This window comes from Pipra filicauda, unplaced genomic scaffold (genome assembly GCF_003945595.2).
Source record: "Pipra filicauda isolate LSUMZ 115617 unplaced genomic scaffold, ASM394559v2 scaffold46_size3722508_pilon, whole genome shotgun sequence".
NCBI classification, from domain to species: Eukaryota; Metazoa; Chordata; class Aves; order Passeriformes; family Pipridae; genus Pipra; species Pipra filicauda.
This window is the reverse complement of record NW_024104609.1, coordinates 930928-1003016: the sequence shown is the minus strand read 5'-3', so window position 1 is coordinate 1003016 and position 72089 is coordinate 930928. Positions and strand designations below refer to the sequence as shown.

Here is a 72089-nt window from a genome sequence, read left to right as displayed (position 1 = left end):
TTCACATTGCTATCCTCTTCTCTATCACTTGTCATTGCATTTTAAAAAGACTAGCTCACTAAAGGTGTGTCTCTTAAGTTCAAATAAATGTTTAAAGAATATGAAAAATGGAACAGAAAGTGAAGAAGATGGATGGTCAAGAGGGCATTTTTCAAAAGTATGTATGATCAACAGAAACAGATTTTTGACAGAGATTTTTTTTTTCTTTTTAAACTGAAGGAAACATAAAAATTATTTACAATTCTTTATGAAAGAGCAATTTTTTACAACTTTTTTTTACTGCAAAAACTTGTTAGTGATCAAGAGAAAAGAAAGCTTGCTCAAGCATCATTTGTATTTTTGTCAGAAGAATTTATTTATATTGCCATATTGTAACAACACCCATAGTGTTCAACACCTCACTAATATAGACCAAGCCAAGTACCAGTACAAAAAAAGTTATAAAAAGAAAAATATTAAGCAGAGGAAGAAGATATCAAGATAACCTTCTACAAACATTATTCACTTCAAATTAGGAATCTGGATGGTTCCACAAAAGACATGGACAATAGTGATACATGTAAATGTTTGTAACACCGGAGAAAAAATGACTCGAATGCAAGACAGCACGTCCTGCAAATGCTTGTTAGATTTCTGTGGCTGATAGATTGCTACTCATTTTTATCAGCGTTGTAAAATTACCTCATCATGCTCAAGTCTTTGTTTTGCTAGGCAAAACAAAAATAAAAATACACAGTAAAATATGTCCCAGCTCCAACCACTTTACGTTAGTAACAAAGGAGAGCTCTGGGATCGGTTTCCTGAAATGCACAGGAAATCTTTGAAACAAAACAGTCTTTTTAGAGCCCCTCATCTGGCTCTAAAGCCTGCAGAGCTGTCAGAAGCTGCTGAACAGAAAGCCTAAAGGAGTGCTCTCGGAAGGCCGCCGAAGAAGGGCTGTGAGTGCGGTGTGGAAGGAACCCCAGATTTAATCAATGTTAGGCTGACTGTTAGAGAGCTCTAACAGCTGAGCAGCCTGGGCCTCAAACGCTCCTGGGGAGTCTCCTGACTAACTGCAGCAACTTATATTTCGTCCAACTGGATACAAGCAAAAATAGCTTTAAGGGAGAAAGGACACAGAGCCAAATATTTTTGAGCTAGGATCCTCATAAACAGCCATCCCTGAGAGGAACCAAGATGAACTCTGTCTACTTTATTGTTACAAATAAAATGAAACACCAAAGAGGAGTAAGACTAGGTAGCATGTGGACTGGATTGGTGGAGCAGGTTGGGAAATGTTTCTGCTTATCATATCACATAATATAATGCAGAGGGAGATGGAAACTTTGTCTATTTGATTCTTTACCGTAAATGAATTTTTTTACTTGTCAAAATTGTATCAAAAACCCAGTGGAAAGAACAGACTATTCTTTTTAAAAGTAAACAAACAAACAAGACAGCTTTGATTTGAAATAAAACAAACAGCTCTGAAAGGATTTGCTTTCATTATTCTGGAGACCTTGGCATTCTTGCAGATATATTCATGAATTAATCATTGAAAAACTTAAACTCAAAAAATCATGCATTTTCCCATGCAAGTAACCTCTAAAGAGTACTGAATTTTGTTATTAAACTACAGTTCTTTAAACTCCTTGTATGAGGAATCTGTTTCACACACAGTTAACTGAAAGATTAATGTGACATTAAAGTTCCTGTGATCTTGTAAAACCAAAGAAAGCTGTGAGTAGACACTAGCAGTGTGTCATTATGTATTAACAGTACCAGAGTCTCTTAACAAAATTACTATACATATAGTAAATAGCAGGAGTTTTGGAATGCCATGCAGCTTTTAAATTATTAGCACTAATTAGCCAAATCAAAAAAAGATCAGGAAACACATTAGAAGTGAAGACAAGTCTACCTGTATTGCTGTGTCAAAATTACATTTCCAAACAACCAATTAGTAAAGACAACCTTTCAGCCCAATAAGCCATATGTAAAGTGGGACGGCTTCATTACAGTGGCTCCCTAATTAAAATGTAAAGGCTGCTGATCATTGCATAATTAAACAACATGTCATGTGGTTTCATCTGGCAATTGCAAGCAGCTAGGCCTGAAATCATTAATGACTAAGATGTCGTCTAAATGAGTCCAGAGACTGTAGAACTACATTTTGTCAGAATGGAAAGCATCCTATGGTCATTATGGAGATAATATCCTCCAAAGGGACTGCTCTGTAAAAATGTTGAAGTTCTTTCTCTCAAAATGACTTTGACTTTTTATATCCATTTTCTTACTAATTAGCCCAAAAGAAAAAGGCTAGCAGGGCTAATTAACTTCCAGCTACCGTAATCTAAATATGAAGCTGCAGAAACAAAGATTTTCCCTGTGGATATTCTTAAAGTTTTTCATAAGTTAAAGCCCTGCTACTGAGAAAATATTTTTTAGGTAACCTTATGCCTTGACTGAGGATCCCTTACACAGCTTCTCACTTTACAGAATGCCCAAGGAGCAAAAGCATTTGCAGCAGTAGTTCCCTGTGTTCAGCAAAGCACAGACTGTCCATTTTCACTGATGATGCACAGAAATAATAAGAACCAAACAGTGAATTTGTAGTTCTATGAATTTACTGGAGGACTTTGGGCGTGGAAATGGTTATGCAAAATAATAATGCCAATCACAAGAAAAGCATACACTGTGAAAATATGCACACTTTCCAATCTATCCTTTAAAAGTGTAATAGACAAAGTAACGTGAGTTCAAGTTCCTTTAAAAACAAGAGTAGAAAGAATCTTTTATAAGCAGCCAGAAACAGCACCTGTTCCACATCCCAATCAAAACTTTACAGTTCATCTTCAGCTCTTGTTGCATCTCCCCTGTCTATCCTTCAGACACACCTTTACTGCAATTGGGAATTCATATGCTTTCCTTTGGTCACTTTGATGCTAAATCTCATTTAAGGGCTTTGCCATTTGAAAATAAATAACACTGGATCTAATTGAACTTGAAAGAACAAAACTTGGCAGAAAAATTAAGAAGTTGTTAGTGTTTGCCAGATTTACAGATCTGTAGATAATAAATAGCTAAATTAATTTAGAGGAGAAAGAATTTTTTAAAATACAGCAACAATAAATATCTGAAAATAGCAAATCTAAAACTAAGCAAATGCATAAATGCAGTGCATATTTTATTTCTCAGCTCATAATACCTGTTTCAGGTTGTAAACCTCTCACCAAGTCTTGGTGAACTGATAAAAGGCCCGTTGAAGACCTTTGCTTGAATTTCACTTTTGTTTCTTTCTCTTATATGTACAATATGTACATTTTTCTTGTTCCAAGAAAAAAAGTCACAAAGTAAACCACCAAGATGAAGACTAAAAGTGAGCCAACTGTGAAAAAATTATCTCTTCACAAGCTTTGTAGTAGAAAACCATTTCAAGTTTTATTTTCAGCATTTTTACCACTCTCTGTCTCCCTAGAAATCCTGTGGACTTACACAGATATAAAACAGCTAAAATAATTCAACTTCAACCAGTTTGGAGTATGTGCAAAAGACAAAAATTGGCCAAATGCTTCTCACTGACTACCAGGATTGAACTTCATATGAGAAATTTGACTCAAAACATGCAAACGAGCTCCTTCCATTCCGATCAAATGATGTATTTCCTCTCTGAGGTTTCCGTATTTCTTTCAGTTTAAATTTTATGTTGGTACTCTGGCACACTGCTATGATTGTTTTAATTATTCCTAATCTAATAATGGCAATCTTGTTGCCTGAAAATTGCCCTCAGTGTTTCTTCTGTTGTTTCTAAAAGTTTTGCTCTAGACAGACACAGACCTGCCCTCTTTGAGCTTGTGGAGAATAGTTATCAACTGTGTGGGAGACAGAGTGGAATGACAGAGTATATGGGCAGGGAGAGAGGGGAGCAAACTGTGAGAAATTGCACAGCAATTGCCGTGGTCCCAGATAACAAATAACTGGTCTGTGAGCTCAACAGACCACAAGATGTGCTCAGTTTGTAACAGAAATCTCCTATTATCCCATCACTTTCAGTCTCGGAGCACAGCTAGAGTCCGACTCTTAAAAAGTTTGACTCGGTTTTGAATTCTTTAGGACATTTCCAAAATCAGTAAAGATAGCAGCCATTATTTAAAGTGGAGTTAAATTCCAGACCAGTAAAATAAATTTGCACTTAATTTTAAATTTTAGGAAACTATACGTACTGCAGGGCTGAGAGCATTTTCTATACCTTCATGTTTCCTAAAAGTCCAGAGTCATTGATCCAAAATCTCTCCTCATTTAAAGTTCTCTTTATAACTGGATTCTGGACAAAATATTTAGGGTAAATACTCTAAGTACTCCTTTGCATCTTTCCAACAAACTTTCTCAAAAATTATCACAAGAAACAAATCTTATTATATTCAGTAAATAAGAAAATAAACTGGTTAAGTAAATAGGCACTTTGAAGTATTTCAATATAATATTAACAAATCTTTTTCTGAAATAAGTCAAACAGTGCACACTTACCAACTCTTGTGAGATCACAGATGATATAGAGATGCTGATTCTGTGCATTTTGGTTATGGAATAAGAAAAATGAAAAATTAAAAGCCCTTCTCCAGCATATCTAACAGTCAATCTCATAAAAGCAAAAATTTATAAATTGACTGCAGAAGATTTTAATGTAAAATACCCAAAGCAAAAGGAACATGAGTGGGGATACTTTCTCATCCTTACACATAATTCTTTGCCATCTCAATCATGTCTTGAATGCTATATATTGCTAAAATATAACAGATATGCATTTCATTGCAAGTCGTTAAAATATGAAATATTAGTACCAATGTTCACACAAAACTTCTGCTGTTTCAACACATTAAAATATCTGGATAATTCTATGTACCTGCAGATTTTATGCTACTGTAATCCCATTGGTTTTATGGGTTTGTAATTTTTGCAGAGCAAAAGTTGTAACAAACACATTTACTGAAACGCTATGGAGAGAGAGCACATGAAAAATACTGTCCACTGTAATATTTTCTAACCATTCCTACCAGTGTAATCTCCTATTATTTCCTTTTGGTATTCAGATCAGCTATTCAGAAAAGCATTGTATTGACACTTCCAGTTGCCTAAAAAGGATGATTTCAGATCACTTTGGCAACAGTATTTACTAAATATTAATTGTACCACTTCAGGAAACAAAATAAAATGGAATTTGGTTCTGTATTGTACTACTTTATGGACTGAGTGCCCCAAAGAACTTTACAATAAAGTACTTTACTGACAGCACGGTGAGTACAGAAAAATGTGGCAGCCAGAATGCTCTTGGCAAAACCTCAGATATATTCATAGGCAATAGGAATTCTTTTATTGAGAAGATTTGTTGCCCAGGAACCCAGGGTTTATTTCTGTTCTCTTTCACTACAAAGAAAAGACCTGACACAAGTTTTTCTTCAACAAGATAAGGATCCTCTTAGATTCTTCACATCAGATGTGTTAACTGGTTTCAGTTAGAAGACACGGTATTTCACACCACCTAACAGAATATTGCAAACGGAAGGCTGAACAAAAGTGTGGTGAAAATAGTACTAAAACAGGGATTCTGAAGAAAGAGCATAACCTACACTGTTTTGCTGATGTCTTCTGGAGTCTGAAAAAAACCCCAACATATAACCCTGCTGATGTTATTATAGATGATAAAGTTCTCCGTATGTCAACCAGTATATTTATATTGCTAGGATATGTTACATCACAGCTATGGTACAAGAAACACTGGAATGTAACTGGCCCAACCAAAATAACAGGATTGACACTGGAAATATTCAAACTCTTGCACAGTTCTTGAGGAGATAAATATGGCCACACATTTTTGGAAGGGTGAACGGTTTGGTCGTGTGTTTATCTTCCCTGTAAATATCAAGATCCACAAAGTTTCAGCCTCAGAGATGGGTCCTTAACTGCAACTTCCTGTGGAATTAGGATCATGTGCTGGTTTAACCCAGCCCACAGCAGTGGTTATTTCCAAGGCCATCTGCTCACACTCCCCGGTCTTCCATTACCAGTTCACACACAGATCACTCAAATTGCTGCTTTTTATTCATCTGAAGGGACTCCTCTTTATGGTCTGAGCTCACAACAAGGTGGGTGTTTTTGCAATCACAGACACTTCAACTGCCAGCTCCAACCAGGCTCTTGAATGCAGAGACCGGACTTTCATAGCATGGGCTGGAAATCCCAGAGCAGTACCATGGTTTAACATGTCAAATATCCAACTCTAGTTTGTAATGATATTAACATCACTTAGAGCAGTGGATCCACTAAGGGTCACAAACAGTACTCTGGGACCCTTTTTTTACACCAGTGCTGTCCAAATCATTGTTTTTAGCTGTTCCCATGTATCTGCACTTCAGTGCTCCACCCAAACTTAATTACTTGGTTTACCCCAGGGCTGCAAACTGAGGCAGCTTCAAAACGAGGGTGGCTTATATTAACTATATTTTAATTACTGTCTTCTGCACCATAACAGTAATGATGGTTCTGTTAATGAAGGGGAACGAATTTTCGTTCACTGAGATCAGTTGGTTTTGGACTTTCACAGGGAGAAATACCTGCTGATTTGTTAAAAAAAATATATATCTGCCTTCTTAAAAATTATGAGCATCCATGGAAATCAGGAATCAGAGGTCTGTAAATACAAGTTAGAGCAAGATTTTCAACTATCTCCTGACTGGTGGCTTTACTATTATCAAAAAAAAAAAAAAGGCTATTAATTCATTCTGATTTTCAGAAATTCAAGCTCCTCTGTTAAAAGCTGGAAATAGTCACTGTGCTAATTCTTTTGGGTTTTATTTTCAAACTCATTTTCACATTTATTTAAATTATTCAATGTACCTAAGGACATTCTTATGACTTTTTTGACTCCAACTGAAGAACTGTAAACATATCCCATACTTTAGCCGAATGAAAGCTGTCAAACTTGAGGTCAAATTCATCCCAGCTATCTAACAAGTAAAATCATTCCTAAATATCAACTTAAAGTTTTCGCAGCTAAAAAGACAAATCGAACAGACCTTCATAATGTCATGAAGGTATAGAAGAAGGATTACAAGAATCTGTGAGGTCCAGAAGCCTTTAAACAGTGCTGTTTGCTATAAAGCATGACAACACCAGAGAATGTTGAGAGAGTGACTCTGCCAGTCACTCTTCAAACATTCTGGACTAGAGGAGACCAGAACAGATTTTGCTGTGCTCAATTTAGTGCTCCATGTAAAGCAAATAGTAGTTTAACTGAACCTTCAAACTTCCTTTTTTAGAAAGGGAAAAATTTTGTGGTTTTTTTTTAAATATCTGCCCCAGTTGCAGCTCTTGATACTGCTCTGCAGCACTAGCACTTTGTTTCTATCCCTATTTGTAGTGCTATATGCTAGACTTAGGCATGATCTTGAGGGAGTTATAGGTTTGATGACAGTGCCACTCAGAAATTGCTACTCCTAAGTAAATAAAATATTAAAGAGAGATAAAATATTATAAAAATATAATAAAAATTAAAGAGAGAAAATTGACTAACCTAAGGTTAAAAATGTCAACCAAAAATGAAAGAAGGTAAGGGAAGAAACAGTGGAAATGATTATTTAAAAATTAAAAGTAGAATCTCCCCAGAGATGGTGAAAGTCAGAGGCACAGTACCTTTTCACATCTTAAAATATAGGATTTCAAATAAAACAATCATCACATAGGCATATATTGAGAAGACTCCAGCACTCCACTAGCTAAAAAAGCTACAGGACAGCAAATGGGCGAGATGCTTAGGAAGTCTAAAACAATTCTGAAAATGATCATAGGTAGAGCTTAAGTCACCGATATATTTTTTTTCATACTCCAAACTTCATTTTCTCCAACCCTGGATGTCAACTAACCAGGGGGTTGAGGCTTGTATAATAACTGTCTAAGGATTAATTTGTTTTTCCTTGGGTAATTTTGACTTTTTTTCTTTTTTTTAAAATAAGGTCTCACTGTTAATACATTAAAGAAGTAGAAAGAGAAAAAAGTCTCTTCTCAAAATATTCAGGTCATGGTGCTTTTATGGAGCTCGCTGATTATACAACTCCATTTTGGTATTCTAGAACTTCAGTGGAAAAAAAGAATCAGGCCCATCATATTCTACACCTTCTGACAATCAGTAATACGAGCCTTAGAATATGATTCAAAGTGCACAGAGATCAGTAGCAGCCTTCCCCAAGCTCTAACATTTGCCTTGATGCTCTTCAGTCATTCATCCAATACAAATGAATCAAAGAACACGGGACAAACTTTGCAATCTTTGTTTAGAAAGGTGCTGCCTGTACACTTGGGCTGTTTCCAAGCCACCTACCACCATGTTCACCACACTTTAGGTTGAAGGATCATATATAAAATGGATTATTTCAGTTTTGAGCAAGCTGACTGTTCCAAAACGTCTTGCAGAGGTGTACAGAGACTGTCAGCTCTTCAGATAGAACTTCAGACAAGATTGTCTTCAGACAAGATTAAACTTTGACATTTTAAATATCATTATGAAAAATGTGTACTAAATTCAGTGGCTAATTGCATTACAGCCTTACTGACTGCATTTAAACTACAATCCTGACTATGCAGTTACCCTGGATATGAGAAGGTTCTTCAGTGCTCCTGTTCTCTTAATATATTCAGAGTTCTCTGCACAACACTCAGTAATAAAAAACTTTCTCTTATGGAAAATAACTGCTGAACAATGACATCCACTGATACTATAGCCTGTTATACATCTTATTAGAAACCCCCTATTCTCTCCCACATTCATATCCCTGTAGTATCCTGCAGAGTAACTCCAGTGCATCTAAGAAAGGGTAAAAGCTTTGGGTTAATAATTCATTATGAATAGCCTACATTTTCATGCAGTGTGTATCCAGGTGATATTATGCTTAATATAAATTCAAAATGTCAGCTTTAAAAAAAAAAAAAAAAAAAAAAAGTAAGCATTTCAGCCTTTGTTTTAAGTGTGAATTCTGGAATAATTTATTCATGGTACCACAATAAACTGTCAGCTATCTTGACAACTAAAAATGAAGTGTACTGTACTCCTTGGAAATTCCCAGAAATATTTTTTTGTCTTACAAAAAGAACAGAGAGAAAAGACAACACATTGAAACCCACGGCCAGACTCCACATGCACAGAAATTTCATTCAGATGCCACTGCATTAGGATCTGTAGAGCCCTTAAGTCATAACAACCTATCAGAAAAAAATCACCTGAAGTGATCTCAGCATATCTAAAAATGTTCAACTGTCGTTTTGAAGCAGTAATTCAAGTATTTAAACTCAGGAAAAAAAGTCTTGATGGAAAATACAAGGGAAAAAAGCATGTTAGTGGAAGAGAAACTGCCTTAATTGGGTAGTTAAGAGTATTTGGTAGGATTATAAAAAGGCAAAACTGTCAGAATGCAATTCTTCTACTGGCCACTGGCCAAAGCAGTGCAGATTTTAGAGGAAAGAATAAACCGTCACAATTATACAGCGTCTCCCATACAAGATAATTTCAAAACAATTCTCAGCCTTTCACTTTTATTTGCATGAGAGGAAATTTTCACTCACTTCATAGTTTCCCATTGAATTTCTTCACCAGTTAAGTCTTTGTCTACAAACAGGAATACGTCCCAATGAAAAGCCACTGAAAGCAGCAGCACCAACACAGATTTCTCGTGTGCACAAGCAAATACTCCCATTGCACCAGAAGAATTTATTCCTGTTTGAATCATTCCACTCCTGCAAAGTATCTGCACCAGAAACTGTACCAGCTCAGGTACCCCAATGACTCAGCTGCAGTTGGACCAAATGTCCACCCCAGAAAAGCCTTGGAATGATTCGAGGTAACAGGTCAGCAGCAGCTCCCTGCTGTGACACTTTAATTCATCCTCAGCTACCAAAGTGCTTCTCTTCTCCACATGAGCCACAATTTTTTTGTTCCCCAAACTTTAACCCACGATTTTTAAAGGCTACCCATTCTTCTGACCTAAAAAAGCCTGCTCTAAGTAAGGAGAAACTCCCCAGGAAAGGAAGATAGAATGAAGATCCCAATACTGTTCAGCACTGTTGGTTTTATTTTCAAAAAGAAAAAAAAATTGCATTACTTGATATGAACCCTGAAGAGCTGTCAGAATTATTATCCACCCAGTGGAAAGAGATTTCTACTTAGTAAAATGGAAAGTCTCATGAAAGATCTTCATATCTGCTGCCTCTGACAAGTGGCCTTTAAATGGCTACTGATAGTTTGTTAATTTTTTGTTTATATTATATATTATATATATTATACATTTATTATACTTACACATATAGTACTATGTATATTATGTATATTATATATTTTATGCCAAATACATAATTTATTATATATATTTAAAATTTATTTATATTGTCTATATAAGTATTATAGATACATCTGTCTTATCCACAGCAGACATTACACATCATGCAGACAGTTTGCTTATTGTTTTCTCAACTTTTTTCAGTCAAAAAACATTTGAAAACAAAAAACATTTGAATTAAGAAAGAGGCTTCAAACTAAATTTTTTTATAGTATCTGCCCTTTGTTACAATCCATTCTGAGAAAGGACATGAGCGATGAAAGTCCAGCAAAAAAAAGTAGGACTAATATCTGCAGATCAGTACTTTTCTTTCCATTCTCTTCCCTCCTACTACCAAAATGACTTTCTCAATCGACTTGGGGAGAATACATTGACAGCAAAAGAAGTAGCAACTATGTTAGAATCATTTCTGTTGGGTCCACAGGGGCAATTTCTTACAAGCAGATGAAATCATAGAATCATAGAATGGTTTAGGTTAGAAAAGACCTCTAAGATCAGTGAGTCCAACCATTAATCCAGCACTGCCAAGTCCACAACTGAACTGTGTCCCAAAGTGCCACATCTATATGTCCTTTAAATACCTCTGGGGATGGTCACTGCACCACTTCCCTGGGCAGCCTGGACAACCCTTTTGGTGAATAATTTTTTCCTAATACCCAACCTAAACCTCCCCTGGCACAACTTGAGGCTGATTCCTCCTGTCCTATCACTTGTCACTTGGGAAAGGAGACCAAACCCCACCTCACTATAACCTCCTTTCAGGTAGTGGTAGAGAGGATGATCTCCAGGCTGACCCTCCCCAGCTTCCTGAGCCTCTCCTCACTGGACTTGTGCTCCAGACTTGTGTCCAGCCCCTCAATGTGCTTCCTGAATTGAGGGGCCCAGAACTGGGCACAGCACTCGAGCTGTGGCCTCACCAGTGCCCAGCACAGGGGACAATCACTGCCCTGCTCCTGCTGGCCACACTATTGCTGGTACAGGCCAGGATGGCAGCGGCCTCCTTGGCCACCTGGGCACACACTGGTTAATTAATGTTCAGCCACTGTCGACCAACACCGCCAGGTCCTTTTCCACTCCGCACTTCCCAGCTACTCCTCCCCCAGCCTGTAACGCTGAGGGGGTTGCTGGGACCCCAGTGCAGGACCTGGCACTTGGCTTTGTTAACCTCGTGCCATTGGCCTTTGCCCATTGATCCAGCCTGTCCAATCCCTCTGCAGAGCTTTCCTGCCCTCCAGCAGATCAACAGTCCTGCTCATCTCTGTGATCTGCAAACTGACTGAGGGCACACTCAAACCTCTGTTCAGATCATCAATAAAGATATTAAACAGGACTAGCCCCAGAATTGAGCACTGGGGAACCACTTGTGACCAGCTGCTGGCTGGGTTTAGCTCCATCCACCATCACCCTCTGGGCTTGGCCACCCAGTCAGTGTTTCACCCAGCAAACAGAGCACCCATCCAAGCCATGAGCAGCCAGTTTCTTCAGGAGAATGGTGTGGGGAATCCTGCCAAAGCCTTTGCTAAAGTTAAGGTAGACACATCCATAGCCTTTCCCTCATCCAGTGAGTGGATCACCTTGTCATAGAGGGAGATTGGGTTAGCCAAGCAGCAACTGCCTTTCATAAAGCCATGGTGACTGGGCCTGATCCTCTGGTGGTCCTGCATTGTCATGTGATGACACTGAAGATGATTTGCTCATGGCATTCAGAAGAAATACCTGCCTTGGGAAGAGTCCTGGGATTTTGTGTGATATTGTTTTATCATAATTGCACTTAAAATATTAATAACAGCAAATATGACAGACAAAAAGGCCTCTTGACTTATCCTGAGGATGGTTTCAAATTAGCAACCATGACATTTTGCAGTATATACCTCTTATCTGTACCACTTCCAGGACTAGGCTAATGCATTTAAGTGACATGTAGTATCCTTGCATTTTTTATTCCTTATTGGAGATTTTCAATTTCCAGATTGAAATTTCCAGACACAACAGTTCTGATATTACCAGATATCCAAAATTCTGGGGAAAATTGTTGCTGCACAAGAAGAGGTAATTGCTTTATTTCAGGTTCATGAGTCAAATACACATGGCATGCAGAAACTTTCCTATCTTTACAATTTTCAAATTTTCATATGAATTCTAACAACTGATCAATATCCAAAGTAACAGTTTATAATCATTAGCTGAAGAATTTACTTTGCCTCAAGTGGAAGTTACCACCTCTTGATGCTCTAACCCTGTGAGGAGGAACACCAATCTTAGAATCTGGTATCTATTGCAAATATTTGATATGGTGTGTTACAGTATGAATAATAAGGTTGGTACAATACATTTTATTGGTTCACCAACAACCAGCACACCCTTCATTTTTCACACAGCTTTTGTGTTCTTAAATACAGCAGCCCAGCCTATTAAAAATAAATTAATCTTTTTTTAATGTCACATGTGACATGTCCAGAAAAAGAGTACTTCCTTTCTTCTTTCCTTTTCTCATCTCATTAGAACACTTTTTTCTCTTAAACTCAGGTTTAAGCACATTCTGCCCAACATATCTGTAGTGTATGAAACCAGCAGAAATGATGGTATCTTCAACTCTTACTATTACATGTTCGTTATCTAAAATAATTAAAACTTAAGAGAAATTACAAAGTGTATCTGTGAAAGGCAGGCTGCAGGAAGATTTTCAAAATTACCCTTCTAAGATTATAAGGAGTCTAATTACTCTGCCAATCCATCACTGTCTATTGTGTGTCATGAGAAACAGCTGCTACTGTTGGACTCACAACATTCTCCCCATCCCTTACCTGTAACCAGCCAGCAGGAGCTGAGCTCATCCACTCCCTGCTCCTCTGTCCTGAGCAAGCTCAGCTGAAAGACAACTTCTGCTAAACAAAGCAGGGAGATTCAGGTATCAGCACATCTCACAGGAAGTAACAGCCTCTTTAGCTGTCAAACAATTACTCTTCAAATTAGGAGAGGGATTGAAGCTACCATCAAACTAGCCCTTGGTGTTATGAAGACTGAATATAGTGATCATGCGCAGTCCTGCCATGCAAATTATGTAATTACACGTGTATTTTCTATAGAAGCTTTCATGTGAAAGGCCTATAAATGGCTTGAGTTTCCACAATTGTGTGATCTAACTTTCTTTTTTCATTCCAGAACATTAAATCTAGGCTGAGAAATATATTTTAGAATCTTACTGGACATTAATACTCTTCCAAAATAGCATTAAATAACTTTTATTTCTATTCAAATTTTTCTGCCTTTTGACTTGCACATGCTGCATATATGCTGACACATTTTTATGTGATAAAAATAGGTTCCAGTATAAAAATATTAAGATGAGGGAAAGAGAGATTCAATGTTCTGGTCTTACCAAGGGTCATGAGCCTGGATCATTTTATCTGAATAATCCTACCCTAAAACCAATCATTTCTGAAATCAGCATTTACCTCATGCCCCACCCAAACATATTTGATGAATCAGCACTGTCTCAACATGGACAAAAAGATTAAATACTCATAGAATACATAATTAAAAAGTATATTTTCTTGCTTGAAGAGCATGGAGAATCATAAACTTGCTATAAATTTCTTCTTCAATTACAAACAAAAAAAGCAACACAAACACTTAATGTGTTTTTAAAAACAGTGGGTTTTTTTTAAAGTTAAAACTGTTTCACTTACAATTTAAAAAAATGAGGTTTTATATATGAGTTACATATACATTATCAGTGAATAGTAATGGCTACATTTATTTTTTATAATAAAAACAATTTATTTACATGCTGCTAGTTGTTTAATCATCTTTAAATTGTCTTTAAAAGTTAATTTTTAAATGCTTTCCTGATTTCAGTTACTTAACAAGTAAATACTATGAACATGAGTAGCTTCCTTGCTCTATTTCCATATTTCATAAAGTTTCTATGCATTTAGATATTCCAGGATTTATATTTACTGGTTTGAAATTTATGTGAAGGACCAAACATTCTGTGAATTACAAAAATCACCCAACACATCAAACAAACAAAAAATGTTTTCACTGTTTAAAAGACATAATCAGAGGATAAAGAACTAAGTTCAGACAATAAGTAAATTAGATTTATGTCTTGCATGTAAAGATCACTGATATCAAATGCTCACTTGTCTCAATTTATCTTAAGCAGAAGTGAGGGCAATGGCACTTATAAAGAGTCTAGAAATAATAAATTACATCTTATTGCATGAAGCCAAAGGTTAAACTTATTATTGCTCACCATAGGCCAACCTTAACCTCAGGATTAATGCCATAAACAAAAAGAAAATTCGTTTGCACACATAATGCACGAGGTTAATGTCTCTGAAGAATTACAAAAGGGAAATGATGCCCCCTACTGCTGCCAGAAAATGTTTCTGTATAAACAGGGTATTTTGGTTCAAAGGGAAATGATCATGTAAAACCAATGACCATGTATTTTCAAACTAACCAGTGCTCATTAGCATGGCATATGCCAAGGACAATTGATTTCTTCTTTGGCTTTTAATTAAAATATATGAAAGGCTTTTCCTTGTGGAGGAAACTCTGAGGAACATAAACAGCTAGAGTGAACATAGAATCTGAGTTTCTCAGAAGTTTTGCATTTCAGTGAATAAAGTATGAAGATTTAATTCAATATTTTTTCTTTATGTATTTCTGATTGCATCAAACTTCCAGTAATAACTTTTATGTAGCAAGGATATTTTTCAACTAGCAAAATTGATAGGATTGAGTTTGCTGTCAGCCAGCAATTTGGTACAATTCATTAACAGCCTCGGAGTTGTGGAAGACCACAGCTCAATTCCCAGCCCAGTTGTTTATTTCTGGTGTCACATCCACTGTTATAATGGATTTCTTGATGGGCAGGTAAAGCAACAAGATTATTGTTTGAAACACTTTACAGGAAAACAGAGCTCAAATACTGAAGAGCCTTTCCCAGTGTCATATTTGTTCTGCTTTAAGCCACAATAGACCCCATGATATCAATATTGTTAACTCCTGATTTCCACCAGTGTAAGGGAAAAATAACCCCCAGATTCTTACAGGTATTTGGAAAGATTGAACTCCTCTATCTCAAAGTAAACTAGTTACATAAACATATATTGGGTACATTATTGCCTTTGATCTGACCTTCAGCACCCTTGTGACAATTGTTAAACATATCTAATCTCAAGCTTGCTATCACCTATTTTGTTCAAGGCTTGAAGAATGAAATGGCTGCAGTTCACAAGTGCTTATGGCACAAAAATAAAAAAAATTAAATCAGTAAGCAGAGCTAATGAGCTGACATGAACAGGCATGCTTTTTTACTACAAAGTCCTATTTTATCACAAATCCTACCACGTGTTCTGGTGTTATTCAGACAATATTTCTATGACCTTACACTGGCCATTTTCAGCCCAAAGCACAGGGAAACAGTGATAGAAGAGGAGCAGCTTTTACCTGGTTTTTATGAGGACACTTCTGCAGTCAAGTCTGAGAAATGAAAAAACTTCGTCATTCATTGTCAGAGCATAAGAAATTGAAAATGCAGCACCTGTATTTTGAGAAACATTTGGTTAGAACAATTTCTGCTCATTTTGGGGGAACTTTGCAACTCATCAACAATAGGAAAACAATGTTCATGATGGTTTACCCTTTAAACATTAACCAGACCCAAGACAGGCTCAGTGGTGAGATTTAGCAAAATATAAATTCTATTTAAACTTGTAGGATTATATGTCATAATGTATCACATATGTATCATTTTGTCGAGCATATTTTCAAATAAGTTCAGAAATATTTAAAAATATTTGAATTCCTGTAGTCAGAGAAGTAGCAAAATGTTTATGAAAATTTTCAAAAAACAAGCGCTTGGCTGCAAGTCATAAAACCTTAATGATGCTCAACAGTCTGAGTCTAACGTTTGATAACCTATAAAAAATTACTTTAAACAGCTTTATAAAACCCCCAGTTATAAGATTAGCAAGAATACTGCTTTAATTTTGCAGTTGCAGAAACTTTTATGAAGTGTTGTGATTTTAAATGAACTGACAGGGTGGCACCTGAGCATGGCTCACTTTTTACAGCACTTCAGCTCAGGCTGAGCTCTGTATTCCTCAGAGAGACTGAGTGGGGGTGGCACCCCTTCAAATACCACTTGTCATTTCTGCAAGTCACTCAGTAGTGCTCAATCCCTTCTCAAAATAGAGATTATACTCTTAGGTTATCGTTTGTTTTGTCAGTCATTCAAGTGAAGCTGCAATGTTTAAATACACAGCAGCCACACAGTGTGGAACCTTTAAAATGACTGGTAATAATACAGCTAAATATTTACATTAAAAAAAAACAAAAACAAACCACAAAACTGTCTCCTGGAACATTTCCCAGGCTAAATAACAGCCTTTGCCAATACACCTGCAGCTTTTTGTAACTAATTAAGAAACTTGAGCAAACACAATCAAAAAGCCTCAAAACCCAAATGCAGAGTCAATTACTCAAAAAGAAAAAAAATACCCACTCTCCAACAACTGATGCATGTGTAATTGCAATGCCTTTGTCTTTTCTGCCTTTTAGAAAGATTCAGTTATCCACAACAGATTCTTTTGAAAGGAATTTGGAATTAAGAAAAGTAATTAATTCTAAAATTAAGGGACAAAATGTTTCATTAATAGAAACTACTCATTGCCAAATCCATACCTTGGATTACTTTCCACAAGGTTGCCTCTTGATGCTAAAGTTGATGATCTATGAGTTCATTAGGATGTCACCAATGCAATAAATTCTCCAAAAGGGAAACCTTTTTAATCACAAGTGTCAAAAGGGCTTCAAGCAGATATAAATGTCTGTCACTGCATAACTGGGGACTTGAATAAGACCTAGAAGTTGGTCTTTATAAAGCAGTGAATAATTTTATTTCAAACCATTTTTTGCTTTTTGCTCTGTAGTTCTGTAAACAGCAACAACTGTAGTTAAACTGTATACCAAAATTTCTTAATGAGAATTTGAGGCTGTCTTAAGTTTTATGAGTATATTACATACAAGATTTGAGAGTTCAGTCATATATATTTCTATATATTTCTTTCTGAAATATATAGAATTCGAGGTATCACTTTTTAAAAACATGCTCCTATTTGTGCTATAAATTAAAGCTTCTCCTATTCATATTCATGCATGATATTTTCTATACCCTAGTATTTTAGGTCCCCATCCTGCAAACAATGAACAAACATTTAAGTTTATGCACTAAATGCATAATATGCATTTATGCAAATAACCCCACTGAAGACCAAAACACTAATAATGAGGATGAGAGCACCACCTGTAATGTGCACCATCATAGACTGCACGGCTCATTTACCCAACACAGATCTGAAAGGCAATTCTCAAATTTGGTTTCCATATTGTTTCAACCAAAAGAGCTCCTATTTCAAGTATGTAGCTCAAGCCCAAGCAATCCAGGAAGGCTCAGTTTCATAAAATAATTTATGGAACCTATTTTCAATTGCAGAAATTTTAATAAAGAGCAAGAAGTTGCACAAGGCATCTGAAGCAAGCTGCTGTAACACATAGAAGAACAAAAACCCTATTTACACATTACCGTTACAGTATTTCCCCAGCAGTAACACAAATAGTGAACTTGGCAGCAACTCACTCACATTCAGGGCAATCTGTAATTTATCCCACTGGTGTGCCAAGTAGAAATGCAAGAGCAGGCATTGGGTGATCCAATTCCTTTGACTGCTACCAGCTAAACATTGAACTTTTCCTTCACTAAAATAAGCTTACAAGATACAACCAAAGATTCAGGAAAGTGATACTTCCCCACCAACAAAATAAGGTCTATCACTTTGGATGTTTTACTGTGAAAATCCCATAGGATGAAAAGAAAAAAAAATCATTCTTCCCTGACAAATCCACTTTGTAAGCAGCCTATTGTAAAATGTCAGAGCATTTCTAGTGTTCTCAACCTAGCTCATATTTGGGCTTTGTACCCCTGGACCTCGTGACAAGAGGCTTGCAATTCTTGCAACTTCTCCTAAGTATGAGGAAGATCAAATTCAGCCTGCAGTTCCAAATCACCACTAAAAAAAAGTAAAAAGTAAAAAAAATTACTATTATGTAAATATTTTTTCTAGTCTGAGTCTCAGCAATGCAGAAAGAAAGTTCCAATTTGTTTTAATAAATGACCCGTGTGTTTGTAATCATTAGTAAACTTTTTCAATAGCATTTTCTCTTCCACTTCAGAAGGGCTTTAGTTTGTCTTGACTGTTACGATGTCATGTCCTACCCAGCAGAGTGGGTCACAGAATGAGAACTGCTCACACTCACTCAGACCATTATAACTCTGTAAATGACATTTGAATACAGATTGATCAAGAATATATAGAGAATTATACAGATTACAATAAATTCAGCAGTGAGACCATGTTTTATAACCCACCGTATGGCAAGAAAATAGCCACAGCACCAAGCATCACCCACTCTAAATCAGTAAGCCTTCCTTTAGCTGAGATATTCCAAAAGGCTGTGTTAACGTGGTAGAAAGAATTTTCTTTCAGCTTTTAATGACACTTTGTGTCGCAAAATGCTGGTAATTTCATATTTATTATAAAGTTCCTTGCTTACAATTTCATTTGTAAGCAATAACTAAAAGCAACGCTGGCCGCAGTGGCTACATTTTAACACTGGATGGCACCAATCACCTCAGGAATTGCCTCGCTAAATGTTAGATTACATTCTTACTATGTGAACCTTGTAGGATAATTTGATGGGAACACAAAATGTAAATCTCTAAACAAAAAAAACCAAACAAAACCACACAAAAAAACAAAACAAAACAAAAAATCAAACCAAACAGAGAAACAACCCCCTCCAAACAAAAACAAAACCAAAACAAAACAAAACAAAACAAACAAACAAACAAAAATCTTCAGGAAAGTAACTTCAGGGAAGCATCTTTCTGGAATATGACACTCCCTGTCAAAACCCTGTGCTATGTAGAATGAGTGTGTGTGTGTAAATGCAGCAAATGTTCACAGATGTAATTTTTTCCATTTTACCATGCCACAGGTAAATACTTTATTTGACTCAAAGATGTAACACTTCAAATTCAGATAGGAAAATATAGATAGCAATACCTGAACGTAAGCATTTAGTGTGATTTTCTGATGTGCTAAGAGCTGCAAACTCTCATTTAGTTAAACAGTTCTAATCAGGGATACAAGTGCCTTTATAAAAATGATATGTTGCATTTTTGCATTAATCCTTTGCTGGTGTAACACGCAAGTAGATGAAAACAAAACATGTACATTTAAATACACGACGATAAAATATTTGTCCTCCCTTCAGAGGCTATATTTAACGAACAGCTACTACAATCTAACTTCACAGGGATGCTAAAGAGGCGGACAAAACAAGTGGGAATCCAGTAGTCTGGAGGGAACTAGGAAGGTATTTACCTGTGTCTGAGAGGAGATGAAAGGAGCTGAGACATTTACTCCTTTGTACAACAGCTCGTCTGTATTGTCAGTCCCAGGCACTCAAAAGTCTACAGCAGCCCCAGAGATACTTTTTAAGAACTAATGTTATCCTTCACATCTCGTTTTAAGAGTTTTTTGGGGGAGAAGTTGCGACTTTTTTTTTTAATTAAAATGTGTCCTCTTTGTTTTCCAAGCTGTCAGAGGTAACGATTTGGGGCTGGGGGCTACACTGCTGCCCCCTGCCACCAGGAAGGGATTAAACTTGCCCTTGTTTTTAAATGAAACCCAAGACAATCCCAGAACTGGGCCAGGAGGGTGTTCCAAGCAAGGGCCCGGGTTGCGCAGACTGACACGGGGAGGTCCCTGTGCCGGGCGATAAGGGCTGGGGGGACCCGCCCGCCTCAGGAGATAGGGATGGGGGGAGCCGGGAGAGAACAGCCGGGAGGCGGCGGGGTGAGGCCGCATCTGGAACGCTGAGTCCAGTTCTGGGCTCCACAGCACCAGACATGGAGCTCCTGGAGAGAGCCCGGTGGAGGACTACGAAAATGTTTAGGGGACTGGAGCATCTCTCTGACAAGAAAAGGCTGAGGGAGGTGAGACTGTTCAGCCTCGATAAGAGGCGACTGAGAGGGGACCTCATCAGTGCGTATCAATATCTAAACGGGGAGTGCCAAGATGGAGCCAGGCTCTGCTCGATGAGGCAGAAACTGATGCACAGCAAGTTCCACCCGAACGCGAGGAAGAACTTTATTGTGCAGTGACCGTGCACTGGAACAGATTGCCCGCAGAGATGTGAAGTCTCCAGCACTGGAGACGTTCCAAGCATTCTGGACACAACCCTGAGCCAAGCGCTCTAGGATGACCGTGTTCGGGCAGGGAGGCGGGACCAGGTGACCGCTGTGGCCTCTCCCGGCCCGACCCACCCTGGGACTCTGAGGCGAAGGGCGGGAGGCCCCGCCCACACTGCGGCACGCGGGGGCGGGGGGCGGGGCCAGAAGGAGGCGGGGCGGGGCCTGGAGCCGCCGTGGGCTGGGCCATGCCCGGCTGTGGGCGGAGCGATCCCTCTGAGGGGCGGGCCCGGGCCCGGCCGTGGGCGGGGGGATCCCGCTGGGGGGGGGGGCCATGTCAGGCCGTGGGCGGGCGATCCCGAAGGGGGCGGAGCCCTTGCTAAAGATGGCGGCGCCGGCGGGGGTGGTCCCTGCGCGACCCAGGCGCGGAGCGATGACGCGAGGGCCGGAGCGGAGGGCGCGGTGATTCCCGGTGTTGTTGTTCCCGGTGTTGTGGTTCCCGGCGTCGTTGTTTTTTCCCGGCGCGATGGCATCGCGAGCGGCCCCGCGCTGATGGCGGCGCGCCGGGCACCGCGCGGCCCCGCGCCCGCGCCCAGGCTGGACGAGTTCACGGTGCCCGCCGAGAAGAGCCGGCTCCTGGAGCGCAGCCGGGGCCGCATCGAGGGCTTGTTCGAGGTGCAGCTGGCGGTGCTGGGCGCGCAGGGGGACTGGCGGCCCGCGCTGTCGCCGCCCGCCGCCGCCAGGATCTGGGTGCAGCTGGCGGGCGGAGGGAAGGCCGTGAGCAGCGCCAAGGTACGGGCCGGGCCGGCGGGGGGGGCGGGAGGGACCCTGGGGCCGGGTCGGGCCCGCGGGGCGGAGGAGAAAGCGTGGGGGAAAAACCGGGAGCCCCAGGAGGAAATGCTGGCATGGCAGGTGGGGGTGTGCCCGGTGCCAGGGAGTCTCCGGCTGTGTTGACACAAGCGTAGGGAATAAAGCGAAACAATCTGGCTGGGAGGGGCAGAGTCCACTGGTGTGAGGCGCTCCTGCCCGCGGCTGGGGACGGGTCACAGCGGGGAGAACGGGCCGGGCTTTGTTGGAAAGCCAAACTTGGGATGTTTCGCTTTCCTTCTTCCTCCCTCCCAAAGTCAAGAAATCCCTCGGAGTTGTTTGGGCGTTGCCATGTTTTGCTTTACAAAGTTCACCTGTTCTGTGGCATTTAGTAGCTCGTTAGCAAAGCTTTCAGTAACAGAGCTGATATTTCCTTAGTTAATAGTGGTCAGGGCCCGCCCCTTCCCAGGCTGTGTGCTGGAGCAGATGGCTCTCCTAGGTCGAACACTAAAAGAGTTAAGAGTTTGTCTCAACAGTAAACGCGGTCTGTTTGTCTCAGACCGGGACAACGGTTGCTGTGAAGTATCTTCAGTGTTAAATGTCTTGTACAACGAACACTTGGGGGGAGTTTCTCAGTAGTAATGCTGAAATTTGTATTACTCATAGCGAACCTGGCAAGTAGAGCTGTTTGAGTCATGTGATGAGAACTTGGTGTGAGCGCTTGGTGGGCTGAAGGTACCTTTCAAAACCAAAATCTCAGTATGTGGGTGTTTGTCCGTCTCTTTGTTTAAATACGGTTGGACGTTATGGGGGATCCTGAGCATGTATTTTGGGACTTAATTCACAGACTTGGCAGTCTGCTTTCAAAAACTTGATCCCTTAACTGTGCAACGCATAAGACTTGTCAGGAAAACACTATAAACATTGAATATTTGACTGACATTTACACCAGACCGATTTGCATGGGCTCAAACTCCAGAAACTGTTACAGGTAGCTGTTCTTTTTTTCCAGGCATCTGCATTTTTAGGAAATTAAAGCCTGAAATAAATAGCTCAATACTTCAGTATTCTAATAGCAGCTTTTCCTAACAACATACAAAATGTTTTCTACATGTAATGCTTTAAAGGGTGTGAGGAACTTGACTTGACTTGCATGTAGAGCAGTTTTCAGACACTGTCTGGTGGAATTACTGGCTAGAAAGTAGTCAACTGCATATCTTTATTGTCTCCCTTTAAAGGATTTGATGATAGCAATTTGTGGTTTAATTCATCAGTCACATGCAATGCATTCATCCTTCAGCGTTGGTTAATAAAAAAAAGCTCCCAGATTTTGAATATCCTTTTTACCAGTTCTGTTGTCCTGTTGCTCTGCAAGAGCAGTCATCTGATGACTAAGACACGGAAAGTAATCCTGTGGCTTTGCTGCAGAAGCAGTTTGTGTTCCTGTGCCTTGATACCTGTGTGATGATGTAACTCAAACTCAAGGAAGTGGTGTTATGTTATTCGTTACCTTGTATTGGCTTTGAGTTCCATTTAAAAGAAGTTTAGTTTTTGAGAGTAAAGGTAGATACTAAAACGTGGTGCACTTGGGAGTCTGCGAATACAGTGACTGCAGTTTAGAAAATGGTTTCACTGCATTACAGAATTTTAAGCACAGAAAAAGACAGTTTGGGGAAAAATAATGCTACCTGAAATAATAAATAATACACTGTATTGCAGAGTTTTGAACTCTTAACACATTAAAACAAGGTAGTGTAGTGAATTTAACTGCAGTAACTTTTAGGTGGCAGAAATAGCACTGGGATTTTTTTTTTTTTTTTTTAATCTTTGCAAAACCTGAACTTCAGGAACACAGAACTGTTTGGAGTCTGGAGTTCTCAGTCTTTTATCAGCAACAAAAATATAGGATAGCTCTTGTTGGGATAAGCCTTGGGAAGTGTTCCTTAGAAACTGGTTCTAGAAGTTCAGATTTATGAACTAGGTAGAATTCTCCAGTGGCAGGCATTTGTTCATGAAGTGTATGTTCTCTTTGACCAAAGAATGGGGATGGAAAAATAAGTCTCTTGACTTGTCTTTTAAACTGTTTGAGCTACAACTTAAGTACCCTGTTACTATCAGTTTCAAGTAAATTTATTTATAAACAATAGGATATAGAAGAAAGGCTTCAATGAGGTCTATTTAAAAATCATTTCAGAGAACTGTATTTTATTTCTGTTACCCAGTTTACTGGGTAACAGTAAACTTATGCTAAATTTACTTATGCTAAATTCTTATGCTAAATTTACTTAATTTTCTAATGTACTTGTCCATTACTGACCTAATAAAAACTAACTGAATATATTGGCTTTTCGTAACTGAATATATTGGCTTTTCACAACTATTCACTCTCCTCTCTTTCTCCTTTTAGGAGTATATCAAGGGACTGTGTGAACCTGAACTAGAAGAGAAGGAGTACTACCCAAAGGACATGCACTGCATCTTTGTTGGTGCTCAGAGCCTGTTTCTCAACAGTCTTATTCAGGATACCTGTGCTGATGTATCAGTGCTGGAAATGGGGTTGCTTGTTATTAAGGGGGGTGCAGAAGCTGTTGTTATGGCTCAAAGTCACGTCCAGCAGTTTGTGAAGCTTTTTGAGAATAATGAAAGCTTGCTAAATGACAATGAATCTGAGATTAAAAAGCAATTCAGGCAATTTGTGGAAGCACATGCAGATAAGTATACAATGGATTTACTGATTTTGCCTAGTGCACTAAAAAGAGAACTCCTGGCTCTCACCCAAACTGACTTCTGTGCAGTGGAGAGCGATATCATAGACCTTACAGGTTCTGAAAGCCCAGCAGGGCTGGTACAGCACAGTGCTTCCAAAGTAGTTGCTGCAAACAGAGATGGAAGGGCAGGTGGTGAGGAAGCAAGAAACAAGGCTGGCACACCTGTAACTGAGCTTACAAAGCAAATGGACACTGTGTTTTCCGATGCTCCTGAAACAAGTTTTGTTCCCATAAGTGAATCTCTGCCAGAGGCAGTGGCATTTAAAGAAAGGCAGTCATGTAAAAGAAGATCATCTGAGGAGGAGGAAAGGCTCTCTAAAAAGCAGTTCTCTTTGGAAAACGATCAGCAAGTGAAGTCTTCTTCACACCGTAGTCGTTCAGACAGTGATGCAGTTATTGATCTGCTTTCAGATAGGGATGCTCAATCAGATGATCCTACTTATTGCCTTAAAGAAGGTGATGATATCAGTGAAGAAATGGAATATAAGATTCTTGTGAACTTTTTCAGAACAATGGGGTATTCACAAGATATTGTAGAAAAAGTTATTGGTATCCTAGGGCAATCTGTGGAACCATTAATATTGCTGGAAGAAATTGAAAAGGAAAATTTGAAATTTCAGAAAGAATGTGAACAGTCATCTCAAAAGCCTAGAACTGTCAATCCTCCTTTAGAAAATAATGAAAGTAATTCACAAAAGGTAGAAAACAAATGTATTTCTAGGAAAAGTCCACTTAAATCCAGTCATATTTCAAAGGAGACAAAAAATGAATATCCCAAAGTAAGAGATGCACCAGATATGCAAGTTGATGCAGAAGATAAAATGCATGCAGTGGTATGTAAACCTGCTTCCCCTTCCAGCAGAAATTCAGCTGTATGCTATAAAGAGAGAGACATTCACTGCCTTGGTAAGAGTCACAGTTCAAGGTCAAACCATATAGAAAGTGATGGCAGGGTAACTTTCAGCACTGTACAAGCTGGAGCTCTAAAAGACATTGACTTTGTAGCCAGAGGGAGCTCAGATGTGCAGCGTGTCCCAACTAAGAGTAAAACTGCAGTTCAGCAAAAATCTGCGGGGCCCTCAACTGTACAGAACAGTCATCCTGTTTCTGAAGACAGACTGGGACACTGCAGCTCTGCTCAAGCAAAATCTGTCTACCAACGCTTTTCCCAAACCTCAAATTGTGAAAATTCAGTCCCAGACCACTTCTTGTCTTCACAAATACATCCTTCAAATCCTGATAGAGAGGCAGTGGGACCACACAGACATCATTCTGATCCTTCAGTTACTGGAGTTCAAAGGTTTTTGGACTCTCTGAAGAAGCCATACAGACTGGAGTTGAAAAATGAACCTGGGAAACCATATTTAAAACACATAATTATTGATGGAAGCAATGTTGCAATTTCGTGAGTATTGTTATTTTCAGTTATCTCTTTACTAACAGTTCAGTGAACTTTCAAATGATATGGGGGCTAAGAGGTTGCAGTGGCAAGTGTAAAGTTTTTGCTGGCTATGTTTTTTGGTGAGCAACAGTCCTGTACACTGCAGGATTTGTCAGCTACTAGTAATGGTAAATCTTCATAATAAAAAATTGAGATTGAGAGTAACCATCTTCATTGAAGAAGGTGCTGATCATGACTGGGTTTCACCACGTTCAGAGCCCAGAGCCCCCTCATAACTAGCAGCAATAAAACTTCTCTCATCAGTCGCTGGAGAATTAAGGGTTTCTGTCATTTTATAGTCTTGCTAAATTTAAAGGGAATGCCTAATGTTATCCAGAACTCTTGACACTGCTTTAATTCAAGTACAGTGTTTTGCTACAGTGAATAGTTCTTAAAGTAAACATTTCCTCGTTGTTTCAGACTCTGTTATTTCGAAATGGTGATGCAAAAGTGCAGGTTGCACCTGAGTCATAAACGACCTTGAACTTTTAAAAATGCGTATTAGTGGAAGAAAGATGCAAATTGTGGGGGTCATGTGGGAAATAACAAATGTACTGCATGCTCTTGGTCTTTTTTTTTTTAATACGAAAATACTTTTTTCATCTGTGTATTTCATGATCATTTCATGGGGTTTTGTGTCTGGTTTTTTTTAACAGCTATATACATCTGAAACCAATTAATTAAAAGATGGTGAATAAACATCTGCTTATTTCTGACTGTGAGACTACTGTAGGCAGTGGTGTCCTAACTTTTTTGGATTGAGCACCCCATGAATAGAGAATTCTTTGAGTATGCATCCCAATATATGTGTATTTAGCAATTATATGTGTGCATTATTGGAGTTCTAGTGTTTCCTTCATCCATCAAGTGGATTGCCTTGCACACCAGCTGGGGTGCACACACCCCGTGTTAAAGTAGGGCAGAATACCTGGATGCTGTTGACATATAGTCCCTAAAAAGAGGTTATATAACACCTGCTGCTCAACCAAGTGAAAACTTCTTATGGAACTTAAGGGACAGAGCTGCCTCAAAAGAGCAGAACCATTGAGATATTTAAATGTCCTACTAAATAATGAATGCATGAGGGCCTGTTGGTTTTATTATGTAGGTATTCTGCAGCTTCCTTCTGGCTGAATAAAACCTCATTATTTTCTTGCATCTTAGAAAGTGAAGCATTGTTTGCAATTTTGCTTTGATTTTTTTTCGGTTTTACTTCTCAGTACCTTGAAATTACTGACAACTGCTTCTATGCCTATGCTGGTTTGGGGTTCTTTTGACCCCTGAGTACCATGGGGTTTTGGTTTGGGTTGGGTTTTTTATGGGCGTGGGTATTAATGCATTACCTGCATGCTTAGACTAATGCTATATGGGTTTCTGATTCAGTGCTTGCCTCATGTCCTAAGTCTGGAAAACTACAAGAAGCTGTAAAATTTTTTCTTTTGACATGTGCAGGACATTGCAGTGTTGTTAGCTGTACTTTCAGTGTGCTTGTGGAATGAAAGAAAGCCCAGAGTTTACCCTAGCTGCTAAAAATCACCTCTGTTTATATGCTGAAAACAGGTCTTTGGAAGCAGACTGAAATATCCAGATAGTTGTCGAGTAATTATAAATTAAATTTTATTAAAATGTGGAAGAAACTCAGAATGAAAGAATAACTGGATGGCATTATGTCTTCTAGAACAGTTTGTAAACGATATGTATTTGGGGTGGTGCATCCCCTGCCCTGCTCCCCCTCGTTCTTGGGTCTGTTCTGCAGTCACAAAAGCTCTTGATAAGCCTTGACCAAACTGCCTTGAGCAGTGAAGTGTCCCCTGACCCTATCAATTGGGCCATGAGGCACTCTCTGATCCTACCAGGAGCTCTTCCATGGTAGAGGTGGGAACAATCAGAAACATCAGCTGCCCAGCCAAGGTGGGAAACAAGGGATAAGCAATTATCCTTGGAAGCCTTGGTAAGCCATTTCCCTGAATTGTGGCACATTGTTACTGCACTTTGGGAGGAAAGCCCAGTGGTTACTTGTGGCCAGGATGCAAACTCACTGATGACCAAAGTCAGTCATCTTGTGGCCCTGTAAGGAGCCGTCCTGAGTGAGGCCCTTTGAGCTCTCCCTGTGAGTTGGACACAGCTCAGAAATCACAAATCCTCGATCCTGTGATACTCAGAGGACTGACACTGACAGTGGGGCTCCCACACAACCTCTCCACACTTCCTGAGGTGCAGCCCTTGCCTTTGGAAAATGCAAAGAGATTTGATGTGAACATTTCACTGAACCTGAGGTGAATTTTTCATGGGTATTTTACGCACAGAGAAGTAGGGGTACACATTGCTTTACCTGTGTGCATGTGAGTTGGTTATGGTATGAGTGTTACCATCTCAAATCTCTAGTTAGGTCACTGTTATGACTGTAGTGAACCCTGTGGAATCGCTTTGCAAATGTTCAAGTACTCAATGATTAAGTACTGCTAAACCCTTTTGCACCCTTATCTTTGCATTCCCAGCTTCGGTGTTAATCATTCCGAATTGCTTCTAATTTGGTCCTCTCTTTGTATGCTTTAATTTGTGTAGTAATGAACTTACTGTTCACAAGTTCACAAGAGTGAACATTAGCACCAAATTCCATAAAGTTGTATTTTGACAAATTCACATTAAACCCTGCTTTTGCCAATACCTTTGATGGAGTTTCTTCAGCAGCCAAACTACTCATGTGTAACAGTACTTTAGTTACAAAACCAAAGGCAAAACCTTGCATGTCCCAGAAGGCAACCTGGTGTTTGCTACTTTGTGCTGCTTGTGATAATTGTATTCCTTTATTTGACTGTGCTTGACATCAAGAATGACTAATTTTATTCGAGCAAGCATGGCATAGTATTTTTTTTCTTCTGGAAACTCTTAAGTCAGATCTTTTACCTTTTATGTTTCAGAAGTAGCTTACTCATTTTTCTGCCTTTCTACGTAAAGAATTCCTCTCCGAATTCAGAGAACCTTAACAGATTTAAATTTTGATAAATTTATTTTAAAAGGAATTTACAAACTTGGAAAAGGATAAATGAATGCTACTAAAGGCCGAGTTTCACTGTAAAATATTTCTGTGGAAATCTTTTAAAGACCATTTTGTTGGGAAGATGTCTTGGTAGGATAAACTAGAGTTTAAAGATAAGATTCTGTTCAGAACTAACAGGGCTTACTATTAGGTTTATAATATGCAATTACATATTAACTGGGAGAGCAGTTTCAAATACACAGACCACTCTCTCACTTATTGTACCAAAAACTTCCGCAGTGACTTAAGATCTAACTCAAAACATAGACTGGGCACTATTTTGCAAGAAATGATTTGTCTGCTCATGCCTTCAGTGCTCAATCAGTGTGTCTTTTCTACCAAAGCATATCTTTGTTTTGTCTAAGTGTGGCCTTTAATCTATGAAAATGTGCAGGGAAAAGTTTCTGGATGAAACCTGGATTTAGCCTTTATGTAAAGTGCTAATAGTGTTTGGTAGGAATTTACTCGGAAGGTGGTTTTGATTCTATCTTCTGTGCTTTATTTTAAGAATCTTTTCTATTATTCCACAGAAACTCAGTTTCCAGAGTCTCATTAGACAGTTAATTGCTAAAGGAGACATTTGTACCGTGTATAAATAGGCATAAAGGATCAGTGAGAATTCCAATTGGGAGGGATTTTGCAAGGTCATCAACTCAAATCTTTGCAATTGCTGATTTTCTGGAAAGTCACTTAATTGAGTTGCAAAAACAGATAATGAACATCTTATGTTTTTAAATGGAGGAAAAAGATTAACACAAAAATTAAGTGTTTTGAAAATTTTTCTTCAAAGAAATTTCATTGTTTTGCTTCAGAACAATAGCTCAGACTGTGGAAAGGAAGGGAGAAGAGGCCTTAATATCTTGAATTGTCAAAGAACTTCCCATGTGTAATCCTTGGTCAACCTTTGGTAAACCAAAGGCCTTCTATTTTGTAGCAGGAGTGTATTTGGAACTACCACAATATATATTGGATTATATATATAAAATAATATATATACACACATAGTCAGTAGATGTCAGAAACCATCACTATTGGCCTCTTTTTTTAAAGTTAAACCCACTTCTGATTATCCCAATATTGTTGTGCCCAAGAAACTAAAAGGAGACTGATCTATAAAGTTGCCAAGTGATGTATCTATTCCCTTGCTGAGGATCTCTTTCCATTTGTAAGATTCCTCATCTGTAACATCCATCTGCCTTTTCTTTTGCTGAGACTGTTTGTGTAACTTTCTCCTTCACCTTGCAAGGCTTTGTTCCATTTTCTTTGTAGTAGTAGTACAGAGTAGTAAAACCTTTGTGAATTTAATCTCCCTTGTCTCTCTTTCACCCCCAGTCATGGTCTAAGGAAATTCTTCTCCTGTCGGGGAATTGCAATAGCCGTTGACTACTTTTGGAAGCGTGGCCACAGAAATATAACTGTGTTTGTTCCACAGTGGAGAACAAGACGTGACCCTTACATTACAGGTGAGGGAAATTTCCTAATGTTTCTTAATTAAAACAGATTGTAACTATTTCTTGGGATACTTCTGTGAAGAATGAATGGAGAAGGGATACTTCATAAAACGTTAAGCACGAGCAGTCTGGCTGCTCAGCATGTGTGACTGGGTTTCCATATGCAGTGTGACACTGAAATGCTGTTTAGGCAAACTGGGGTGCCATAAGGGGAGGCCTTTTTACTTTGGTTTTTGTTTACTCTTTAATTTCTAGTTTTGACCTCTTCCTCCCCATTTTTATAGTATTAGCAGTTCTTCCATTATCAGTGTAATTTCTATAGATAATTTGGTACAAAAATAGCCCATCTTCTCTGCTAATTTTATGTCAGACTAATTGTCAAATCATGTTTTAACAGAGCAGGATTTCTTAACACAGCTCCAGGATGTTGGAATATTGTCTTTAACCCCTGCAAGGATGGTTTTAGGAGCAAGAATTGCTGCTCATGACGACAGGTACAGAATATACATCGTTTTAAAATCTTTTTAAACATCTGACTAATGGTTGTAAAACCTTGATGCTTCATGAGTGGTTCTATTAGCAAGTTCTGCAACCTCTCTAGGCAGAGCTATGATCCAACTTAAGACTGAGCTCTACATCTGTTGCATTATTTTGCTGTTGTAAGAAACATTCCTGTGTATTCAGAAAGTCATGGGAAATGGCAAGTTTTCATGGCAATTTAAAAAAAAAGTCCATTTCAAATGTCATCATTTGTATTGAGGAGGAAATTGATCCTCCAGTAGTGGTTTTATGCGTTCCTGATCATCAGTCTGTCCCTAAATTGCCTTTTATGTTGGGGCATAAATCAGTGACTGATCAGGTACAATTTAGCTCCATTTTTTTCTTGATGCCATGGTGGCATAAAGACATTGCTGTGTATTTGGAGCAGTGTATTTGTAACAGTAAATTTCCAAGTTAATTTGAGCACCAGAGATCAGCTTCAAAATGTGGGGCTCATCTTTCAGTGAACGAAACAGTAGAGCTTTAGGAGTTTGTGTTGTGGGGGTTTCCTGGTGCTTCCTTTTGCCAGATTTTCCCAGTCCTGAGACACAGTTAAAAGCACATGCTGCTTCAGTTATTTGGGTTTTCTTTTTTCCACAACCAGGTTTCCTAATTCTCCATGGATACACAGCTTGCAGCTTTGAAATTGTGTTTTGCAGATCACTTCAGTTTGCTGGATTTTGGTTTCTTCCTTCCTGCTAATAACCACTCCTACTTTATTTTTCTGACTACAAAATTGTCAAGTTCTTGTGTCATGAGCATGTCTGTTTTTGTTAGATTGCACAATCCAGTACCTGATTTCAAAACTCTGATATGCAAAAGTATATAGAGTGTACTTAATTTATCTCCCTTGCTAAAATATAGTGACTCTGATTTCTTAACTATTAACCTTGTAGCAAAAAAAAAAAAAAAAAAGTGCCAGGTAGCCAAGTTGGAGTTGTTTGCACAATAATGGTTTTTATGTACACCCAGCCTTTCAAATGTAATGCTATGGGTGCAGTATTTACAGTTGAGATTACTGTGGAAATAAGTGTTGTGATAACATATTTGCACTTTTGTTACAAGCGTACACTTTCCTTAAAAGGACACCATCTATTATCTCATTGCTAAAATAGTTTCAAATGGCAAAAAGCTTATTTTCAGAGAGGTTAAAACGAAAGCAGATATGGGGGTTTTTAATAAATTTTTGTCATAATTTATTTAACAACAACTTGTTAACAAATGTTGACAGAACGAGTAACATGCATAGTACTGTCTTGCAGAACATAGATATTAATGCTGAGCAAAAAAGGACAAGGCAATGAGTTCGTGTTGGAATGTGTAACAAATATTGTACTGTTCCATAAATCAAGCCATTTACCTCTTCAGATATTTAGATCATGAGGCTTGGGGGGTTTTGCTTGTGTGGTTTGTTTTAGGGGAAGAAAACCTCCCATAAAGACTCTGCTGCACTAAATAAATGCATGCTACTCAAAACATTGGCTAAGGTGGGTCAAAACAGAGTCATTTCCTGGTAATCAAAGTGCTTGTTTTCATGCAAACAGATTGCTTTTGGATGATGAAGTGTTTAGTTTTCTAGATCTTTGGATAGTTTTCAGCAAAGCAATCTTAATGATCTTTGAAATTATTTTTACAGGTTTTTATTACACCTTGCTGATAAAACTGGAGGTATTATTGTGACTAATGATAACTTCAGAGAATTTGTGACAGAATCATTTGCCTGGAGAGAAATTATTCAAAAAAGGTAATCACTGAATTTTTATGAAGTCTTAAAAGGCTGTCTGTCTTTCCAGTTGTAGGCACTCTGCCTTCATGTTGGTTTGGGTTTTTTTATTTTTAATTAATCTATCAGGGAATTCTGCTAGATCTGGAGGAAGTACTATCTGTGTTTCACTATGTTGATTCATGGCCTTATACTCACGTGTTGAGTAGTCTGATGTCCCTATTATTCATATGTTTTCTAATGTATGTCTGTTAATTGCTCACATAAATAGGAGTTTGGTGTAACAGCACAGCTATAGCACCTGTGAAGCTCAGTGTTGGATCCTGTTAGAGCACACACTTTGCAGTCCACTGTAACAGCCTTTCTTGTTTAAAAGTTCATTTTTTCAAGAAGACACAGTAGCTGGTGCACACACAATATCACTTCTGAGGTTTCAGAATCAGTCACTTTTTACTCAAGTACAACAGATTGGTGGCTAAACAAAATGAGCACTTGCAGCATATCCGTGTAGCCATTTCCCTGCAAATGTTGGGTGTCCCTTGGACTGAGTTCACTTAGCTATCAAATAGCCCTGTTGTTGGGTTTGGGTGGGTTTTGGTTTTTTCCCTTTCAGTTGAATCAGATCACTTTAAGGTATAATAATCTGTCACTGAAATTTCCCACTGACATCTTCTGAGGGTACATCTGCTACAGTGACCAGGTCTAATGAAATAAGTGATTACAAATTGCCCTGGCTTCTCACAATAAAGCTGGGAGAACATGGAGTTGATATTGCTAATCATGCAGGTATTTACACTGTTTCTTGAGTGAATTCTGCCCGAGTCAGGTTCTGTTCTACAGAACTGTAGCAAGAATACTTGGCACGTCACCTCGAGTCTGTGGTTTTTTAAGAGCTTGTGTTAACATCTGCTCTTAGTTTTACTTCTGGGGAAATTCCGCTGCACCAAATTCTCTCCCTGCAGACAAATTTTAGTTTAACTGGTTTTTCTTCAATTTCCCCCTATCCCAAAATGATTCCAGAAAAAATAGCTTCATGTCTTAACTGTAAACAACTAATGCTATATTTGCTAGTTTTGTGGCTTTCTGGTAACATGGGCACTTTAGCTACATGACTGAAGATCCTTATGAGGAAGGGGAGTTAGAACAACCAGAAAGTCTTCTTTAATCGCCTGGAAAAGTCTGTCCTGATCTTGCTACAAAAATTTGCAGTCATAAAACAGTTGCTGTCAAAAAAAAAAAAAAAAAAAAAAAAAAAAAAAAAAAGGAAAAAAAAAAAAGAGAAGCTCTGTGTTCTGCAGTGTAATGGGAAGAGTTTTCAGTTCCCATTGGATTATTTTGACAGTGAATGCTGGTTGTATCTCAAGTGGGTTTACTAATTAAACTTCAGTGATTCCTGATGTCGTGTATAGCACCTACTCTAAGTTTGTCCTGTGCTACAAAGGTGAAGGACAAGGGTGTAGTCCCTTGTTATTTAATAATATCGAAAGAACTCTCTTGCAGGTTGCTCCAGTACACTTTTGCTGGTGACATATTTATGGTTCCTGATGATCCTTTGGGAAGAAACGGACCCAGATTAGATGACTTCCTTCGAAGTGAAGGCTGTTCTAGGTATAAGCACTGTTTTCACTTTCGAGACAGTTTTAATTTCACATTTGAAATAAACTGTTTACTTGATTCACTCAAACACTGTAAAAGCACAGTAAAATGAAGCAAGAGCCCTGTATAATATATAGTAGCTTAACAAAAACCATATTTTTCCTGTTCAGAAACTGGTGGTGACATTTGTGTCTAATCAAGATGTCTCTCAGAACTAAGATAAGTAAGACAAGAACTTCCTTTGAGATTTGATTGTGGTGGCTTTCAAAGGTGTGTTAACAGCACACTGAGGTACCAGTGGTTTGGGTATGTGGTAGTCAGACATCCTGCTAATGACACTGATGTTGTCTCAAACACCTTGGTGGTCACCTACTCACAGTGGGACAGTAGATGCTACAAACACTCTGCACTCAGTTTTTTTTCTCACTGGAGAGGTATTTCACCTGGTGTTTGAGGGTACAGTATTGCTGTTAAAACAACTTCTGAGGCGTGGTTTTTAAATGCTTTTATATTCGAGTAATAATTATAAATATTAATGAACACATATTGTTCCTGTAAGATTAACATACTTTTTAAATGTGCATTTATTCAAAATATGAAATTGCTTTGCATTAACTACCAAGACTTGAAGATTAGTTTGCTGTTTTGCACAATAATCTGCTCTTCTTTCACCAGCTTACAAATTATAAATGCTAATAATTCTGAGGAGTATTGAGAGAGCTTTTAAAAACAAGCGAGGTAATTAAAAATTGGCAATAGAAAAGGCCAATTCTTAAGCTGTATTTAATACATGAATACATAGAATGAGGAGGAATCTCATCTATTAGAAACATTTGAGAAAAGTGAAACATATACATACCAATAGGTCACAAGCTGATATGAAAATAAGCGTGCTGACATTAAAAAAGCAAGTTCAGTTCTAGAACTCCAGTAGGAAATGCAAAGAAAATATTTAAGCTCTATCACAAAACCCTTACGAGATGTTATTTGGACTGTTTTACCTGCCTGTGTCTGAGGAAAAATAAAATTCAAACTGTGTTCTGAGAGGTGAGTGTGATCACTGCAGGATTGCAGAGAGGCTTCTTTGTGAAGGCCTGTTAAGAGCTTGGTTTCTTATTTGTAAACTTGGAAGTGGAACTGGCATTGGGGTTTATTTGGTTTCTGTTGGGGTTGTTTGGCGTGGAGCCGGGGGGACAGATGAAACAGAAAAGCTGCCAGTGTAAAGAGTTAATTTTGTTCCTTCTCTGAGACTTTTCTACATGAGTTAAATGATGCAGAAAGCATAAATGGCGCCAGGAATAAGATCAGAAACTAGAAGAATCTTGAGCAATTAGAGAGCCTTTCCACATGAGTAATGGGAGGTGTCATAACCCAAATGCTTTTAAAATAGAGCTCTGTAATTTACATACTCTTTCCCTTGGTGGTAGGAAACTAGACTGTAACATGAGTTCCAGTTCACATTTCTGTGTTATCTAGTGGCATCTGAAGTAGACTGGGCCTTAAATTTTGTAGTGCTGGCAGTTTGTAGAGTAGCAATAACTTTTCAAAGTCTGAAATGAAATCTCAATAAGGAAGAGTGTTCAGATCCTGACATTGCTAAAAATACTTCATTGCCCCATCAAGGATGTTATATAAGGGAATGATCTAAATGTGAGCACAGCTCACAGTCAAGAGCAAAAATAGGTGAGGAATAGTCTCATGGAGCATCTGGAAACCCCTCTGGTCTGTCAGTATTTTCAAATGTTCTGAATCGGTGTATATGTGTTCAGTGTATCTTTTTATCCATACCTTCATAAATAAGCTTTGACTGTTGCTGTATCCTGTCAAATAAAGTACTCACAGCACATTGAGGTGATATCAATGTTCTTAGTTGTGCCAGATTCAAACTGAGAACTGCTAAACCTTCTGTTTTGTTTCACTTTGAAAGAATGCTTGTCATTTGATTCCAGTCAGGAACTAGCTGAGCAGCAGTGAAGTGTAAGTTAGACACATTTCTCCCTTGTACAGAGGCTACAGCCACCATCTCCTTTAGCTTAATTTAATAAAAATTTTTATTTTGTTCCACAGGGATTTTCGTTCAGCACATAAGACTTTTCAGAGCAGTGGACAATATTCTTCTGAGGCACCTTTCTTCATCCCCAAAGCACTCAGCAGCAGTGGACAGCCTGAAGGCAGAGCGCGCGATGGCCGTTCATCGCCGTGGCTTCCGCTGGAAGAAAACGTAGAGACTCATCCACCACAGAGATCTGCCTCAGAAACAGTACAGCTCAGAGAAGCCCTGATAAAGATCTTTCCTGATTATGATCAAAGACAGAAGATTGATCAGATACTGTCGGCTCATCCATTCATGAGAGATCTTAATGCACTGTCAGCCATGGTGCTTGACTGAGTGTTGTAAAAAGCCTTTCTATCACAACTGATCTGACTAATGAATATCAGTGTGAAGAAAGATGTTGCTCTGTTATGTTACCTTGTGAATATTCAAAACCTAATTTTATTTGTATAAACAAAAATATTTTTGTGTATGTTCTGTTGCTAATAGACTGCAGGTTTTAGTAAATTAAAAACTGCTGCTATTACAGGTTTGTAGTAATATTTTCTATGAAAAACCCCCCAATCTTCTCTTTCATTTGAATTGCTTATTAAAGCAGTGGCAGTACTTACTTTTAAATGGGCTGTTAGTACTTTTTTTTAAGTCCTTTTCCCAGAAGGGAACAATGCTGTCCGTTCAGAGAGCCCTGTGTGTGGGAGCAGCGGGGTCGGTGCGCTGCCCCAGCGCTGCCACCAGGTGGCATCAGTAGGTGAGGCTGCCCGGGAATGCCGCTCCCACCTTTGGAAGTGCTCGGGATGCTGTAAGGAAAGATTGAATGCCGAGCAGGAGGAATCAGTAAGGGTGTTATGGGCAAAAGTGTGCGTTACGTGAATGACTTAGGGATACTGAGAAACCTTTTGAAATTTTGGGCAGCTAAGAAGCTTTGTATGTGTGGGTAAATCTTAGTGCCTGCAGAGTGAAATCCAAGAAAATCCATTTGCCCGCTCATTCAAGCTGAGAAATACTATGCTGGAGTAGTTAGAAGAGAAAATATAAATTCACAGCTCTCATCAGTAGAAGATATTTTGAATGCTTTAAAAGATCTATGATATGTTGGCTGTTGAGTTGGAAATTCTCTTGACCATCACTACTCTTTCAGAGTAGTTTTAGTATCTTTAACAATTACACTGATACCCATTTGTCTTTGCCCTGCCTGTTCTAAACCTGAATGTTCCGATGTTAACAGAAAGTGATGCTGTTTACATAGAAATGACATGTTTATGCAGAGTTCATACCCTGCAGTTAGCAGTCAGCTCCACCCCTTTAAATCTCTTCTGGGATCTCTCCCAAAAGTAATGTGGAAAAAAAGGAACACAGTTTATGAAAGCTGACCAACAGGACCACTTTCAAGAGCGGAGCAAAGTGAAGATTACTGTGTCTCTGTGTCTTTGTACAGACTTAAGTCTGTTATACCTTCCCTTTAACCAGTTTCTGATGCTGTGTTCATATTAGTAAAATCAAATTGGACCAGGAAGAAAATGTGGGCTACAAGAGCCCCTGTTAAATTTCTGATGTACTGAGCCTTACCCTGATGCACTAGTGGTCTTTCAGGTGTCTTGTGAAGTTAGAAACAGAAAGTGAAGTCTTGCTCTTCCCTTAACAGAAGCAACCTGAAAGAGAATTGCAGCAACAAAAAAAGAAGAGCTTTAGGAACAGTTATTACACCATCTCAAAAATACAAATGAGGATGAAGAAAGGTTTTTAATATGTTTCTGCATCTAAATAGATACATCTTAATTCATTTTTATTCTGTATAAATGAATAGGGAATTCATTATTCAGGTGGGCAGAGCCATTCTGACCAGCACATTTGCCAAGAAGTAGTTCTTACCCACTGTTATGCAATCACCAAGTTTCACCTTGCACTGCCTGTGTGCATGTCTGAACGTGCTCCTCGAAGAACTTGTCTTTTGCTTATGTGCATCCTGCTTGCATATGTGTTCAATTTTTAGGTGTTGGTGGGGAGATACACATATATTGTAATCTTTATTTCATAGAATATGCTGAGTTGGAAGGGACCCACCCAGGTTGTAGAGTCCAACTCCTGGCCTTGCACAGGACACTCCAAGAATGCCACCTCATGCCTGAGAGTGTTGTCCAAACACTTCTTGAACTCAGGCTGGTGCTGTGACCACTTCCCTGGGGAGCCTGTTCCAGTGCCCAACCACCCTCTGGGGGAAGAGCCTGCTCCTGGTATCCAACCTAAATCTCCCCTGACTCAGCTTCAGGCCGTTCCCTTGGGTCCTGTCTGGTCATGAGAGTGAAAAGATCAATACTTTTTCTTCTTTCTCTATTTCTTTGTGTAGAGTCTGTTTCTGAAGCCCTTGCTTTGTGCTATTCAACCTTTGGTTGCTGAAACAACCCAACTAGAAGCAGTATTTTGAGTGGAAAATAACAGGAACCTTCCCTTCTGTGTGAGCGATGTGGCATTTCCCTCTCCCTCCCTTTAAAGGGGTAAAGTCCTGAGACTTTGTTCTGATTCCTGGTGTGAGGCTGAGTAAAGATTTCCGTGACAAATACAACAGTTTTCTGTTGAAAGGAGCTTTTTCTCTTAAGTTTTAAGAGAATGTAATTTAAATAATTTAATTCCAGTTGTAAACAAGCGAAGCTCCAACGAGTCCCAGTAGTCAGTGCCAGTGCTGCTGTTTTTCCTCTCTGTTTCAGTGCCGTATTGGGAGAGCTTGTGTTTTGGAAGAGCATTTCTGAACTGCCTTTTGCAACAGCAGAGAAAGTGCCTGTGAAAGTTCCATGACAAACAGTGACTCATACAGCGTCTTTCTAATACTGGCAGAGTTTCCTTCTGTTTTGCAAGCTTGCAGGCTCTATTTGATATGAATGCCTTTCTTGCTAGAATTTTGTGTAGCTGCAACCAGTGCTATTTTTAGATCTGGGCCTGATTTATGTCCCGGATGGCTCTGTTTTATTGGGAAGCTTGTAGCTCTGCTATAATTCATGTACAGGGCCTCTTATTTTCATAAATACAGTTTTGAATAATAATGACTTTGCAGATTCAAAGCTAATCTTCTGTGAGAAGTAAAGCTATCATTGGGTATTCCGGTATTTGGTGTCTGATTATATAAGTAGGTGTGTCTGATGTGTTCAGTGTCTCATTTTTATCACAGAATAGAAACCCAAGTGCCTTAAAACAGTGCAACTCACCGTGTTCAAAGTACTCTTAGTGCCCCTGACAGCTACTGTGGGTGCTCAGTTTTGTACGTATACGTTGGTATTTAACTGCATGAAGTGGAAATACTGCAGAGCTCAAGTAGATGGGATAGACAATTGATGAATTTTAAAAAACAGATGGATTTTAGATTTGTACATTTTTCACCTGTGCGTGCATTCATGTTTAGAATGTGGTTCCATTGTACTACTGAAACTCTGCAGCTGTGTATAACAAACCAAGTCTTGCTGTCTGCCTTATGGATAGCTAAATTCTGTCAGATCACATTAGATAATTTTAAATGACACGTTCAAATGAAGCACTTTTAAGAAGATACTAGTTTTGAATGCATTGGGTCTCCTTTTCAGTCTCCTCTGGAGTATTTTTAGCTGTTTCCGAAATTGTACTTTGGTTGTACATAAGCAAACTACAGTATTACGTATTTTTAATAAAAACCCCCGGAAACTACAGTCCAAAGACATCAGAGTTCTGCTGAAATATACCAATTAACTTTTACTTTCTCATCATTTGTCACTAAATGCAGGAATAATTGTGATTCAAATCCAAAGTAATGTATAATTTTTTCCCAGCTGTTGAATGAGCATGCAGTATGCAAAGTATTGTTAGTAATCTTAGTATTGTCAATTTTAAGATAAAACTTGGCTTTTTTTACCATTGGTAAAAAAATAAAATGCTGCCTTGCATGTGCTTTATATAGAAACACAGGCACATGCCCTTCTTACAAAGACTGTTAAAGGTGAATCCAAACTGAGCGTTTCAGTTCTTTAATTTTATGTAATTGTTTTGGTGGTCACAAAAGATTTTTAAGTGTTTCTGGAAAGAAATACCAGCGCTGACATTCCTGTGACAGTAGAGGGTGCCACGGGTTCACTCCTGCCTTAAAACACAGCTCGGCTTCCAACGGCGATGGAGAATGTTGGGGGTGATGTCTGAACACATCAGTGCGTGTACAGTGACCCTGTCTCAGTGCAGAACTTCACCTGTAGGTCTTATTTTGTCTTTTTAGTGTTTTACTGATGTCCTCACAGCTGTGTGGTAGGTTTCATTTGCTTCCTGGCTCAGGTACTGCTCTTTTGTTTGCTAATAGTTTAGGTTTGATATGCAAATGAAATTGGTAGTAATATATTAACTTTTGATACGAGTTCTTTGAATTCAAAATTGCAGCCAGAAGTCTGCTGTTGGAACAATTCTGGTTTTCAAAAGTTATGATATCAGCACAATAGAAATTATATTTTTAAAAAGTAAATAAGATAAATTCAGAAATTCAGGGGCATTACATCAGAAATCAGAGAAGACATCACAGAGACTCACATAACAGCATGAGAGCAGAACTGCCTGCCTAAAACTTGGTTAGGGGTAAAGCAGAATCCAAAAACAGAGGCAGGAAGGGACCAGCCCTTTCACTGGGACACAGGACTGAGTGATGCTGAAACCAGTGTGAGTGTGACTCCAGTAGGTGAGGAGCATTACTGCACCCCGAATCCACTGTACCCAACTCAGCTGTGTTTGGCAAAGACAGAAGGAAATTGGGAATATCTAAAAGGCAGAGCATGAAGGTCTGGCAATATTTTCTGCAAGGAGGAGAAGATATATCGTGATTTATAAATACTTTGTGTAGGAGATCTTTGCAGCAGAGGGCCTTGAATTAAAAGAGGCACATCAGAGTGCTTTGCCAGATCTCCTACTGGCAGGACACCAAGAATATGGATAAGGACATTCTTGACATTCTAAAGTCAAGGGGCATGAAAATAGTAATATTTGACACTCACTGGGAACAAATTAATGTTTTCAGTTGCACTTGTAGCTGCTCAAGGATTCTTTTCATTAGGAAAATAGAATTTGTCATATTTTAACTTTTATCAAATTTTTATTCTCTTGGCATGTGTGTCTATCAGCTGTTAGCACCTAATCTAGAGAGAAATTTCCTGAGCTGAATGTAACTTGTGAAACATGTAACATCAACACACAGCTTCGCAATGTTCAGACTTCTTTCCCTTCCAGATTTGAGCCAGAAACAGACTTTTGAGTAAATTAATAAGGAAATAGCACTAGAAATGAAGCAGTTCAAGAGAATGAAAGCATGATCTTGAAATTAATGTGCAGAGTCTCTATCAATTCAGTGTGTGCACGTGATTATTTTTGTTTAAAACCATTCAATACATTAATTTTGACTAATTATTGAGAGCTCTGAGTCATAAGCAGCAGGTGTTGTAGTGGCCTAAAATGTTACCATGGTGTTTGCAGGAGATTCACTTCAGCTGCCCTTGCTCCTGCAGGATTCTGTGTGTTGCTTTCCCAGTTGTCACAGCTGGCATATTGGTTTAAACTGTTGTAGGTCATGAGCCTGAGCCCTCAGTTCTCTGCTGTCAACAAAAATGCAGAGAAGATACAGATATAGTAGCTAGATTGTTATCCTTTGTTTTATAGCATCCATCAAAGCCCTACTTTGTAAATGGAAATCAAATTAAGCTTTCCAGTATTACAGCAGCTATGAGTCTTCCAAATGGTGATGGATTGAAATAATTCATGCAAAAGCCCAGGATATCTCATCTATCCCATCTGGTGGGTTTAGTCTCAGGGCCTTTCAGGGGCATTATTCAAATGTTTCTGGTAGGAGGTGAATGTAATTGCTGCTTGAGGAGCTATTTGGGAGGGGAGGTTATGATTTCTTTTAATATGATATTTAATTATATACAAATAATAAAGCAGCTTAAATAAGTTTGTAATGTTCCTGTGAAAATGTTGTAACCCTTCATTTCTTTCCTCACCAATAGGCTCTTGCTTGCCTTTTGTTTGTCTCATAATGCACTAATGGTGAGTGGTGCAGAGTAAAAAGGATGCAATGGGAGTCTGCCTTAAATTGTGACTGTCTGTCCATAGGCCCATAGGTGGGAGGAGAAGAGCAGAGTTAGACTCTGTACAGACTGTGGAAAGGGCTGGGTATTGAATCGTATCTTACTGTACAATACAAGTTCAACAGGGTTAAAATTTTACACTTTCTAATATTTGATCTGAGTTAATGGCCTTTCTGAGAATTGTCTGTTCTACAATTGATTTGACACTTGATGGTCTGAGCAGCCTTGGAAATAGGGGCACATTTTCTATTGTGTCTCAGAAGAAAAAAGGCATATATATATAGATAGATGTATATATATATACATATACATATATACATACTGTGTTGTTCTTATGTGATGTACCCATTGGCTTTAGAGCATGTGAAGGTCTATACCAGGACCTATCATTATGCAGCTCATCAGGGCAACATTTGCAGCCCATCCACTTGCCAAAAGGTAAAGCTGCTTCCAAGACATTCCTGCTGATGATAGAAAGAGCAGGGGGGATTTCACCAGCTCTTAACAGAGCTGTGGGAGAAAACAGGGTGCACACTGTGATGGGCTGCAACCTTCTCTGTGTTCTCTTTCAACCAGGTTGTTCCCTGAAGCTTTCTGCAAGCATTGTATTGAAGATATCTGTGATACCCCACTGCCCCCTGACTCCTAAAGCAAGGCTCTGCACTGGCAAGGTAATGTAGCTCACAGGTGAACACAACTGGTTGGTAACTGATGTGATGGAAACACCTCACAGACCCACCCGAATTCAGGTTCTGCTACACCATGTGATCTGCAAATTCAGAGTAAAAGATAGACCATGTTATGAAGAGACTGCATTCTGAATGGAGAATTTGAAGAACAAGGAGAGTGATGCAGGCATATATAGAGTTTAATGGCTGTTTTTCCATACAAGGTTTGGGGAAGGGGGAGGGGAGGACTTACACTAAAGCTTCCCCCTCTAATTTTCTATTTATCTTGTAGTTTTGATTGTTGTTTTTAATCAATTTTTTGGTTTAGTAATCTATGGAAGTTATTGCTTTAGTGTAAGCCTATGATGTTTTGTATTTGATTGTAGTGGATTGGTGAGTGACTGGGGCATGGGGAAGAAATTAAACCAGTAATGCAAAGTCAGAATTTTGAGCTTGAAAAACATATGACTAACTCTTAATTTGTAAGGGCAGCTTGTAAGTGATATTTTTGTATGCCTATGCAAGACCATTTTCATGTTAGCCATAGTCATCTTGCTGCATGTTAAATAGTGAGGTATATCATAATGTTTTAGTGAAAAAAAATTGTAGCTATTTATGGTGTATTTATAAATAAGCTAGCAGGTTGGACCCGTTATTCCATTACGTGGGGTTCATTTCCCATGACAACTCTGATTCAGAGTAGAATTAATTTAAAAGTAAAAATAGCTACTAAAAATCTTGCTATGATTCTCCTTGGTATCCTCAGGTGCCTCTATGCCATTTGAGCTAGTTAGATGTAATATTTCTCTCCAAGCTACATATAATGTATCAACCCTGATATAAAATTAGTGCACTTACTTGAATGAACTTTTGCCTGTGCATGTTTTTCCCAAGGATTGAAGCAGACTATCATCAAGGAGTCCTCAAACTGTTCACTTGTCAAAAAGATGTGGTACTGTGAATTGTAAGGATGAGTTACTGCTAAACTATTTCCAAAAGCTTTTTGTAGGTAAAAATCCATTTAAAGGTGCTGCGGAACAAGATACTTTCAGGCTAAAAATAATTCTTGAGATATACAGAGGATTCTTCACCTGTAAACTCTAGACAATTATTATGAAGAAGTACAAACTGTTTACTTACACTGATGGGTAAAAAAATTTAAAGTGCAAAAGAGTCTATGGTTTGGCCAAAAGAGGTCTGCTTAGGCAATTTGGAAAACCTGTAGTTTGAAATGGTAATAAAGAAAAGGATAGGAAAAAAAATCTTGTGCAGAAAGTACAGTTTGTACTGTTGGAGCTGTTACTTTCACAATATTTCCAAAATTTTGCCAAAAAAAAGGTAAATATAATATTTGCATCAGCATATGTAACATAAATATTTATACATACAGTTGTTGCCTGTTAGTATATAGACATTTTCTAAGTGATGGTAATGCACTATACATGCTCTCTTTCTGTTGATTTGACATTTAATATAGTAAACCTGTTTAATAATTTTTAAGAAGGTATGTTATGTGCATTTGAGGAAATCAAACTATCTGAGCTCTGTTTTCTTAGCCTTTTCTGCTTTTCAGTAGGGATGCTATTCATCAGTCATGGGTTTTGGTTTTAAATCTGGAATAATTTTGTAGGCAATGTGAAGATATATGAGCAGTACTCCTTTTTATTTTTTTTTTTAATTTTTTCCTTAACAGGGCAAGATTTGTTCCAGAAGGTTCTCGGAGCTTTACAGGGCACTTAGGGGTCTAAAGATACAGGAAGGAGCTCTGTGGCATTTTCAGAAGTGCATGGGTACATAAATACTTCTCAAAGACCACAGTTCTTTAGGTAATTTAGAAAATGTGGCTTTAGCACCTAAGCACTTACATTTTTGAAAAGCCCATATTTTGTCTTCATATAGTATCACCAAAGTGTGAGTACCTCAGAAAAGCAAATCAGAGGTAGATTTACAGTGGGAGGTAAATGTGTTTTAGGTCCCATGCCATTAGCACCATCTGGAGCAGTATGTCAGATGCCACAGGAATGCACAACTGCAGCCATGTGGCTGTGCAGCATTTCCATGTAAACTGCCCCAAATGTGGCTACAGTTTGTACTCTCAGACAGGGGAAAAACAGGACTGGCTTCACAGTAATAAAACTGTGGACTTGCTAAGCTTACTGGATGCAGTTCCAGTTCTGATCATCATTAAACTTGCTTTCATGAAGATGGAGGGGGTCTCAGGGTACAGACTCAGAGCTGGGGGCGCAGAGGTGAGGAAGGTTGTCCTGCAGCAGCTGCACAGGAGCGAGGTCTGAGTGTCGAGGGAGGTGGGGAATGCTGCACTGGTTTCATTACAATTGTTGGTGCAGGCACAGATTGTGATTAGAAGGTTCGTCACATGTTTGGTGCTTTAGCAAATGAGCCCATAAGAAAGTCCTGAGATACCAAAGACTAGTAGATGTCACTTGCTGGTAGTAAAGGCAGTGAGTTCAGTATCTTGATGTGGAGCCTGACGTTGAAATGATTTCACAGAAACTTCAGTGTGCATCAAAGTGTCTGGTTTTGTCTAAATCTGGCACAGAATGATAAAGAGCATTTCCAGTATGATGTATGCCACAGAGCCATTGTGAATGTCTTTGGCACATTAAATGTATTGATGCTTTGATCTTAGATTAATATGAAATTGGAGCCGCCTTGGCCTGAAAGAGCTTCTTGACAAGCTCCCTCTCTGCCTCTGAAGCTTTTGTTTTGCTGGTGGTTTCCAGGCCCACAGCTCATCCTCAACCATAACTCCTGCAACTCCTGCTCACTTACATAAGTAAGCATAAAATTGTTTACTTGAAACACGAGTTTACTTGGTACACGAGTGGCTTTTTTTTTTTTTTTTGATATATCATAGAATGGTACAAATTGGAAGAGACCTTAAAGATCATCTAGTTCCAAGCCCCGTGCCATGGGCAGGGACCCCTTCCACTAGAATAAGCTGTTGTGAATTTAAAATACAAAGCTAGCAAGCAACAGTGTTTGCATAAAAGTGAGGGAGTGGTCATGGTGATTTGGTGTGACTGACAATGCTCTTAATCTGCCCAGCCTGGCAGTTGGGAGGTAAGCTTCTTACAAGTGTTTGTCTCCTTAGGAATTCCCCTCTGCTTAACCAGTGATAAAGAGATGATGGTCCATTTAACCATAAAGGCTTCTCCACCAGCTGCCTCTGTATTTATTAGCACAGTTTCTATAACACAAGAATAATTTATAGTACAATGCCATATCTGATTACAGAAGCGTTTTGTGATATTTTCTGTTTCTTGTGAATTGTTTAATATGAAGCAATCATGCAGAAATGCTTGGATGTGTGAAGTTAGTGAGGCATTTAATTAAGTTGCAAGGCCCAATGAATGCACTTGCAAATGGAATATTGAACATACCACTTATTTAATTCGTGAAACAAAATTGGTTGTGGATTTGAAGAAAAGAAGACTCGCAGACATGTCCTTCTAAATTCTAGAGGCATCATAACATCTATAGTTTGGGTTTCATTTGTAAGTGCCCTAATTTGGGGGTTTATGTTTTAACTAATTTAACTAGTTTAATAAAGCAAATCCTTCTAGCAAATCCACCCTTGACTCTGCTTCAAATGGACCAAAAAAAGGTAAATCTCTTCCTTTCTGTTTGAAATGAAAATCTAATACTTTAAAAAAAGAAAACAAAATATTTTTTGTGAGGTTTCTGTTTTGGATGGGGGTGTCTTGCTTTTGGTGGGAGGTGTGTTTTTGAGGGGGTAGGTTTGGGATTTTTTTGGGGAGGTTTTTGTTTTCTTGGGTGATTTTTTTTGAGAGGGAGAGAAGGGGACTGTATTAGTTATTCCTATTGCCTACAAAGGTGCCATGTGTGGGTTTTGAGTTCACACAAACTGGGTTAATCTGGGACTGTCATAAAGGGCATATGGTCTTGCAAGGAGCATATGGTCTGGAAGAAGGCATTCATTGTAGTGCTCCAGAATCTTCCAGCTGGTTTATCAACAGGGTAAACTGGAGTGTTCACTGGACAAGTCTGCATGTGTACCTGGGGAGTCAGTGTAAGATTTCCTTATTTGAGTGAGGATGCTCAGCTCCCATTGTAATCTATTTACTGGAACTGTTTCCCATCAAAAAATAGCTCAGAAATTAAAGAAAAACCTTGGCACAAAGACAGTTTTTGGAAATAATCCATATGCCAGTGAAATTTCTATTTGGGAAGCTTATAGCCTTGTGCATTTAATTCACAATGTCTATTAAATACTCTAAAATTTTACTTGATCACCATAGATCCTCTCTCCAGTCCCACACATGTTATTCAGCTGACCTAAGAGGTCAGCTTGTTTGGGTTTTTTAATGTTTTGGGAAAAAATAATCTCCAGGACTGAACTTTTTCCACTAAATGTATTATTGAAGAGGCTGATGATATTTGCTATTAGTTCTATTGGGCCCACTGTTTGCCTACTCGGTGTCAAATATAAGGTTTTGAATTAAAAAATAAAGAAAAGAATTTCATTTGTAGAATCAAGGAAGCCATCTAAGGAACCATCGTTGTTCAATGCCTGTAAAGTTCTAAGCACAAAAAAATTACTCAGCTTTTTTTTTTTTCCATCTGCAGTAACTTAGATCTGCTTAACTTCAAATACTTTTGTGGAGTCCTTGAATATTTGTGTATCTAAGTGAATAAAACACATTGTGGCTGTACAGATCCTTCTGTGTTGGGAGATTTTATAGCTGTATATATGCAAAATAGGATTCAAGATTTCCCCTAAACACAGTAACTGCAAAAATCTTGCTGTTATTGAAGCAAAACTAAGGCTCCAAGCTTGTGTGTTGGACCCCAAGATAATTTTCCAGAATATCTTTTTGAGGAGGGGCATAGGAGAAATGGAGTTACTCATGTATAGATATGAGAATTTTGATATGAAAATTCTTGTTTCCATGAATATCACAGTATCATGTCTATACAGCTCCTCTTTTTAAAGTAGTAAAGCCAGTGTCTAGTATGCTTATTCCTCTTTTGTTTTTAAATATTGTGTTTTTTCATTTCCTTTGGCTTTCTCAGTACTTGTGTTCCTTACATTCTCTGCAGTGAATGCTTTTGCGAAGTCTAAGCATGTTTGATGAAAGATCTTAACTTTCTTTTATTGTCTCTGCAGCTGCATTTGGTTAACAATTAATGCAAGATAGGGCTCAGTTTTGCTTAACAGGGCAATATAATCCTAGATTAATTTGATTTAAGGACCTCAGGAGATCACCTAGTCCAGCCTCTTACTAAAAACAGGGTCAACTACAAGATCAGGCTGCTCAGGGCTTTATCCTGTTGGGTCTTGAAAACCTCCAGGAACTGAGACCATGCAACTTATTCCACTGCTTGGCTGTGCCCAGGATCAAAAGATTTTTTTTTCCTTGAATCGATGCAACCCTCTCTTGATTCAATCTGTCTTTTACCTCTGATCCTTCCACCCCACATTACTGTGAGGGGCTGCCTCTGCCTGCTTGAGAACCTCCTTGTAGGCACTGGGGAGCTGCTGACCAGTCCTCACAGAGACTTTCCTTCTCCAGCTGTATCAGTGCTCTTTCCTCTGGCTTAATGAGTGCCAAATACAGGGAGAACAATGACTTCCTTGGATCTGGGGGCCTGTGGCCATCCTGGCTGCTGGAGCGCACTGGGGGCTGGTGTTTGGCTTGCTGGTATCCAGGATTCCCAGCTCCTTCTCGGCACAGCTGCTCACAGCCAGACAGTCCTCAGTTTGTGTTCTTCCACAGGGTTGTTCTGTCCCAAATAGAGAACCTTGCTCTTGTCCTTGTTGAATTTCACAAGTTTCTGCTGACTAAAGCCACTAGCCTGTCCTAAGTCCCTCTGCATGGGAGATTCCCCCTCAAGCCTCTTGATTTTCCCCTCAAATTGGTTTCTCCCGATTTAGACACGCCAACCAAACTGCAATTCAAGTTCAAGTTGAAATTTTTTTAAGCTATGCTTATAATAAAGTTGAAAATACGGAAGAGCTTTCTCGTTATGATTTTAGTCTAAGGAACTGCAAGTTGGGATGTGATTTTGGAAATGTTTTCTGAAGCTCTTTTAGGAATTTGTTAGTGGAGCAAAACTTAGGTTGAGAAATGTGACGTGTTTCTTTGCAGAAACAATTAAACCACAGTGGTTTTTAGTAGGGTCCTCTTTGCATGTTGTTCATATGCATGTTTAGTTGGTAGACACAGTTGCAGACACAACAGATATTTTGTGGAAAGGAGATAATCTTCCTCTGCAGCATTTCAGTTTGATGTGGCATTTTCAGAATGGCCAGGACATGTAAAACAGGGAGATCACACACAGAAAACCTGCGTGTCAGTGTAAAAGCCTCAACATTCCAGTTTTGGCAACAGAAAATCCTGCCAATGAAAATGAGGTAGATACCTAAGCAGAACAAATCAACAGGAAATAGCCCATGAAAAGGTTTCTAACAGAAAGTCATTGGGGGTTTTTAGCACAGTGAGTATAAATTTCACAGATTATATGCTTGTTTAGTCATCAAGGTAAATCTGGGGAAGACAAGATCTGCTTAACGGTGATACAATTAGCAAATGGTATGGAATTGTTTAATGTTCCATGTATTAACATTTTGCTTTTAACTTTTTTAGACATTCTTTGCCTGTCTAAGTGCTCTACATTTGTTAATTAACTCCATCTGCTGAAAGTCTGGTCTGGAAGTTTAATAATATAATGAGTTGCTTTGTTAAAAAATTGTGCCTGAATGTGCTACTGTTGGTTGAAACAAAGAGAATTTAAGGCAAATATATCTTGGAAATATCCTTATTTGGCTGGTGATGTCAACAAATCCTAACCTGTTATAGCTATAGTTCTTCATGTTTCAGGTTTATAGGAAAGGGTATGCCATGCTTTTCATCATGAAAAATATTAGATTTAACAGAACTATCTTTATCACATTAGCCTTGTTATGTAGATTGTGTTAAGAAATATAAAGAAAACCACTGAAAGCCTGAGAGGGCTTGAATTTTGCAGATTTGAAACTGCAAGTGAAAGAAAAAGCTGCTAATAACTAACTCCACAACTTCTTGGTGAATTCTGTTTGAACCTGATAAAGAAACTGGTATTCAATTTATTAGGCCTTATTCAATATGTGTATTCTTTACCACTAAATGCAAGAGATTTTCTTGGCAAAGTCATGGGCATACTGTTACATTCTTAATGAATATGGGGAAGGATGTAATACTTACAATCATCGGATCCATATGTTGTAAGTTGGTTTAGGGTATATATTGCTATTGTGTGTATAAGTACTACCATTTGACAAACTTCCTGAGGCAAAATGATGCCTTGATAAAGCAACTTAATTATTCTTATTGAATATCAAGCAAATTTCTGGCTTGTTTTTTTAACTCTGGCTTCTTCATTACACGTAATTAATTGTAAATAAGTAATATCTTTTTAAATACTTAATGTTTACTATTCAAGGAATTGCTGTGTCTGGTTCTCCAGAAGCCACTAACATTCTGCTGTGTTCATAATTAGTCTGCATGCTGTTATGTAGTTGTTAAATATAGTTATGTTGCACTTTCATAGAGTTTAAAGCCGAGCAGCCAGTAGATTGTATAGCCTGACATGTAGATGACAGGCAGTTGTAGTTCACCTGATAATTTGGATGATTGTCCTAGGGTTCAGCTTTTTGCATCCTGAGAGATTAAATGCTGCAGATGGAGAATTAGGAGAGAGCATGCTATTAAGACCCATTTAATGCTGGGTAAACGACCAGGTGAGAGCTTCTTCTGCCACCCACACTGATAAAAATGTTTATCAAAAACAGTGCACCTCACTGGTAGGAAATATTGACTTTTTCTTGCATCCATTTCTGTTTATCAGCAGAACTGAAAAGCTTTTTATGTGTAAATACGTATGCTTACTGACTGCCACTTATCAAAATTTTCTTTGGCAAAATTGAGGTTTGTTAACCTCCTGTGCCTGTGTCACTGTTGGGGTTTCTGTGCATAATCTCCAGAATACTTTTATAGTTGCAGAGATCTTTCCAAATGTCAAGTGTTATTTTTCTACTTGATATTCTTCTGACAAATATACAAAAATCCATTGTAAAGAACTACTGAAGTAATAAAATTATTAATGTGGGTATTGCAGACCCTTTTTATTACAAGGCTACACCAAGAGCTGAATGGTGTTAGTTACAATGACCCTCAGGTCTTCCTGTGAATTGCTGCTTTTCAGGACAGCTTCCATCTTAACCATTTGTTCTTGTGTCCTTCCTTCCTCCTTCCTGGATATTTTGTGATACACTCCATGATATTAATGTTCAGCATGACCATCGAACCATGTGTTTAACCTCCTTAATGTAACTTGACACCTTATAAAGTTACTGAGAGTAAATATTTGGCACAAGTGTTTAGATTGCCGATGCAAGTATAAATGGCACGATCCAAGAATGGATCATCTGGTAACCTGCTAATGTTGGTAGTTATGTTTACAAATGTATTGTCAGCCTGTGTTTAGTCCTTTTAGTGTTGTCCCTATTCCAAAAAAAATGTTTTATATATATGTATCTTATTTATATATGTCATATATATTTGTATATGATAACAAATGAAATGCTCTGGTATATGCAGGGTAAAATACAGTTGCCTTACCTGCTGATCTTTTCCCCTATAAATTGCACAGACTTATTTGTCATGGTCTATGCTTTATGACTGGAGGAATAATTAGCCATTTGTCAGGGGTTTGTGAAGACTGGTGGTGTTTGCAACCAAATAAGTAGAGCTCATTACAAACATACTTAAGCTTTATAAAACTATATTTGCAATCACCTAATAATATATATTTAATAATAAATAACTAAATCTTGGAAAGTTGACCTGGACTATAACCATTAAGCAAATCCTGTCTGTAAGTAAATACAGCTGTAACTTCTTTTGTTTCACTGAAAGTGTCTGAATGGAAAGTAAACTCAGCCTCTGTAACTGAGCTCGTGGAGATCATTAGGCTGAAAATTATATTGCAGATTAAAAATAAGCTCCACAGGTTGCTTATTTATGATGTAGCCTGACTGTTCTTTATCCGTGTTTATCTGCCCTAATGTCTTTTTATTTTCTGGGAATACAGTGCTTTTTATTAAAAATGTGAGTAATTTATATTTTACACTATGTCATGATCTCTATTAACTTCTTTAAAATCATGCAAAGAATACATTTGGATATCCTTTGCTTCAGAGGATGCATTTCTCTCTTAGAAGTATAATCCACAGCATTAGCTACCACAATGGATTGTAAATATGCAGCTTATCCAAACCACTACAGTTCATTGAAAATTCTGGCTATAAATAGATTTCTGGTAACTGAATATTCAGATACACCTAATGGAGTTTTCAGAACTGCCTAATTGGCTCCTTCCCGTTGATTTCAAGGGAAAACAAGTGTTTTTGGAACACTACCCTTCTGCCAGAAGTTTTTCATTAATTGAACAGGGTTCAGGTTATGTATTATGAGCACATTTTAGGTTGATTACTCAAAGTGTCTTCATAATGTCAAGGCAATATTTATTTGGCTTGAGAGAGTTAAAAGGGATTGCACAACTTGACTAATTTACTGTTTTAACGGATGCTTAGCTAAGGGTGTGTTGTTTGGCATAGGTTCAAACACAGTAACTAATTAGAAAACAATGTGGGGGCTGAGGTGATGGCTGAAAAGGCCTTAGTTTGCTAAGCTCCATCATGCATTACTTAATTTTGCCAGTGTTTAAAGAGGCTTTTGGAACACCATGGGAACATGTATGGCCAAAATGGCCTTTCAGGGGAATTTTAACATCTCAAAGCAAAGCAGATGGACTTTTAAGTGATTTGGAAGAAATGAGAGTAGTCAGCTTAATAAAGTAGCAAAGTAAAGGGAATTCTCTGTGTGCCCAACCTAAGATCATCAGCCTCTGACTAATGATTATTAATTTAATAGGACAATTAATTGTGAAGGGGGGAAAGTTACCTATTCAGAGCTGGTTTGCATTGTAGATACTCAGAAATCACCGTTCTTGTCGCCAGCTTGTGCCTTGTGTATCATGTGATATTGCTTCTTTTAACGCATCTCATAGTTTTTATCTTTGAATTTGCTTATCTGGTTGTTTATTATAAAGTCCATGTTGAGCCATGAGCAGGATAATTGAATAAACCTTAAAGATATCTAGGGTAGGTTGCTCAATCACTTGTGTTATGCAATCTGATTCAAGGGAGAGAGGGGGATTTGTGCTGACTGTGAACTTCATCAGTTTTAATATTATGAATCATATCCAAGGAATCCTAGAAACCAAAACCTCAAAAGGCCTTTTTTCAAGTGCTTCCTGTCAATGCACAGGTCTTTGATTACTGGGCTCTATATTACAAACTGCAACGTTGCTTTCTTTTTACAGTTAATTGCTTAGAGACTTAGGAGTACTGGGCTAGATTTTTTTTCATGGTGTCTAATTTTTTCAAGTCAAGTGTGATACATAATGGTGTGAGAATGGTAAGTTTTTCTTTTGGATGACTGCAGCTGCTTTCTTTAGAGATGGGTATGATTTTTCCTATACTTTTGTCTTTTTGTAAAGGAAATGCAACTTGGGTCTTTTTCAGGTATTTCAGAATGCTTTGCAGGAAAACGATTGGCAAAACTATATTTCTTCAGACTAACCTCAGTCTGGTGTCTGAGTGAAACCCCCAGTCATCCTTTCCAAGGTGAATGATACTGAAAGGACAAAGGAAGAAGAAATAAGGAAGAGGGGGAAGTGCTTAGAAACAGCAGTGTTCATATGAGTCCTTTGTGTGGTTTTGACTATGGAAAATGTAATCCCTTAACCAAACTTGCCCAATGGGCTCTCAAAACTCAGATAGGCTTTGGATCTTTCTTTTTTCCTTTTGCCTTTTCCTGTAAGGAAAAGCAGCAGTGCAGCATCTTGCATGTTAAATCAGTAGAGATGAGAACAATACGTGTGCAGAAGGCTTTAGGAAGCAGTGCTAACATTGCAAATACAAATGAGGAAGAATAATATTAATACTGATCAAGACAGAGCAGGTGTACATGGGAAATGGAAGCTGTGCTGCTCTTTCAACTGTATTTCTCTGTACAAAGCTGGCAAAAGTTTGGCATGCCCTGTAACAGGACTGAAGGCTACAGTCTAGAAAGAACAGAATAGTACAGCAAAAACATGGGAACTGAATGTATAAGGTGTCTCTTGATCTGTAGGGAAGTATGATGTGTTTTAATGTCTACATACCACCAGCCTTATGGGGTTTTGTGGTGGTTTCGGTCGTTCAGAGTGAGATCAGTAGGTTTTGTCCCACACTTGAGGAATTTAAATATTTGGTTTTCTTTAGTGCATTCCATTGCAGAGCATCTTGTTTTGCTTTTGCCTCTCCCACTTCCTTTCAGAATTGTACCAGCAGCCCACAGCCTTGTTCAGCATTTCAAAGGGGCAATATGAGTCCCAGATCAGAATGGTGTCAACAGGAGACAGTCTGCCTAGTGTCATTTTTTTTGTAAGTTGTTTCTTTGTTTACACTGTGAAATGAGAAGGGGGAAAAAAAATCAAATTGTGCACAATTGGCTCCAGTAAATGCCAAGTGACAGTAAATGCCTTGTTTATGGCCTGGGGAAGGCTGGTAACTTGCTGAATTTCCATGGAGGCTCCTTCATAAAGAAGCAGGGCTCAGATCTCCCTTGGAGCTGGTTATGCAATTGATGGGGCAGGGTTTTGGCTTCTGGAGCAGCAGGCTTGCATAACGTGGTTTCTAATCCAGCACTCCCTTCCCAGCCTGAAAGGACCTTTTTCATAAAGCATTTCCTACAACAAAAAAAGTGCTTCCAAATTTCTACACAATTACTGAAATAATGGTACCCTGACACCTTAAAAAAAAAAATCTTTTACAAGAGATTTTTTGACCTCATCTTTCTGTTTATAGATGCTTTTTTTAAAAATAATGAATCATTTATAAGTGCTTTTTTTTTCATACCACGAAGGCTACTTTTTCTTTTATTAGCAGAATTCTTGTTGATACAACACTGAAGAAATTGAATTACGCCAACTAAGCATTTCTTGGAGGCCTTAACACAAATAGGCTGGTTTCTGAGAGTTTCTTTTTTTTTTTTCTACATGACCTATATACAAAAGCATAGGTGGCCAAACCTGCAACTAGAAGGTTTAGTCTGTGTACTTGGGGGACGAGGGCCTGAATAAAAACATGACATTAATGCCACAAAGATGTTGTCTGCAGAGATGGCTGCAGTGGTTACTTAAGGACAATGGGAATTGGGACATCTTGTTCTTTATTGCAGCCTGGGGCACGCATTCTTCTTGCTCTAACAAGAAACTTCCATCTATTATTCTTCCACTCCCTTCATAACATACACTGCCCCTCTCCAGATGTTTGATTATTCTGTGCATGTTTCTGCCCTCACAGAAATGTGTGCATCTCCCTGTTAGTGTGGTTGAAAACTCGAGAGCAGCCTATGGGTGGTATTTGTGTGTTGCAGTCCAAGTCCTGCTCTGTACAAACTTATTGTAGGGTCCTTAGGGTCAATATGAGGACTTCTGCAGCATAAGCTGGCATAAATGTTTGTATTACTACTTTATCTTCCAAGTTAGAAATGTAGGAAAAATGTGTGGCCTTCTTGGGAATTGGCAGCAGGGCAATCCAATATTCTTTCCCTCCTGTCACTGAACTGCCCCACTGAATCTTCATGCCCAGCAAGGAAAATGTTCCCAGCTTGTTACAAATTTGGGGGTTCTCTGGGTACTCATAAATGAGGAGCTGGTGACTTGGAAAGAGCTGAAGTTATGTATGCATCTCTCATCATTGACAGCTGTAATTACAGATGATTGGTCTTTCTGAAAATAACTTTGGTGGCAAAGAGGTGACAGTACTATTTCAGAAGAGAGCAATCAGAATGACTTACATGAGATCACATGAAATCTGTTATTATGGTATCTGGAGCAGTCATTATTTGCTTTCATGAAAGCAGATATGAAAGGTGAAACTGAGAAATGTGTTTATTTAAATACTATTGCTTGAAATTTTTGGATACTAAGAATTCTAAACCTAATTGCTGAAATCCTCATTCACAAAATGAGCAGTATGGACAGCTGAAAGCTCTGTAACTGTTGCACAAATATGGGTTGTCATATATTTATGCATTTTTAACCCATTGTCTTCAATAATTGGACTCTGCCAGCAGTATTAACAAGGGAAGGCTTTTGCTGGAAAATGTTCAGTGTAGGAAAATCATTTCTCAAGTCTTAGTTTCTCCATTGTTTCTTTGCTGCCACGGGCATTGTCACCATCATCTCTGCTGTTTCCTTCCACAAACTCTGGAACACTTTTTGACTCCTTTCACAATGTCTGGATTATGCCTAATGAGGTGGTAATCAGAGGGACTGCTGTTTTTATCTAGTGAATTCTCTGACACCCAAGGAGATGATTATTGGATCAATCACAGTATCGTCATAATTTAATTTATGTCTCTTGGATTCACTAAGTGTTCTTTCAAGTCCCTAGGGGCTTGGCAAAAATAACACTAAACCTCTATCAGGAATTGTTCACATTCCTATTTTGACATTCGTATTCAATAATTTGGTTGGAGTAAACAAAATCTGAGGTGTGGGATGGGCAATTGAAGTAAATTCTTAGATTATTTTGGATCTTATTATTGAAATGCATTCTTAATATCAGCTGAATATAAATCAGGAAGTATGTTTAGAGGTTATTAATAACAATTAAATCTTTTATGAGAAACTGCACATTTTTAATTAGTGGATACCTAAAAGGCAGAATATGTATCACTGCACTCAATCTGGCTGATCTCCAGCAAGAAGCCCTAGAGTTTCATCTGTGAGAAACTGGAACCCAATCAAACGTTCTGTTTATGCAATCTATGTTATTTAATGAACTACTAACTCTAGAGTTATTTGATCTTTGACAGTTTGGGGGTGGGGATGGGAGGTAAAGTTGCATTCTGGCAAAATCCACATTCATATCAGTTTTTAACTGAAGTATAGGGTCGAGTCTGTCGTATAGCAACATGTTCACTAAATTGTGTATGATTGCTAGCTGAGTTCTTACAGTAAAAACAACTAAAGTCTTGTGAACTCAGTGTTAAATTCAGTCTTTCATGTTCTGAAAGTGTCTGCAGTGACTAATAATGAATCCAAAACCTATTTCTGAAATTTTGAGTTGCCAAATAAGTTTCCATGGACAAGACTCACTGAACAAGAGAGCTCTCACTTTTACTCCTTTGAAAACCCTCAGCTCTGTTCGTCTGGCTCTTTAAGAATAAAATGAAAAAATATCTGCTCATCTCTCCTTGAAACTGTTCCATTGAGCTCAGGAGCAAGTCCAGGAGGGGACAGAATGTGTGCAGCTCTAGGATTATCTTATAGGTGTGAATTAAAGTAGAAGCACATTAATGGTATTAGAATATTTATATGCTGCACTAGCAATTTTTTATGGACATCTATATTGATGATTGTGAAGTTAGACTTTTTTTTTTCTTAGCTATGGGGAAAAATTCTCTATGTAGACTGAGTAAAATACATCCATAAGAGTAATATTAATCTAGAACAGCTACGCCCAAACAATGAGCTCACACCAATGTGTCCCTGAGCATTCAACTGCCCAGCTGTGCCACGTCTGTGCTGTAGATTTGTGTTAGTGCAGCCCCCTGAGCATACATGTCTCCTCTTTTGATACCTAAGATATATTACTGCTGTATAAATCAGTCAAAAATATAAAGTATGTTTATTAAAAAATCATTATATGCTGGCTTTACATTCATCATGGTATGTAGTGGATGGGTTTGAATGAAGGTTATTTGAAACAAACAAAATTTGTCTTATCAGATTATCTAGTTATGTAGCAGTCTGGGATAATTCATTGCGAGCAGAAAAGCCTCATAATGGTATATATAATGGGGAAACTTTTCTGTTTATTGGAAAAAAATCAAATTAGCAGCTTCAGAAATAGCCCTGAGTCAGACAGCTAGCTCTATTATTATGTTACTTAGAAGCTAATGTATTATGAACAAGTGCCAAATATTTCTGTGTAATGCAGAGGAGATTAAATGGAAGCTTCTATTTTTGAGATCCGCTTTGTAGCATCCATGTAATCAACAGAAAGTCCTACATAACAAGTAGTACACAGATAGCCCTGCTAATTATTAATAATTATGTAAATGGTCATAATCTGAGAATTATACTTATCTGAAGGATTAAGAATACATACAAATCAACCAAAAAGTTTTGAGAATGAGTTTACAAGTAGTCAGTTAGAAGTTTATTTTTAAAAGATGATGTGGGAGCATAACTCGGCTATGTAGTTTTGTTTAGTCACATTCCTAACATGAGGAAGGAGAAAACTCCCTGAGAGGGCTGGACTGCATAAGTATATCAGATTTTAAATCTGGTCGAGTAACTTGCATGGTACTTGGTTGTTAGAGATGACAAAAGCTGGGAGTTTCTGAATAAGTTTCTGTGCAATTCTTGGTTAGCTTAGTATGGTTTTGTGTTTTCTGTCTTATTTCTTTACTGGAAAGGTCAGTGTGTAGGGTTGCAGAGTTGGATTTAGTAAGAGTAGTTTCTCCAGTTAATACATTGCAGTGGCAGCTCCAAAACTATTGCTCATGCAAATATTCTTATTTCTGAGACAAATGCCAAAATTGATTTCAAAGACCTCTCTGTTCTAGTAAAGTTCAGATCTAGTTAACTCTGTGCATAGCATTGTCAGTACAGGGGGTTGGACTGATTTGCTTTATTTTCAGATAGGATTTGCTGTGCAGTTCTTACTGTTTAGAAATGTTTAGGACTGAACAGAAGTGTCTAGGATATGTTTCACAGGAATGGGCTTATTTAAAAAATTCTCATCCAGAGCAAGTTAGATGGCCTAGTTCTAAGTGAGAACAAGTTGCAGCAAGTGCTGACTCAGTCAAAATTGACCTCCTATTTTGCTTATTTTGTGCTTGTGGAGCCAGGACACAGAAGACATCAGGGAATTTATGCTTCTAGCATGGATGTACAGGCTCTGATTATATGTGTGTTTTCTGAATAGTTATTGATTGTTTAGTTTGGGGTATGTAAAAATGTCACTGAATTTACAGGGGACTAGCTAAGATTTTGTAGGTAGCAGTAGTTATTATCTTGCACATTTTAAAGTGCCCATTGAAGGCTCCAAAGAACTTGCTGAACTTGGTGTTAGCATTTCCCTTCCACATGGCACTGCCTGTAGAAGAGGATCCAACTCTGCAATGCTCTCCAGTGAAAATCAGAATGGATTGTTGTGGCCACTGGAGGAAGCAATAATTAAGGCCCTGGGAGAAGGAAGGGTTCACTTCACAGCTTCACAGCAGAGCAGCAAGCATGGTAGCATATTGCTGATTTGAAGAGAACCCTAAAGGCAATTACTGCTGCCTCATTAAAGGGATTAAAAACACCTTCTGTAGCACTTAGAACCTTTTCTATGTTGGCTCTGCAGGCTTTCTGAAAGTGGTTGAACAAGAAATCAAGTTGTGATTTGGTTTTCTTTTGTAAGGGTACTATTTAAAAAGCACCCTACTTCTAAATCAGAAACAAACTGTGTTTTCAATAGGTGTTTGTTAAAAACTCTGAAGAAGTAAAATGTACAGAGACACCTTGTTCCTGTTGGCTTTCAAATGTTTGCATGTTATTACAAAAAATAAAACTTGTGAGCCTAAGCAAGTCCAATTAGGAAGCCTTTGAAAGAGCTTTTTCAAGATGTATTAAACTTACTGGGAGGTTTTTTTTTTTCCCTTATGCTACCAAATAAGTTATTCTTCGCAGAAGAACATTTCTCATACATGTAGATGGTTCTGCATGGATTAAATCTGAGAACTTTCACTTGGGCAAATTCAGTTTTGGTTTTGATGATGAAGTAGCTTCAGTTTAGCTTTTTAAGTTTTGAAATTGAAAATACAACATATTAAATTATGTGATAGTAGCAAATACAAGATGATAATTACGCTGTTTCTAAGTATTTTAATTTTAATAGAAGAAAGATCTGGAATTTTCTTTCTACCATGCAGTCTTGATATTACATATATAATTTTCCCTCAATATGCATTTACACCAATTCCTCACTTGTGTAATCACTAGCTCATTTGACTGAAACTTAAGAATTGCCTATTTCTGTCTCTATGAAATTCTGTAAAGGCCAATAGTCATTTGAATTTGACTCTCAAATTCTTACCAAATGGTTGGATAAAGTTTATTAGCAGTCTGTTTGTGAGTAGGAGATAGTCATGTGATCACTGTGGTGAGATTCTGGTGTGTCTTTAGTGTGTGCCAGAATTTATCCATAGCAGCCTCCCGGGAGACAAATAATATGTGATAGGAACAGAAGATGCCTTAAAGGAACATGTGAGTTAACACAAAATTAATTCTATGAGAAGTGGTAACAGGCAGAAGAGAATCTGAAGAAAGTCAGAGGTCACTGAAATTAAAACTTAATGCACAGAAACTTTTCTATACCCATTTCAAATGCTCAGTGTGTTATTTATAGGTCAAAGTTTAGGAGGGTTTTGGGTTCCTCTCTGTAGTAGCTCTCATGCATGTGTTTCTTGAGCTATTCTCATGAATAGGTCTTTGTTTCTGTTCATGAGGCTTTATATATAAAGGTGCTAATAAAGATGCATATTCTGAATACAAGGCTTTTTCTGTAACTACCTGTTACTTTACTCCTTTGTTTGGGGTTCTGGAAGAAGTTCCATTTCCTGTGTCTCCCAGGAAGCCCCTACACTCATCCCAGCACATCTGCAAGAGGGTGTGCTGATCCTTTTTGACTCTGATAATACCTGACATTTAGCTGGCTCACTGAAATTCTCCAGGGAGTTTCCAAGTGGTGATATACTCCCTGAGCTGCCTGGTTATCTTAACACAATGACTGAGTTTTATCGCTCCTGTCACTGAGGCAGCTCCTGTGGTGTCAAGCCAAGAAGGACCATCTGGGATAACTTTACAGATAAGTTCCAGTGATTTACTTAGAGACTTGTATAGACCTTAAAGCAACATTTTTGTTTAGGCTGTGAAGCCTCATGTAGAGATATTTGCATCTGAACTTGTTGTTTCCTCTTCTTTTTAACATACTTCATTATTTTAAGTTCAAACTGCTTGTGACATTGATTCCTCTTACCAACAGGAAGTTTACCTCTTGTGTGGTTGTTATTTACCAGCATAATTTCCTTCTCAAGAGGACTGTACACACTAAACATATTCTCTAGATGTGCCTTCTGTCATCAGTCCTGTGCTTGAATTGTTCATTATCATGTCTGTGACTCTTGTCTTCTATAACTGATGGGGCTGTTCAGACTGTTTCTGAGCCAAGTTCAGAACTCCATATATTGAAGCAGCCACACTTAGTGAAATATGGATTTCTCCAGTGGTAATTCTTGGCTAAATAGTGTTGCTGTTACATGGATTAAATTTACATAATATATTGTTTTCCAAGGTTTTTTCATTAATTTGGTGACAAGGCACAGTAGTTAATAGATCAAACCCCAGCTACACTGAAGATGGAATTTCAGTCTCTGAAGTGCTAAGACAACAGCTGTGATCCCATGGGACAATGTAAATCACGAAGTCCTGGATAAAGTTTTTTCATATAAGTGGTTCTGGCTTAGAAACGTTATTCCAGGGCAGATTAAACCCAGGCACTGAACATCTTTGGGAACTTCTGCAAATCATCTTCATGAAAAACATCTTGCTGTTGGAATTACATCTGGATACCAGCTTCAGCCCAAGAAAAAACAGGCAGCACCAAATAATTATTTTTTTGGGGAGGGGAATTTATATTTTTCAAGTAAAGGTGTCTCAAACATTTGAATTCTCAAGAAAAAGACATGACAAAGTTTTTTCTTGATCTTTTTGGATTTTATTAATTCAAATGTAGAAAGTATTCAGGCACTGTAATAGGTGAAAGCAGAGCAGATATGATTGTAGGTCCCAAGCAAATCAGAGCTGTTCAGTTGTTACAGGATCTGGCCCAGCAAAGATTGCAAACCACTGTGGAAATCAAAACTTTGAGTTTTACAGCCAAATCAGTCTGGTGTTCCTAATTTTTATCTAAGCCTAAGGGTGGTAATGCTGACTTTCTGGTGGTATGTACATTTTTGTATTTAATTTGTGTGCAAGTGTATCCCAAATCCACCATCTCTTTTTTCATGAATTCTTTCCCTAGTTTCTGTGTGGTAATGAAAACACTGCTAGATGGTCTAACCTCCGGATATTTTTCCTTAGTGACAGCTGCAAAATACACTCTCTGAGAAGGGCTAGGCAAAACAATAACCCCAAAAGTGCTCCAGCTAAAAGGAATGTAGAAGTTTATAGATACAAGCATGTTTTCAAATACAATCTAAGTAGGAGACTACCAACTGTTGCTTTTTTTTGTGAAGTAAATTTCCATTGCAGAAGGAGGATGTCTGAGCTGACTGAAAATTTCCAAATATGTAAAAGAAAATATATAGGCTATAAGGGGGCATTTTCTAAAAGAGAAATAAAAAGAAGCTGGAGAGAAAATAAAGATACGAACAAAGAAATTTTTGACTCCTCTTTTTCTACATTGGGGGACCAAGAACCTCTGAAGTGGTTAGGAATTTTGTTTACTGTCTGTTCCTTGTAGATTAATTTAAAATTACTGGATCATTTACTGTTCTTGTTTTGTTTATAGGCTGCAAGTGCTTACCTATACTGAAAAGCTAAAATAATGAGCACTCTTTTCTTGGCTCCCTCAGGACTAAAGGTACCATGAATTAATGGTCAGGATAAGATATTTTGACCTAAAAAGATTAAGCTCTTTTTCCTACCAAAGCACCTGCATAAATATAGACAAATCCAGAATCAACAGAAGATACAAATGTTATATGATGTGACTCAGCAAAAGCAGAGATTGCAGCTCATATGTGAATATTTTAATTCCAACTACTTTTTGTCTTGCATATAGATGAGTGTCATTACTGTTGAAGTCAGAAATTGTCTGCTGTCCCCTTTTTACTATTTATTATGTATTTTCGGTTCTGAGTAGCTGTAAAAAGTGTTCATAAGTGAAAGTGTCTGCTACAGTCCCATTACTTTTATTCTGTAGCCCTTGCAAACCATAAATATAGTCAGTATCTTACTCCTTTGCAGCTCTCAGCCATTATCTAAGTTCCAAAGTGAAACATTTCAAAGATGCTATAAATAATTTTCTGGAACTAAACGTGAATGAAGATTAATTAAACTCCAAGGTCTGGCATGGATACCTCATGCTCTAGCACCCTTCTTTTGATTGCATTGCAATGTGAAACTATTGAGAAAAAGAAACTATAGGACAGATCCTGTTACTTTATTTTAAAGATATGGCATTTGAAACAAGATTTGATAATTGGGAAGCAAGCAGTAGCTGCAATTTAAGAGGAGTGGTACTGTCTGTCTCTAACTACAGTTTTGCAACAGGTCTAAAATAACCAGAAGCTTCCATGGAAGTACATTGGGAACCTGAGTGCATAACCTCCTTAAACTAATGGACTAGGATCCTCAAGGGAGGAAGGGGGCCTGGAAGGAGTGCACTGTAATCCAATTTTTATAGATTTGTGTACTGCAGTTATCTCTGTCGTGTTAGAGTACCTTCCTGGAAGCTACTGCTTTTCTGTCAGCTAGTGAGTATCATGAGTCTGGCTTCAGAATAAATGGAGGCCTAAATCTTGTCCTCCAAATGGTGTAAATATGGAATATTTTGAGTGACACCACCCATGTCTGTAGAGGAGATAAGAACCCTCTCTGTGACACCCCTTCCATATGTTAGTATACTGGGCTTTTTTTCTTATTGACATGCTCACTATCTCATTTCAGTAACTGATATGAAATTCAAGTAGAAGAGAAGGCAGCAGCCATGTGTGTATCTGTGGGTAAGCAGGTTTGTCAGCCTGTTACACTGGGAGGGTTCTGAGAGAAGCCCTTGGTAGCAAACCAGAAAGCAAGACTAGAAAGTCGTCTCCTTGCATCGTTGCCTGTTTTGGTGTGCAAAGGAGATCGAGGAATTTGGATTCCTCACGTTCTTTTAGGCTGCAAAATTCATTTGATACCTTCTCCTGCCTTTGACACCAGATAGGGTCTGAAAAGGGCTTCACCATCTGTGTTTGTGTTGGCTTGGGCTTTGCATGTCTGGTGGGTTAGTCCCACAAGTATTTCTCTGTGAATAGTACTTAAGAGTCTTAGCTGAGGCATTTTTACATGTTCCATTGTCTCTTCACATGACAAAGGCACTGAAAGCTTTTAACAAGTCCCAGATATTTCCATTCCTTCTTTTAGGGAAGTATAAAACATGATGGTAAAACTCTCCAGTGCATCTGATGTCATTGAGCATTCTTTGAACTTAATAATTCCTTACAGCATTAAATGTACAAAGATGCTCCAGAAATGTCTGTGCCTTACATAGAATTTTAGTGTTTCTACCTATGTATTGCATTTTAACAGACATGTAATGTAAACAGTTTTCCTAGTTACAAAAATATTTTCTCTTGAGGTCTCTGGGACATGTTTCTATTAATGATACAGCCACATTTTACCACTCTTATGTGGTAAATATGCCTGGTAAATCAGGAGGCTAGAGATTCCTTGCATGCACAATGGTTGTAACAGCTGGGACAGAGAAGGGGGATGAGCTTTGTTAGAGAGAAGTTTTGAGGAAGAAAGAAATTTGTGCCTGGAGTCTTAGTCATGAAGGAGTCTTCCTGACTAAACACCAAGTGGCACTTCAGAATAAGACTTCTGCGTTTGAGGGGAATGGGCATCCTTAATCATCAAGGACAGGACCCTGGCCTGTATTTGGACCAGGGTGGATACAATTTGGTGAGTGCATTTAAGAAATTGAAATAAAAATAAAACCCATTAGAATATTTAATAAACATTTTTAATTATCAAAATACTTTTTAGTACCAAAATGGACCGTAAATTTACTTTTTGGATGTTGCAAGTTTCCAATAAAGTAAATTAGGTTAAATTACTCAAGAAGGCAGTTGAAATCCAAGTGAGACTCTCACACTACCTTGCTATACACTTGAACATATTGAAAATTAATATTAGTTTCTTGACTTGCTGTTAAGGCCTCACAGGTCAGCTTCACACTGATTTCTAGGAAATGTAGAATTGAGATTTCTATGTGTACAAGTTGCAGACACAAATAAACTCTGTTTGTTTAGACAGTGTCAAGTAATTTTCTCGAGAAATGTAAAGATGAAATGTCTTTCCAGGAATTTCCTGTTAAATAGTAGCCTCTCTATGAATTTAATCTTCAAGAACTGGTACACTGTTGAATAGTGCTATATGGTTATGGGGACAAAATGGTGGTCAATTGAAGCAGTTTTAAAATGTAAATACAGCTTTTTTTTTATGTCTAGATTTGTCTCTCAAAGATATCAGGTTTGTGTTACAAAAATAAAACTACAACAACTAACTTGGATTTATGGAGGGGGGGAACTTAATTGGAACCATATGTTTAGAACTAAGTTATTGCTGCTTTCACAAATGGTTTGTTGTACAGCTTTTTCAGAATTATCCCAGATAAGTATTTTGTTGATGACAACCTAGAATTAAATTAGGATAATACATCCTGCATTATTAATAAAATAAGATAAACAAAAGTATCTTTCTGGCTAAAGGTTAGTCGTCACCTTAAAGAATTTTTGGTTTAGGTTTTTAAAGCACTCAATAATGATTGGCTGCCCTTGGGAGACATTTGTAATATTTTATTCCATGTAAACATATGGATTCAATTTAGTCAAAGAACATTGTGAGTGAAAGCTGGCCTCTCTCCAGTGCACTGCAATAGGTGTCTGGAGGTTTGAATACTTCGTTTGCACTACTCTTATGAGATAAAATTTACCATCAATCCAACTAATTGAGACCCAGTAGGTGCCCTTTAATACTAAGTATCTTAAGAAAATTAAATTCAAGTTCACATGCAGAATGCTGCTGCAATGTAATAAGCATAGGATTTGTAATAGAGGTGTACAAAACCTTTTCAGGAATCACTGTGCAAAGATATGGCAGTAAAATAATTTCTAATTCAGAGCAGTGGAAGTTTTCATTTTGAATTTATTTTTGTTGTTTGCCATTCGATGTCATAACAGAAATATGATAAGCTGCTTTGCCAGCCTTTTACAAATGTCCAATTTATTTCTTTCAAGAGTGAATAAATTTGGACCTTTATGACTAAATCAAAGAAGTACCAAGCATCTCCCTTTGAGGTACTAAATAGTACATGAAACAGTAACACTGTCAGGAATCCATAAAAAAAACATCCCTCGATAATCATAATATTTATGGTTTTGCCTATGAGCATTAGTAACCATGAAGGACATCAATATTGTTGATTAGTTAGTGAACAAATTTGATTCCTTAGTTATTCCTTAGTAACTTCAAAGTGATGGGCCTTCTTGATTGAATTCAAGTTGCATGGTCAAGTCATATTCATTTTGCAATTTATAAACAACATGGGAAGCTGTTCCCATATGTAATAAAAGCCTTTGGGGGAGTGAGGTGGGGAGAGGTCGGACTGAACATGTGCACTCCAGCCTGTGTTAAGCCTCTCTGGCTTTGAGTGTAAATCACTGTAGTCAATTTTCTGTCCCGATTCCTTGCAATTTTGTAGTACTTTGAGTCAAGGAAATCAAATAATTGCATTTCAGTTTGTAAAATTACGATATGCCAATATCTTACAGGTTATAAGGATTAACTCTGTAAAGTTTTCCAGTTGTAGAAAGTGTTACCTAAGGTTTGGTTAAGCACTGTTACATCCTTGTAAGATGTGCAGTTCATATCCTATGCAGCTGCTTTGACTTAGGCACAGCAGATAGGGCACAAATCTTACATCCTCTATCCTACTTCCCCAGTTTTTGGGACTTCATTTCTGGGCATGAATTAGTTGCCAAAACATAACTGTCCATTGCCATTGTGATGATCTAAGATATTTCACCTCTACTCTGGTTTCCCATTCAAAAGGCACAGATATCCGTTATGTTCTCTGTTGTATCTAAATAAATTTTTCAATAATTTGGAGCAGTATATGTTTCACAATCGTTCTAAATATTAAATGCTATAGGTGGGATCCTAAAGGCCAGAGGGATCCTTCAGAGCCAGCTGGTGCCTCAGGCCAACTTCTGGCATGTTTGCTCAGATGTGCTGTCTCGCTTTCACTTCTAAAGTTCCAACACTGGGAGGAATTGTACAATATTTACTAACTGGCAACAAAGAGACAATATAAAAATGCTCAGAAATCAAACACTAAATATTAATGCAAAGGGCTCTATGTTAGGGCTTTTACAATATCTTTAACAGTTATATGATACAGCAATATGGGCATGCAGAACATGGATGCAATACCCATTCCACATGCATCAATTATATGAATATCCCTTGTCATGGATCTTAAGGGGGGCTTTTCCTTGAGATTTTGTTTACAAAAATAACCAGTCCACATTTCTGAAGCATAGATATACATTCACTTTTTGACGGTCCCTCTGCAGTTTTCCATGGCTTGATAGAAAACACAGCCATCAAAGCCAGTGGAAAGGTTGTTCTTGGCCTCCTTCCCAGTTTGTAGTAGGTGAAGGTCCAGGAGACTTTGGTATCCAGATCCCTGGGGGGGGGATGTGGGTGCATATGTGGACTATATAAACCATAATAAATCACTTCTTTCAAACATAGTTGGTCCTTTTTCTTGGCATCTAAATGATTGAGATTGTGCAGTATTTATTTTGTCTCTTCCTAAATGTTGTACGGAAAAGGAACAGATTCTTCCCTGCCCATTTCCTCTTATGAATTTCAGTATTTTTATTTCTAAGCCTTTTTCAGGTTATTCAGAGGTATAATGGACTAAGTTTCCAAAGTGCTGTAGCCCCTTTTTCACTGGGGGGGGCTGTAGTCCCCATTATATTTTATAAGAACTCCACCAATTGTATTGATCAGCATCCACAGCAAAAATCTGCAATACTATGTATGCCACTAACATTTTATTTCCCTAAAGTTAAGGGTAGAAAATGAGAATGTGAACAAGCACCAAACATGAGCTGAAGAAAACAACACCAACTGCTACACTAAGTGAGATTTGAATGTGATGGCTGCCTGGCACTGCTACAGTAAAAAAACCCTACAACACTATTGCTGAGAAAGAAAATCAGGAGAGCTGGTTGTGTTTGAACCACTACACAAAACGGTGGAACCTTTCTGATTATTTCCTTAAGTACAAATGAAAAAAGAATAAATAGGCAGAGATTCTTTGCAAGTCAGGTCATTTCCAGCTATAGTCTTGCTTCCCTGTATTTTGCAAAGGTACTTGAATTCCTCAGTTCAGGGGGTTGCCCTAATTATGCAAGTACTTGTTATGGAAAGACAACACTTCTGTTTACACTGCCACGACTTTCAGCAAAGGTCACTTGCTTCTATTCAAACTGGAGCTTTTCATGTAAGGAGGTTGCAGGAGGTCTCTAACTCTGGTCACTGTTAACTAGTAGCCTTGGTTATCTGCCAAGGGCTGAAAATCTTAAACATTTGAGCTTAAACTGTGCAGAATCATGCAAAACAAACATAAAGAATTTCGTTGCCTACAGACACACTAAGGAGCTGGCTGGATTAGTTCTCACTTCCTTCTCACTACACAAGCCACTGTCATTTTCAGGTTTTATGGAACTTCCTGATTCCAGCACTCCATCCCTGACAGTGAATAAAACAGCATTTAGCACATGATGTCTGAATATCTCACTGTCTAATTTTAAATATGTTTTTCACTGCCATCTTTGTGTCTCTGTTTTTGCAGTAGCTTAAATGAGGTCAAAGATTTTTGTGCCTCCAGTGCAGGCTAATGTATCTGAGTAATCTAGACATCAATTTAATATGAGATTTAGGGGGGATTTCAGTCCCCATTTTGCCTCCAGGCATCCATGGGTTAAAAAAAACCCAAACAACAAAACAAAGAAACCCACAAAACTGATTGAAAGCTGTATTTTGGCTGAGTGCACATTTTAGCAGGCTCCTGATTTATTTATTGTATATGACCTGGCTGTCTGTTGGAGCTATGGAGATCCTCTGAGTGCTGCAGGAAACCAACTGGAGAAAATGGGAGGCATTCTGCTGGTCTGAGACAGATGCTGGTATGAGACAGGTGCAGGTGCAGTATTATGGAGGGGTCTGTGCAGTGTTTCCTCAGGAGAAAGCACTGTTTGTCCCAGCACACTTCCCACGTGAGGCTGTTGCTGCCCTGGCTCCCTCCTTTGGCACGTGCCCCTTGGAGCTCTGCTTTGCCAGGTTTGCTGTAGCCACAGAAAGTTTGTTTCATTTGGCTTTTGTCAATATTAACCCAAAGAAGGCTGACGTTTGCACCACCTTTCTTTTTGAAGCGCAGAATCCTTGATTATCCTCTTATGTGTTTTTGAGATGATGTAATCCCTCTGCTGTTATTTTTCTACATATGAATAGCACTTTCAAAAAAAATCATTGTTTCTGAAAGTGGGTTAAGGTATCACTTTAAGATCTTTGCAAGATCTCTCTGTTTGGATGTTTAAATTTAGAAACCTGTGCTGTCATTAGGAAAAAAAAAAATGTTGCTTTTCATCTGCTTTCCCTCTGGCTCCCAGGAGTCAGTCTCGATGTAGCAGGCACTGCATTGCCATTTCCTTTTTAAATCTAGGACAGCAAAGCTATGACACTTTTCAAAGTCCCAGTGTCCTTGTTAATATTTCTTTGTGCTGTGAGTAAAGGTAAAGCTTACGCAGGAAGTGTCCTAGTTTCCAGTTCCTAATTCCAGCAGAAAAACTTTAGAAAACAGAAGTTTGACAGCTTCTTGTATTGATATAGATTAAATCATGTATATTGTAGTATGTAAAAGCTTTGTTCAAGATGGAGGAGATAAAATGGAAAAGTATGAGAGTTTATGATCCACTTGTAAAATATTCTACTGCTACTTTTGAAAGATTTTCAAACCTTTAAAATCATTTAACTGAGATACATCTGTTTGGTACACAAGCACTAGAAACTTCTTCATGGCTCTCTAGCACCAGAAAGATATTTTCATATTGGAGTTAATTCAGCAAAAGACCACTAAGGTAACAAGGGGACTGTAGTACATGATAGAGAAGGAGAGGCTGAGAGAACTTGGTTATTTGAGCCTGGAAAAAAGAAGGTAAAGGGGAAACTTTATTGCTCTCTACATCTCTTTAATGGGAAGGTACAGAAAAGACAGAGGATGACTCTTCCCAGGGGCTGCAGAGCTATAGGATGAGAGACAAAGCATGTAAACTAGAACACAGTAAATTCACTTACATAGGAAGAGAAATGTTTTTACTGTGAGGGTGATCAAACACTGGAACAGAGGACCAGAGAAGTCGTGGGATCTTTGTCCTTGGGGAACTGGACAGGCAAAGCCCTGTTCCAGATCTAACAGCACCTGCTCTGAGCAGGGGATTGGACCGAAGTTGTTCTGTGTTTCTGTGACTGAGCAAAGTTGCTACATTTGATGCTGGTTTTGCCACAAGAGTAGAGCAGCATGACTTTCGTATGAAAGCCTGAGTTCATAGTTTCTCTGAAAATGGGGGCCTCCAGATGCACCAGCTCTGGTCACACTTCCTTGTCCTCTCCCTTCTTCTCTGTACTCATGCAGCTTTAATAGAAATTGGACAAATAATGCAGGAACAATTGACAGGCTAATACCATAATGCTTTTGCAAAGGGTTTGACCTGGCCAGCAGAGCGTGTTAAAACCCTATTTGTGTGTGACTTTTGGTCCATGGTGAGGAACAGTGGGGTCATCAGTGACAGTGTTTTGAATTCAGCAGAGAAAAGCCCCAATGAGATTTGAGTTTTTAACCACTAATGATAGGAATGTGTGCCTCACACAGAAATTCCTACTTTCAGCTGTTTTATATTACCCAGTGAAAATTGCTCAGAAGTACAAATATGCACATACACACTTTTTTTTTTTGGTGAATTTAATCTTAGCAATGTTTGTAATTGCTGCTGCAGCAGAGACTTAATTCAAAAACTTAAAGGGAATATAAGCAAAATAAGATTCTACATTCTGATCCCTGTGCTCCTGGTTTTATCCACTGTCCAGTCAAACTCAGTTGCTTCCAATACTGCTGTGAGAAGCAAAGCTGGGATGCTGATAGTCCTTCCCCATTGACTGCAGTGTGTTTACAACTCGTGCTAGAAGGGAAAAAGTTTTGCAAGAGTCTATACCATTATAGCTATTGCTTTCTGAAATGAAAGATTAATGGCTCTTACTTTCTTCCTATAAATCACTCCTTTTAATTCTTCTCTGGTATAATAATTTTCTTCACCTTTTCTACCACTTGGCAGTAGGGAAGGTTTTGAGCAGTATCTGTAAGCCTGCTGGGGAACCAAATCCTACTAAAGTTTATTGGGAAGAAAACTGAGTGGCTCTTGGAAGAATGTTTGTTTGTGCATAGTGGGGACATTTTTACTGTGGGACAAATGCTGTTTTCCTACATGTTCACTGATCTTGGTGGGACTGCAAGTGTGCTACTGAATTGCTCAGGAGATGATTTTATTGTATATTGATGTTATCCATATGTGCTGTATATATAAAAGGTTAGGTCCTAGCATCTGTGCTACGACTAGACTCTGTCCCTATCCCTGTGTGTTAAGAAGTTGGTATGAGGGTAGAAACAGGAGGAGGAAAGGGTCATCATTTCAGAGTACAGCAGATATTTAGAAGATATATGGTAGTAGTATTAAAATGAGAGTGCAAGAAACATATCCCTTTGAAGGGATAGTATCTACATGGCATGCTGCAGGTTTTTGTTTTTCAAAACTAATGTCTGTCAATGTACTGGCAGTGGAGAAAAAAGACATGGAGCTAATCAGGCAGTCTTGTGGGGTTGTCTTTCTTCAGTACACTTTCAAAATAGAGATGAAAACATCACTGAGTTCCATAAACCAAATGCCCCTCTATGCAATCCTGGTAAATCAGCAGAATTGCATCATGATCTAGTCATCCCTGCAATTTGGACTACATGACATTGAGTTCAAGGTGCTCATATATCAGGGGAATAGATATGTCACCCTTGGATGATACTGGCATGTGGGCTACTTTGCTTCAGGGTCACAAGTTGACATGGAACATTATTTGGAAGGCCTTCCTTGGGAAACTCCCTCCTGAAAAAATTGAGTTCAAGAGGAAATATTCATATTTCCTTGTCAAAATTACATAGATGTGCTTTAGAAAGCATATGCTACTACAGAGGTAATCTTAGTATATAACTCTATGCA

General features: G+C 38.4%; 1 protein-coding gene across 2 annotated transcripts; it reads left to right on the top strand.

Moving 5' to 3' along the window:
- Positions 1–21029: 21029 nt before the first annotated feature.
- Positions 21030–42982, top strand: N4BP1 (NEDD4 binding protein 1). 2 transcript variants are annotated; one of them, XM_039386171.1, is made up of 7 exons: positions 21030–21420; positions 23843–25608; positions 30017–30147; positions 30533–30629; positions 32312–32419; positions 33899–34006; positions 42701–42982. In XM_039386171.1, the coding sequence occupies exons 1-7, from the start codon at positions 21181–21183 to the stop codon at positions 42771–42773; spliced, it is 2523 nt and encodes an 840-aa protein (XP_039242105.1). In that variant the 5' UTR covers positions 21030–21180; the 3' UTR covers positions 42774–42982. The 2 variants fall into 2 exon arrangements, with proteins under 2 accessions (XP_039242105.1, XP_027589169.1); XM_027733368.2 differs by lacking the exon at positions 42701–42982 and adding an exon at positions 36062–36665.
- The last annotated feature ends 29107 nt before the right edge of the window (positions 42983–72089 follow it).

Excerpts from the sequence above, each read along its gene's own strand:
- N4BP1 (XM_027733368.2), top strand. The coding sequence starts at position 21,181 with ATGGCGGCGCGCCGGGCACCGCGCGGCCCCGCGCCCGCGCCCAGGCTG. Across the intron at positions 30,148-30,532 it reads ACGTGACCCTTACATTACAG|AGCAGGATTTCTTAACACAG; the intron begins GTGAGGGAAATT and ends ATGTTTTAACAG. Across the intron at positions 32,420-33,898 it reads AGAGAAATTATTCAAAAAAG|GTTGCTCCAGTACACTTTTG; the intron begins GTAATCACTGAA and ends ACTCTCTTGCAG.